General features: G+C 45.3%; 1 protein-coding gene across 21 annotated transcripts; it reads right to left on the reverse strand.

Moving 5' to 3' along the window:
* Positions 1–3,361: 3,361 nt before the first annotated feature.
* TPM1 (tropomyosin 1) lies at positions 3,362–32,582 on the reverse strand. Of its 21 annotated transcripts, none has more exons than XM_033189870.1 (10): positions 32,283–32,582; positions 31,389–31,514; positions 31,068–31,193; positions 18,060–18,193; positions 15,509–15,626; positions 14,263–14,333; positions 13,413–13,488; positions 12,923–12,985; positions 12,556–12,625; positions 3,362–4,199 (listed from the first exon to the last, which is right to left on the reverse strand). In XM_033189870.1, exons 1-10 carry the CDS (start codon positions 32,394–32,396, stop codon positions 4,117–4,119), a joined length of 981 nt encoding a protein of 326 aa, XP_033045761.1. In that variant the 5' UTR covers positions 32,397–32,582; the 3' UTR covers positions 3,362–4,116. The 21 variants fall into 21 exon arrangements, with proteins under 21 accessions (XP_033045761.1, XP_033045747.1, XP_033045750.1 ...); XM_033189855.1 differs by lacking the exons at positions 3,362–4,199; positions 31,389–31,514 and adding exons at positions 9,029–9,305; positions 11,050–11,128; XM_033189857.1 differs by lacking the exons at positions 3,362–4,199; positions 13,413–13,488; positions 31,389–31,514 and adding exons at positions 9,029–9,305; positions 11,050–11,128; positions 13,930–14,005.
* Positions 32,583–71,753: the final 39,171 nt, after the last annotated feature.

Below are 71,753 nucleotides of genomic sequence, written 5' to 3' on the forward strand. Positions count from 1 at the left end.
GAAAACCCTCAATGTCAAAAAGTATGTATAATGGAAGGAACACTTCTTGTATTGCCCAACATTTCTAATTTCTTTCCAAACCCTTGTCTCCAATTCTGGAAATGATGGCTCCCTGAACACCCTAGTGCTTTTTGTTTTGATTGGAGAATTTGGATTTTTTTTCCCCTCTATATACATCTGACTGTAGATTAAAAAAAAAAAACAGCTACAAATAGTGTTGACAAGTTGAAAAAATGGTTAACACACATTCAAATACTTGAGTAAAACAGATATATATATATAAATTTTTTTTTTCCAGGAGAAAAAAGAAATCAGGCCCAAAGTATTGAACTCTGGAGGATATAAACCACCATATGCAAATATTAGATTTTGTTTCTGCTAACGACATCTCTAGGAACAATAAGGAGGGGAATTGTTTTTTTTTTTTTTTTTCCTGCCTCAGCCTCCTGGGTAGCTGGGACTACAGGCGCCCGCCACTATGCCCGGCTAATTTTTTGTATTTTTAGTAGAGACAGGGTTTCACCGTGTTAGCCAGGATGGTCTCAATCTCCTGAGCTCGTGATCCGCCTGCCTCAGCCTCCCAAAGTGCTGGGATTACAGGCGTGAGCCACCGCTGGGAATTGTTCTCTTCAATGTCAGTCTGAACAAGTTCAGAATGTATCCACAAAGCGCTTTTCTTTTTTCTCTTAAGAACTGATTGTAGGCCAGCACAGTGGCTCATGCCTGTAATCCCAGCACTTTGGGAGGCCGAGGTGGGCAGATCACGTGAGGTCAGGAGTTCGAGATCAACCTGGGCAACATGGTGAAACCTCATCTCTACTTTTTAGAGTACTTTCTTACTCTTTATTTTTATACAAAAATTAGCCAGGCGTGGTGACATGCACCTGTAATCCCAGCTACTCGGGAGGCTGAGGCATGAGAATTGCCTGAACCCAGAAAGCGGAGGTTTCAGTGAGCTGAGATCATGCCACTGCACTCCAGCCTGGGCAACAGAGTGAGACTCTGTCTCAAAAAAAACAAAACAACAACAACCAAACAAACTGTAGAACTCTCATTATTTTTTGAAGATGCTTATGTTTTTATCTGTGTCCTTTCTCTGTGGAGTTCCACAATGTTTTACTCTGAACAGGGCAACTGCTCCAGCTATTCACTCTGAAATCTGGGCCTGCTAAGTTTCAGCAATGGAATTTAGAATATGAATCTTGAATTCTCTCTCTACACTTCATGGTTCTCTAAATGGTCACGGACCATCTCAGCTTCCAGCCTTGGCCTTTGCATATTGAAGAGTCCTCATCTCTGTACCTTGACCTCACAGAGTGGCACGTTCAGAGGTTATCACACCCAGTCATACCCTAGGCGTGTACCATGTAGAGACAGGGCTGTTCTCCTTTTTTATATTCATCTGAAAGATTAGGTAATCATTCTTCGAATTGGCATGATGCTTCATAATTAACTGATCTCGTCTGATCTCTGGAACCCAAGGGGGAAGTCAGATGTTAAACCACTCCCTCACGGTCATGTCAGCTGCTAAACGGTTGACTCCACCTCCATCTTCCCGGCCTCCTCCTCTCCTAATTATACCTGCGGCTTCATCTGTTATCTAGAAACTGTTTTTCTTCTGCTGTAAAATGTTTGAAACAAGGGGAAGGAGATTCCAGGCAGGGCGCAGGAGCCACAGAGGGCCAGAGTTTGAAGCCCAACCCCACTATTTGGGAGCTACTGAACTGAGTCACTGAGCATCAGTGATGTGAGGCTTAAGTGAAATAGCCCTTGTGAGTACAAATTGTTTAGCACACATAAATGGCATCTGAAAGTATTAAAAACTGTCATCATAACTTGGGGTAATGTTAGTCTCCCTTTAGCTTCACAAGGATGGGTGGTCTTTGGAGCACAAATGGCAAGTTGAGGACCACAGCAGTTAACTTTTTGTTTTTCGAGATGGAGCCTCACTCTGTCATCCAGGCAGTGGCATGATCTTGGCTCACTGCAACCTTCGCCTCCTGGGTTCAAGCAGTTCTCCTGCCTCAGCCTCCCGAGTAGCTGATTTTAAGTGCATACCACCGCGCCTGGCTAATTTTTGTAACTTTAAGTAGAGACGGGGTTTTGCCATGTTGGCCATGCTGGTCTCATTCGAACTCCTGACCTCAAGTGATCCACCTGCCTCAGCTTCCCAAAGTGCTGGGATTACAGGCGTGAGCCACCGTGCCTGGCCAAGCAGTTAACGTTCATGGAACAAGCCCTAGGTGCCTGGTACTGTGCCGTGTACTTGAAGTGGTTATAGATTCGACTCCCACAATTATAAACTACGAGCTAGGTGCTAATCTCATCTCCATTTTAAAGATGGAGCAGCTCAGATTTAGGAACTTGACAGGTTAGGCAGCCTAATACAGGTGGAGTCCTGATTTGAAGCCAGATCTGGCTCCCAAGTGAAAGAGGCCAGGTTTAGGAAAGGCTTCCATGACTAGAGTGATGCAGAGAGGGTTTTTTCCTAGCTGAGGATTGGCAGAGGGGAGACTAGGGGTGCTGAAACTGTAGCAGGGTTGAGACCAGTGCATTTATTTGCCATGAGCAAGGGGACAGCTTTTTGGAAGGAGACCTAAAACCAGGCTCCGGGACCCTGCTTGGATTCTTTGCCTTACAGCCTTTGTCTTTCTGTGGAGAAGAGATTCCTGACTAAGGGGCATGGAAGTACAGTTACAGAGATATTTAATACTTTTGAATGAAAATATATCTGCATCCAAATGAGTTTTCATTTATTTCCATTCTGTTTGCTTTTTTCTCCCTGCAGCACAGTTGAAGCCGGTATTGTTTGTAATCTATTTTATTTGCTTAGAGTCTTCAAGAGCTAGGGAAATGACTGATGACATTTTTAGTTTCCAAGTCTGAGAAAATGGAGACGTATTGGAATTGAGAACTCACAGGAGTTGGGAAGCATAAGGTCATAAAGACTCGCTAAAGCACTAGTTTCAGTCAAATCACATTGCTGGGGGACAATAGCAGATCTGGCACATTAACCCATCATTGGTTCTTGTGTGGCTATGCCACTGCTAGAGACTTAGCTAATATGTCAGGAAGAAAAATCCCCAAACCAGTAAAGCCACTGCCAAAGTCCTACATGTATGTGCAGATATACACCAATAACATTGAAAATGACATTTGGAAAGGGTCTCTCCTGCTTGGTTATAACTTTAACGGACCAAAATAACACTGCCTTTAGTGTTTCTGAGAAGGTAACACATGAAACCCAGTTTCCCCTGGACTCTGGGATATCGTTTTGAGAACCTATTTGTGGCAGAAGGCAGGTCAGTGGCATGATCAAAAGTTCACAAATGAAGAACATACAAATGACAGGACCACCAAATTTAGAAAATGTCCTACAATGTGCATTTTATTCCATGTCATTATACAATGTTTACATATAGTTATAACTCTCAAGAAAATGTCCTTTACCAATTGGATGTAGTGTCTAAATCTTTCACTTTAACATGAAGAACTGAAAACAGTGGAAATCCACATTCATTGTTATCCTACAGATTGTCATGAGCTGCACATGTGCCAATCAGAAAGGAATGGAAGTCTTGGAAGAGCAGCGTGGCTTACAGACCCTTGGCTTTAGTGAATTCAGGCATGCGGGATCCATAGTCTCATCTTGTAGTAAAACTCAAGACAAAATAAATTAGTGTTGGACAGAGTTCTACATTGTACAATGTTGAACAAAGGACCACAGGGGACCTTCTGTTTAAAGTAGCACCAATCCACACCTGATTGTGTTTCCAACATTCATCTTCCTGTTGACTCTATCATTGGCACTTTGAATGGAACTTCTTCTGCTTTAGTGAGGATTCCTACACTGACTAAGCATACGGTGTTGCTAAACTCTCTACAAAGTGTGGCAACATCAACCCGGGAAATGGCACATTTAAACCATGATCGCCCTGACATGGGCTTGCCTTTTTGTGTGTGTTTTCTCCACCCCCTGACCTAGCTGGTATTTCGTGGATGTTTCTGTGACAGTGGTAAAAGTAAATAAAAATGCATTTAAGGGGTAAGCAGGTGTTTAAAAACAAAACAAAACAAAAACAAAATGAAAGAATGTGGTCGCAGCTAAGGAGGTTTTCACATGTTGTTTAACTCCAGTAAAGTCTGATCCAGCATCTGATGCATACTAAGGTTTTCTTCTTTGGCATGAGCCACTTTCTCTGTGGTGGGATTAGAAAATTAAGTCATGAATAGCTGTGCTTTGGACACAATGGTGGTTTGTACATTTAGGCAGGCAAACATCAATCACAAACACAGGATGAGATGATTAGAACTAGGCATGCTTGTAAGACATTACTCATTTCTAGACAAGAACCTAAGATGGGGGGAGGACGTCTTTGACCCAAAGGAGCAATGGCACGCATTCTCATAGAGCAGTCAGGTGCACCTCCACTAACCATTCACTGAGGATAAAATGCACATGGGGTTTGCTGAAGGTTCACTGACTGTGTGCCGTGGGAATAGGGAGAGGTAAAAAACCAAATACAGCTGCAGCACTGTTATACAGACTGGAGAAGTTACAAACGGCAGACATTTCTGAGGTACAGGCAGTTAAAAGTCTAGGAGTTGTGCGGTAACACAAACTCACAAAAACAAAGATGACATAAATAGGTTTTCTGAGAACTTTTAAAATGATTTATTTCTGTTGCTCATAAAAAATTGTCAACATGTTTCATGCACACTTCATTAGGACATTCTCTTAATATTTTTATAGTGTTTATTAGCATGACATTCTCCCCAGACTCCAACAGCACCATTAGACTGAGTAAAGCATACCTTTCAGACAACCAGGAGCTTCTGGCATGAGTTCCTGTTTTCAAAAGCTATTTTGCCCAAGCATAGGAACATTTAATCATATTTCAAACACTATACCATATATTTAGAAGTTAGGAATATGAATATCTAATAGGAATATATATACACACACATATGTATACTTAAAGTAGGACTCATGGCTGTCGGGAAATAGAAAACTTTTTTTGGGTGGGGCTCCTCATTATTTATCAGTTCAAACGAAAGGACCTGCTATTTCAAAGAGCAGTGCTGAATTGACATAAGTATTTTACCATAAAAGCTGTTTTGTGATTAAAGAGAACGTAATTATTCCAGCCATATAGAGAAAAATGCAGGCAAGGCCAGCCTTTCAGCCAATTCCTTGTATTTGCATTTCTGCAGAAAGCAACTGTTTTCAACTCTATTAGTTGAAGGTAGGACAGTCTTAGATTTTCTGCACATGGGCTCTACTAGAATTCAGCCCAAGTTTTTTCACTCTTAAGTTTAATCCTCATTCAGAGCCAGCTTTAGTTCATTAGTGAGGCGGCGGTTTTGCTCAAGTTGCTGGTAGAGTTGATCTGTACAGGTCAGCAAGCAGGTTAGCAGAAAAGAGGCAGAAGGAAGAGAGGTTAGCAGACTTGGTGAGAGGCAGTTAATAGAGAACAGAGACCTCAAGCAGGACAGCAACTGGTCACTTGCTGAGCAGTTTACTCTTACTCCATAGACACCTGTCCTGTATTCAGGAAGGGTAGATCCTAAAAAGCTTGGTAGACTTAGGAAGGGTCAGAATTTCTCTCTTGGTGGGGAAAGGAGGGGAGGAGGAGCAACACCATAAGAGGAGGAGGAAGAGTGCACGTTCCTCTTATACCTCACTAAACCACTTTGTGAGCTGAGCCATACACTTTGTGAGCTGGCAACAGATTTGGGAATGGAGGCCTGGCTGGAGGTGAGCCCAGTGCGACATCCATCTCTTGCTAGGGCTGTGTTGAACTTAGGTGAAACCTCGACCTGCCCAGTGCTGCCCACCTCTTCCAGAACCCCTTTCCCCTCCATTCACAGGGCAGGCTTTCCCCTCAGGTAGTACCAACTGGGGGTTACTGCTTTTGCTGCACTGAAATTTTTTGAAATTTGGAATTAAGTCCCTGTCCTTCCCCCAGTCACCGCGATACAGGGTACACATTCTGACTCTCGTCTAGCTTTGATAGTGTTATCCATTCAAACAGCAAAAGAACAAGCACTTGTCACCACTCAACACTGATTTAGAATTTATCTGCTGCTTTTTTTTTTTTTTTCTGAGACAAAGTCTTGCTCTGTCACCCGGACTGGATGCGGTGGCGCAACCTCGGCTCCCAGGTTCACGGCATTCTCCTGCCTCAGCCTCCCTAGTAGCTGGGACTGCAGGCGCTCACCACCTCGCCCGGCTAATTTTTTTTGTATTTTTTAGTAGAGACGGGGTTTCACCATGTTAGCCAGGATGATCTCGATCTCCTGACCTCGTGATCCACCCGCCTCAGCCTCCCAAAGTGCTGGGATTACAGGCGTGAGCCACCACCCCGCCCGGCCCTATCTGCTTACTTCTTGAAGAGGATGGCATTCATGTGTGGTGCTAATGGATGTGTATAAAATGAACAGAACTTGCAACACCTACATGAAGACCAGCATGATATACATTTTACACACTGACACGTGATCTGCTTCCAGGGGAAAACAACTGCAGGAGTCAGTCTGTATCTGATGAACCAGGGGACACCCACGCTATGACAAGCAAGAGCCTGCTATGCACTGGCAACAGCTGGAGGATGCAGGGTGGCTTTGAATGCTGGTGACAACTTGGACCTAGAAATACTTCATGATCTTGAAAAGCTAACAGTCCTACCCCTGGGGAAAATGTGCCTGCAGCCCCCAGGTCTGTCGGGAGATTGAGCAGTTCTCACATTAACATTCTCTCATAAACGGTAGGACATGGGAGGATGCTATGCTTGTTATGTTTTCTCGCTTGGAATATCTGCTGCTCTGTCCTCCTCACTCATCCACATTTTCTGAATACACAAAACCCCAGTCAACTGTCAGCTACCTCTTCCAGGGAGCTCCCAGTCAGAACAGTTCTCTCTTCCTTGTTGGCTCCAAATGCACATGCCTGTGAGTTCGGACTCGCTTCACTCCTCTATCTCCCCACCAGATGGCCAGCTCATGGAGGGCAAAGAGCCTTTCCAGCCCATCTCTTTACCACACCCCCACTTTCCCACGGTGTTTTGCAAGTGACATATGCTTGAGGGCTGCAAGACATAAATCCCATGACTACATTCACACTACGGGCACAGGGGACTGTCTCCATGGGCAGGGAGCATGTCTCAATTTGCTGAGCCCAAATGTTTGGCCAGGCTAGAATGGAAGAACTTTGCTGAAAATCTGGAGAATCCAGAGGGTCAGTGTGAACTCAGCAGGAAGGACAGCGGTCCTTCCGACAGCCTCCTCTGGACCTGCTCTGCTTCAGCTGCTGTGGAGCTGGTGTGCATGGGTGGCCGAAAGGCAGGCACAAGACTTGCTCATATCCTTGGAAGTGTTTTCCCTACCGTTCTATGGAGACTCCCAGCTGTCTGAAGCTTCAGGTGCCCAAACTCAGTGATACTTTTGGTTTGGCCTCCACTGGAGCAGCTGTAGCTATGACCTGGCCCTTTGAACCAGAAGCCTGGGCTCCAACAATTTCTTGATAAACTTGACTTGCTGTTTTCCTCTTGCACGTGCACACCTTGGGCTACTCCTGACCTGCCCTCCCAGTCCATTAGTGCCCCACTTCCCCTTGTAGAGTGTACTGATAGAAAGTGTGAAAGTTTCTGGAAGGATTTCCAAAAAACAGATGTGCCTCCAGAATTACATGAAAATCTGCTCAGCAGAACTTTCAGACTTGGCATTTTGTCTACGTCAGGAAGCAGGATTTACTCAGAGAAGGGTACTCTTCTCTTATTCTGAATTTAAAAAAGAACAAGGAAGGAATCATAGAAGCAGGTCCAAGGAGCCTTAAGAAAAGAAAAACATGAAATCATAGAAGTCTTTATACGCTCAAGGGAGAGACACTGTCCAGATTCTAAAAGTCCACCATACTACGACCACAATACTTTAACTCTCAGCTTTCTTTTAAAAAAGCATTTCCTCTACGCTTTGAAGTCTCTGTAGAGTGAGAATGACACTATCTTCTGAGTTTGTCCAGATTTATTTCAGTAGGGTGGTGTATCAGCCCTCTCGGGCTACAAAAACTATATACAAAACATGCAGATCATCCATGTTAAAAAAGAAAACCAGGAGAAATATATAGCTAGATTGTTGAGGAAGGAGAAATGTTGGGGATTATGACGCTAAAGTCCATATAAGTTAAAGTTCTAATTTTTACAATGTATTTTTTTAAAAAATCAGTTAATTGCTGTTTGTGAAATAAAACAGAAGCCCAAATGAAATACAACTGTCTTCTGAACAATTTCCACCAACTATCTTTTTGGGAAAAAAAAAAAGAAACTTTCATTGCTATATTTTTAAAATCTCCACAAATGAAAACACAGCCATTGAACACAAAGACTATGAACAATCCCTCCAAAAGAGTATGTGCTAAAAATCACAAATCACAACTGACCAGAGTAATCATATTTAGAAAACCTAAGGTGTCATTTTCATGATCAAAATAAAAGTGGCTGAGTCATGAATATACTTCAAAAAAGCTTGAACTTTTCTTTGTGCTATAAAAGGATGACTGACAATAACCAAAACTTACATTGTTTGAATTCAAATTCTTTTTCACCCTTCTCAATGTATAACTTCCTAGTAATATAGGACAGCTACGGAACCATTCATCATGAGCCTTTGATTAGTTAGCCAGGTCCTCCCAAGCAGGGCCACCAAAACATCAACATAGAGGGGTCACTACATCCTGAGCTAAACCTCCAGGAAAGGAAGACACTGATCAAGCCAGACCTTTCAACTCTCAACAAGCAATGTCCCCTGTGTGTCCCAGACTCCAAAGCAGAGCCATCACAATTCCCCCAAAACCCCCACAGATATCCAGACCTCATTCTAACCTCTGAAAAACAGACGGATGCAGGCTTGAGTATTTTTTTAAAGTTCAACAAGGAACCACTGCTTTAGAAACTCCTGATGTAATTCTGTATAGTGTTCAGAATTTAAAAAGAAAAAGAAAGCAGCAGCCAAACACTAACCCTCATATGTGTGAAGCAGCTTTGTAGTTTTATTCAATGTTAAAACTAAAATGTCAATAAATAAGAAGTAAAAAGAATAGCAAACAGAAAGAGCTTACACAGTGTTTATTTGACACTGAAACGAAGAGCTTCTGTACAATAGAAAGCACAGTGTGTGCCTGGCTCTAAGGCAGGATGCTAAGAGAGAGAACCAGGGTCACCTGGAGAACAGACAAATGCAGAGCTCAGAGAGGTGGGACATCCAGCTCGACGAGGGAGTCTTGGGAGAAGTGAAGCAAAGAAACTTATCTGCGTGAAGATAAAAAGGTGGGAGGGAAAAAAAGTGGCGCAATGAGAAAAAAAAAAAAAAAGAAAAAAGAAAACCAAACCAATAGATGACAGCACCTGAAACACAGACAAGAAGCAGTCATGCAAAACCCACTGCCAGCCACACCCTTGGAAGGACGTCCCACCTGAGGCCGTCACAGGCCGCCTTTCAGCAAGGGTCCATTTTAAGAAAACCCATGAACAGAATTTAAAAACAAATTTTAAGCTACACTCATCTTTCAGAATATTTAATCATACTTGATGCAAAAAGTTTTTCCCAAAGAATCACCACATTTTAGTACTGGAAAAGACCTTAGAGACAGATGATCTGCTCCTCCCCCTCATTTACAAATGAGGGATGAGAAGATAGACTGCTCTCTGGTTTCCATGGCAACAGTCATGTCTCTAGGGGCTTTTTTGTTGAGTATGGGGATTCTATAACGTCTAAGGCCACAGGCACATGCCATACTCTTCAAGTTATCATTTTTCCTGCATGGGTAAATGAATGACAGGTGGGCTTGGAAAATGACATTTCCAGCTTCAGGGAATTTAGGGTGATATTAGAATGAAGAACTCTGAACCATTCCAGGTTAGAATTTAAAGTAGTAGGAAAAGTTTAATATTGAAGTTTGGTTAGTAATATGTAAATTAGTTGTATCTGTTGAAGGTTCTTCTCATGATAACAAGACTACCTACTCCAACTCTTACTGCCTAACAGTAACATCTGGGCCATTAACTCCCAGGCTCACATTATACAATCTGTGTTGAATTTCCCATTTCTTTGACACAGGTCGTGGTAAGTATTTATCGTGGGTATTTTAATTCTTTTTATGAAAACAGAAAATTAAAGGCTTGGTTACTCAGCAGAGGGTTCTTTTTACTCTAGAATTTTCTTTTTTTTTTGAGACGAAGTCTGGCTCTGTCCCCCAGGCTGGAGTGCAGTGGCATGATCTCAGCTCACTGCAAGCTCCGCCTCCAGGGATCCCGCCATTCTCCTGCCTCAGCCTCCCGAGTAGCTGGGACTACAGGTGCTGCCACCACACCGGGCTAATTTTTTTTGTATTTTTAGTAGAGACGGGGTTTCACCGTGTTAGTCAGGATGGTCTCAGTTTCCTGACCTCGTGATTTGCCCGCCTCGGCCTCCCAAAGTGCTGGGATTACAGGCGTGAGCCACTGTGCCTGGCCTACTCTAGAATTCTTAAAAGTAAAAGAGATGATCTTTTATAGTACCACTGTTAGGGCTGTATTGGATCATGCCAATTTCCTTATCCTCAGATTCTCAATAACCTGACACTTTAAGGGTTCCTTCAATTTATATTTATTTTATGAAAATGATTTTGTTGTACTTAGTTGAATCTCAGGAAACAAATTTTTGATATTTCTTGAGATGTTCCTGTACAACAAATGGCATGGCCGTCTAGTTTTACTTGAGTTTAGCTTAATTTCCCAAAAGGATAGTGCTCAAGGTCACTCATTCTAGTTCACTGCTCTAGTTTAGCACTTACAAAATAAAAGGATTCTGAAAAGAAAACGGTTTGTATAGACACTTAATCTAGTTGGCCTTTATATTAGTAGAAAGTGAAAAAACAACTATTCTAGGTTATGACAAAAAGGGGGAACACAAGAGTGCAAAGATGGAGATCAAGGAGCAAGGAAGGGATGGTGGTGAGTTTATTACATTAGCATGAGGGCAGGGTGTAAGCAGGCAGAGTGGATGCACGTTTACATGGAAGTCATATCGTTGAGAGCGTGGTCCAGCTCCTCGCTGATGGCTTTGTACTTCAGTTTCTGAGCGTACAGCTCGTCTATGACCAGGAAGTGGAAGGCAGAGGTGCAAGAACATGGAGAGTGATCAAGAGATGGAAGGTGAGTGAGGGTGGTGCATGCACCATCCCAACACAGCAGCAAGAAAAGGGCAATGCATGAAGGGGTTGGTGCCGCAGCAGGTGGCCAATGCAGGAGGCGTGCGTTTTGTTTTAAATAAATTGAAACAAAAACAAAGAGAACAAAACCCATTAGAAAATAAAATGAGAAAGACTCAATACGAAAATCATAACAAATATGGTAGGTATATCAGTAAACCATGTTAAATCCTAAACGAAACCACAGAAGGCTATCTCCTGATGAGGGGACACGGGCTAATGGAACATCTTTCTTTTGCAGAGCTATATTTTAATTACACTGGAGTAGTCAGCCATCTGCAGCTATAAACAATGGGGAAAAAAAATCCAACGGCAGTGTTTTGGAAGAACAATGTGTGACTACAGCCTGTAGTCCTTATCCGGCTCCACCTTCAAACCACTGACTTCCTGACCACACTAGACCACTGGGATAGCGATTTCTTAGTGTCATTTAAGCTACTCCTGTGGTCTTCCCACTCAAGCTGCCTATTACTGGTCCAGGAGGCTTGAAAAGCAATGAGTGCCACACTTTATATGGCAGTGGTATGGTAGTCTGTAATCTAGTTTTGTAATGCTGCAGGTTTCAGACTTTGCTGCACTTTGGCAGATCATTTTGCAACCATTTGTCATTCTCTCTTCTCCACTATTTTGATTATCTGTACCAAACACTAGTTCCTTCTCTAATCCCTTCTGTGATGTATATATTTGTTTGTCTTTTTTCTTTCTTGTTCATAGCTAATCCTTCACAAACCTCAAAGCTCAACATTTAGGATATCCGTGAGATAGAGTGGTTATTACTAAAATAAAACCTAAGTGCCTTAGGGGAGAAATGCTTAAGTATAATTTTCCCCTCCTCCTTCAGGATATAAAGTAGTTTGATAAGATAATACATGACTTAAAAAAAACCCCAAATCCTTACTTTGAATTCATACTTGGAAGAAGATGGCTTCTTCTAAAAACAAGTCCACAATCACCACATCATTCCCAATTTAATTAGGAAGTAACACTAAAGATATAAAATATACTGAGTCATTCTCACCGATAAGCACCTCCCTCACAGTGAAAAATAAGCCTGCCACACTTCTAATGAGCATGAAGTCAAGCTGGATGGCATCTGCCACTATGGCTGGTAGCTAACTAGTCACCTGGTGAGCAGAAGACTCAGGTTCATGAGTTTAAGAGCCACAGAGGAAAACCCCAGAGGACAGACAGGAAGAATGTGCAAGTGCAAAGGAGCGTATCAAGGTGGATGCCCTTGAATTGGAAAATTGTTTTGCCACATCACTATTCAACCAGAAGGATTAAACTAAAAACACTACTTAAGATCTTACCTTCTAAGTCATCAATGCTTTTCTCCAATTTAGTTACTGACCTCTCCGCAAACTCAGCCCGAGTCTCAGCCTGTAATGATTTATTTGAGTTAAAGTTGGGAAGTTTTGTGTTTCCCGCAGCTACAAACATAGGGAAACTAGAGGATGTAAATGAAGCGCATCACCCATAAAGTGGATCTGAAACTACTTGTCAGTTTCAGTCACCTCTGTGAGAAATGGCAGCTAGCACTGGACACACACTCCAAGGCAACCTTTGAATATTCCTGACTTGGATCACTAGAACTTTAAAATGAAAAGGCCCTGACCAGTTCCATGAAAACAAACTCATTTAAAATCCAGTTGGCTTCATCCACAACTCTCATATTACCTCCTTCAGCTTGTCGGAAAGGACCTTGATCTCTTCCTCATATTTGTCTTCCTTCTGCGAGTACTGTAATTAGAAAGAGCATTCCAGATGTCAGGCTGCAGCGCAATCTACTCATGGCTTCTCATGCAAAGAACTCGCCAGCCCAGCCAACAGATGTTAAGGATCTCTTAGGAGGTAATGGAACCTCTGATATCAAATGGCACACTGCAATACATTCTCTGCTTTCTTGCCTATTGTTTTACATGGGATAACAACAAGATAACTTATCCACTTGGCACTTGGTTTAAATTAAATTGATGACTCATATCCCTAAGATAAAATAAATTCTCTAGCTAATAAAAAGAATTTGTTACCTAGTAACTCTCCAAAAATCACCTCACAATATTGCCATTTACTAAAATGTCTACTGTAAGTGTTGCTTTCACTGGCAGGGCCTCTTTGGAGCAGCTCTTAAAAGACGCCTTTCCCCCACACCATGCTCCTGGCCTACCTTCTCAGCCTGAGCCTCCAGTGACTTCAAGTTGTTCGTCACAGTTTTCAACTCTTCTTCAAGCTCGGCACATTTGCTAATGTTTTCGATCAGAGGCAGAAAGGGTGGGAGACAAGCCAAAGGAAGGAGGAGAGAAAAAGGAGAGGGATGGGAAAAAATGAAAACCGAGTCCTAGAGACAAAGGGCTGCCTTAAAGTAGCCAAATCATCGGGTATTAAAATGTTTAGTTTGGCCAGGAACACTGCCCCCCAACCTCGCAACAGCAGAAGGCAGGGTGACAAAATCCAACAACTTTGAAGTGCAATAATTTGGCTCCTTTTTTGGCTGCCCAAAGAGCATTTATGAAGGGAAAACAAAGGAGCATAAAGGACCAAGGGAAAGCACTTAAAGCAAGATATAAATAGCAGAGGGTGAAGTGAAGGTGCAGTCGTTATACCAAACGAACCAGTAGGCATTGGAAGCTGAAAGACGTCTGGGTTGCCGTTAAACCTAAAAACCACACATGAGCCATCAGTACCTTATCCTCTGCAGCCATTAATGCTTTCAAGGTCTGATCCATTATTCTTAATTGTTCTTCCAGCTGTCGGACTTGGCTGTTAGTGGACACAGGAAATGCACAAGGCCATTCACAAAATCAGTGTGCAGGTAAGGCATGCAGTGGTACACACATTCATACATAGACACCCCACACGAGTCCTCCATGTTCCATACTCGTGGCTCATCCACAGCAAATGAGCACAAAAGGAGCCCGGAGCTGAAACAGGTAATGTGCAGCTGCCAGAAGGTCATGCTGTTTAGTCACTGCTCTGCAGCACCCCATTCGTGGCCTCCTGGCGCCGGGCCTGCTTACCCTTCTGAGAGCTCAGCCCGCTCCTCTGCACGTTCCAGGTCACTCTCAATGATGACCAGCTTACGGGCCACCTGCAGCAGGAAAACACAACACACACACCATGGATCTTGCAAGTTTTGTGTAGGAGGGCATGGGGGTAGCGATCAGATCCCATCAGGCACTAAGGGTTTTATCTACAAACAATATGATCCTCTTGCTGGTAGACCGGAGAGAAGCAACTCTCCATTAGGAGTGCGAGCAGAGAGGAGATCAGAGGCTTCTGCTTAGACTCAGAATGGTTAGCTGTGATTGGGCAGTCTCAATTGGAAGTCTGATCTAGAACTGGCAGCCAGACCAAAATGTGGAGGGAGGGAGAAAATACAAATTCACAATCTCAAAAACAGCAGTAGGATGAGACGTATACTGAAAAGGTGGGAGCTGCCAGGAAAACAAAATAAACCTAAGAACTTCAATTTGATGGTTGATCTGTACATCTACCTCCTTATTGCAGAGGAAGAATATGAGAGACACTAACGTGAGACAAGTTGGTGAGATAATTGACAAAATCAAGTTTGTATTTAGTGGAAGAACCAGAGAGAGGAAGGGAGCCTCTGAAGCAGATCAAAACTTGTGAGCATAGTGTCATCTGAAGGTAATAATGATAATAAAAAGGAGCGGCAATGCTGTTTCAGGATAGCCACAATGTGATCCAATAAGGAAAAAACAGAAATCTTAATAATCATATTGCCTCTTATCGCAGGAGGCTGTTTTCATGGGAACATGACCAGCAGCAAATTCTACTGAAAATCTGCATTGATAATAGTTTCCTACCACCCTTGAGGAGAGAGGCCTCCATGAATCCACTGAGACACTGTGGTCTCTAGGTTGCCCAATCTGGATGTGCCAGGTGACTCTGGGAAGAAGTGACTTGCACCATGATAGCATGAGAGCCTCCTTTCACAAGACACAGGGCCCAACTCTCCCTTCTGGCCAAAGATCTTCTGTCCAGGTCTTTGTGGTTGGGGGAGAGGAGTTTTGGTCCTTCTTCCCCGTGCCACTGATCGGCTTCCTGATAAAGCCTGGGATCCCCTAGCAGGATTAAAATGAGAACTGTTTTCTGGAGACAAAGGAACTTTGCTTCTCGAGACCACCCGTGTCTGCCAACCAAGCAGATGGCCTCACTGAGGAATCAAGACTGTGCATTGCTCCCTGGCCTCCTGAAGGCCACTGTTGGAAGTCCACAAGGCTGTGGGCCCCAGGATCTGACCTCTTCATATTTGCGGTCGGCATCTTCAGCAATGTGCTTGGCCTCTTTCAGTTGGATCTCCTGAATTTCCATTTTTTCTTCATCCTTTTGGGCTCGACTCTCAATGACTTTCATGCCTCTGAAAAGAAAGACAAGCAGGAAAACCCAAGATTTAGAGCTGACCTTCCCAAATGCACACTGCACTGCTGTGGCCTGTGAGGCTTAGTGTAAGCGGTAGACCAAAATAGAGCACAGAGCTACTTTTATTTCCCAAACCAGGAAACAACAATTTCCAGAGCTAAAGGTGGAAAAAAGAGACACATTTCTCTCTGTTCATTCACTGTGAATGAACTCTCTCACCCTGAGTACTGATCAAACTATCAGGCATCTAACATTAATGATAAAAGGTACCATGTCAGGATCCTGTCTGAATCTTGGCGGCATGAAACCGGAAAAGCCAATATGCTTTACTATTAAAAAGATAACGAGATTTCTTGCCTTTCCTGTGGAAAGCCTCAGCTTGCACATGAATCAAAGCTAGAACAAAATCAAACTTATCTTTATATACCTCTTTCTACAAAGAATCTTCTTACCCTGCCAACCATAAGCAAAAATATTAGACTTAATAAGATATTAGACTTAATATTAGATTTAATAAACTAGTAGGCCCACAAAAAATGCTGATATTTGACCATTTCAGACAAGTAATAATGGCAATTTCCTATGGTTCAACTGAATGCTTCAAATTAAGTTTTACCTGTAATGGAACCCTTTGATGACAGCAATGCTGGGAGATAGGCCTGACACTGTCCTCTACGCTGAGTGTATTAAGGTCCTACGGCATGGTGTTATGTTTCAGAAAAATACTAACTGAACTATGATATTTTACAGATATATGGAATAACAAGTCATGTAAAATGGAATTCATTTATCAAAATTTAAGTAGGCAGTATAAGTGAACCACTATTTTTTTATTTTTATTTTTTGAGACAGAGTCTCACTCTGTCACCCAGGTTGGAGTACAGTGGTGTGATCTTGGCTCGCTGCAACCTCCACTTTCTGTGTTCAGCGATTCTTCTGCCTCAGCCTCCCGAGTAGCTGGAATTACAGGTGTGCACCACCACCCTTGGCTAAGTTTTGTATTTGTTAGTAGATTTAGGGGTTATGCCATGTTGGCCAGGCTGATCTCAAACTCCTGGCCTCAAGTGATCTGCCCGCCTCGGCCTCCTGAAGTGCTGGGATTACAGGTGTGAGCCGCCGTGTCTAGCCCACTATCTTTTGATGAAGCACTGGAATACAGTTGAGGAGATCTGGGTCACAGTCTTGGCTTAGCCACAAATATGCTGTGAGCCTTGGTGCAAGTCACATTCGTCTCTGAGCCCCAGTTTTCTCATTTGTAAAACTAAGGGACTAAATGACCCCCAAGTCCCCTTTACTCCGAAGTCTAACATTACCAGACTGCCTTTAAGGTGCACTAACAAGTATATTTCAGAAAGAAGTCAGCCACAAAACCGCTCTTATGTGTACACTGTAAGATATGATTAGGCATCTTAAAGAAGTCCAAAATGCTTGGTTAGCGAAGAAACACTAAGCAGCAGTGGATAATGGCCTAAAAAGTTTAGCTAAAAATCTTCTTTAATCCTAAAGTCTGAAATCACTCTTTATACCTGGTACCTGGTGACAGGGTCACTTCAAAGAGTGAGAAATGGCCAAGATGACTGACTGCCTTCACTTGCCCAGGTCACAGCACAGATAGATACACATTCTGTGTTCTGAGCCCTTCATGCCATGCCATCCCTCAAGCAGCAGAACGCTCTCTCACTTCATGGAGTCTCTGTTGAAGTACTTCTATGCAATACGGCAAATCCTTAATTCCAACAGTTGAGCATAAGGGAAAATGCCTTCTAGACCAGCCAAGGCTGTGCTGGTCTATACAAACCACGCTTTCCTTTACTACCACAAAGCTGAATCTTAGAGTAATAATTCAGCTAAAGCCAGATTACAGTAGAGGTGGGCTCAGAACACACGAGCATCTGACTATTTGTGTGCACGTGTCTTGTGTGTATTGAGACCAAGTCCAAAATATTTTACTTTTGCAGACGGTATTTCTGCTTTGTGTTTTTTCTTCCACCTGTGTGTTAAGCTATTTGACAACTGATAGTCCACAGTTCCTTTATTTAGGCCTAAGCCTCCTTGGTATATTATAAAATAAAGTTATACTTTAACAAATGCACAACTGCTCTGTGGTCAGTAGGAATGAAAGGGCCAACTCGTATCCCTGACATTCCTCCTTTACATATCTGTCTGCCTCATTAGATGGTGAGCTTTGTGAAGGCAGGAACAAGAGCTTCTTCTTTGTAACCTTAGGGCTTAGGACAGTGCTTTGGACATAGTAGGTATTTCACTAATGCTAAATGAACAAAACCAACCGAGTTATACCTGGGATCAATAGAGGAAATGATCCCACCACCAGGGGACTGAAAAATTCTTAAACCTCAAAGATCACAGGAGCCCTCTGGTTTATTCCACCAGGAAAGGCAGCTGCAAAAGATGGCTGATGGGGCATTCTCACCTCTCACTCTCATCTGCTGCCTTCTCAGCTTCCTCCAGCTTCTGCAAAGCTGTTGCCAGACGCTCCTGGGCACGATCCAACTCTTCCTCAACGAGCTGGATGCGTCTGTTCAGAGAAGCTACATCGGCTTCAGCCTAGGTAGAGAGAGTGAAAAGCATTTCAGAGTTGGGGAGAAAGTGAGGGTGGTAGCTTCAGGAAATGGCTGGGACTGCAATGCTGATTTCAGACAGGAAGATTGTCTTGTGGTGAGCTACCTTTAAGTGCATTACAAGCCCTCATCAACTCCGGAGTTCTCGGACACATTTATACATTGATTCATACAGTAAACATCCATATTTGTGTATACACAAATCTATACACACAATTCTCATCAGACAGATCATGAGCACACGCTCTTCCACATGGTTCTTTTCTTCCACAGATTTCAACACCCTGGCTTTACTTGCCTGTTAAACAAGAGCGTCATCACAGCCACCTCACTCACTGGGGGCCTGAAGTGTGAGACAAGACTTACCCAGGCTCAGCCATGTAAGACAATAGCAGTACAGCCAGAAATCGGACTCAAGAGTTTCACGCAAGTCTTTTCTTCTAGCCACTTTATCAAAGGATCCTTACAAAGGAACTCAAATAGTTTAAAATTCAGGGGTTCTAAAATACACACCACATGAAGGCCCAACACAATCCAGTAACCCCTTTTAGAATAACTGGCCTCATTGGAACAGAGCCAAGACAAATTTCCCAAGTGTTTTTGATGTAAGCCTATGAAATTTCTTGGAAGTCAAGGTTAATACAAGAAAAGTATCAAACTACTAAAAAAAAAAATAATACAAGTACTGTTTTTACTTGGTATCTATCTCTGAAATAAAATGTTGGTTTCTTTGAGAAGTAATGATTTTTTCCCTGTCATAAGAAACTGTTGCTATGAGTCTCAGAACACTTGTAAGACTATGATGGTCCATTATACACACTTGCACTGGTGGCTGTTTAAATATTGTGCATGGAAGTGGGAGATGGAATTTACTTATTAGGTACAATATCCTCATCCGCTTTGAATGTATGTTCACTAAGGGGTGGTAGGGGTTTCAGAACACTTAGGAGTTTTCTAGAAATTACAATATACACTTAGGGACCCATGGTAATAGGATAACAAATTTCTCTACATACAGCCCTGAACTGTAAGTTGCTCGCATCCAGAGAACTCACAGTTCTCTGCACAGAGTACGGGTTCAATAAGATAAGTAAAACCAACCTAATTTTAATAAAAGCAATGTTCTTAGCTTATGGATGCACAATACAGAGTTGGAAATGCAAATGTAGTTAGAGACTGTGGTCAGTCTTTAATCAAAGGAATCTGAGAACCTTCAGCTCTTTGCTCATTGAGATTTGTAAGATTTTAAATGCCAAGTTTTATCTGAGAAGACAGGTGAGTAGGGCATCTCCAACCATGGTGAAGGACTCTATAAAAACATGTGAATACACTTTTATCTTGACAAAAATGTAGTAATTGGTTGATGGAGGCAGGGAGCAGGGCAAATGTGAAATAAACCAGAGGAAGAGCATTTACAACTGTGCTGCCTACGAAGTAAATCATTATCAGTGTGCAGCTGGTAAATGGGCCCAGCTAGGAATTACCGGCAGATGACTGTTGTTTCTGGTTTGTGTGTGTATTGAAGGGCAAGGGTAATAGGATAACAAATTTCTTAATTATAGAGAAGTGTCTTTGAAAAACCATTAGGCGTTTTTTTACTATTACTGGAAGGATGTATATATTAAGGATATACTTCTGGGTCAATTAAGATTTCTTCACTTTTCTACATTTTCATTTTCCAGTAAAATTCTATTCCTTTTGAGGATGGAGGGGAACTCAAAGCTGAAGCAAAAACAAAGGGCAAACAAAACAAAACAAAATTTAAAACCACACAAAAAAACCAAGCACACAATCCAAAAGCCCTCCAACAACAAAAAGCCTCCGTAGAGTGTCTAGGTTATGTATTCAAAAGTACTGTGCACTTTCTTTTCTTTTCTCCTTTCTTATTCTTTTCAATATGATGGCAAATATCCTTGTCACAGAGGCTACGGCCTATTAGAGCAATGCCAGCAAGATTTTCAAAACCTTTTTGTAGCTACCAAGTTCTAAGTTCTCTGCCCTGCTTTAGATCTGGGCCTAAACCTCAAGGACTTTGTACTCACAGAAAGATGACTGTTTATGCTTTGGGGAAAGAACCCTCTGGGTGACAGGTCTCTATCCCCAGCTCCCCACACAGCTGAGTCACCAGAAAGGAAGGAGACAGCACCTCATGTTCATTCCAGCCTCGCACATGAGATCTCCCTACCCAAAGGGCCCCCACCAATCCATCCGTGTCTTCCCTCCGATCAACCCCACCCCCATTCTTTCCCTTAGCTCTTGGCACTGCGTTTACAGAATGCTGTTGTCTAAATGCCACTCCTGTGTTTCCCCAGGGTCTGTAGAACCTCAGACTCCTGGAAATCAGAAAATATGTCCTACAGGAATACCAGCCAGCAAGGCTTCATACAGGGTGCCCCAGCAACAACTGGGCATGGAGACCCATTTCTAGGTGCCAGTTTGTGATACAGAGAGAGGAATGGTAGGGCACACACAGCAGACCTGAGGGTAGGCTGCCCCTTCCTGAGGAGGCCCTGTAAATCCAAAAAATAGGGTCTCAATTTTTTAGCTAGAAGGATCCCTAGGCATTGTCCAGATCAGCAATTCCCACAAGTGACTGAGTGTCAGAATCAACCCAGAGATGAGCATTAAAAAAACAAAAATCAAACTTTCAGCTCGGCGCTGTGGCTCACGCCTGTAATCCCAGCACTTTGGGAGGCTGAGGCAGCTGGGTCATGAGGTCAAGAGTTTGAGACCAGCCTGACCAACACAGTGAAACTCTACTAAAAACACAAAAATTAGCCAGGCGAGGTGGCACGTGCCTGTAATCCCAGCTACTCAGGAGGCTGAGGCAGGAGAATCGCTTGAACCCGGGAGGCAGAGGCTGCAGTGAGCCGAGGTCACGCCACAGCACTCCAGCCTGGGTGACAGAGCAAGACTCTGCCTCAAATAAATAAATAAATAAATAAATAAAAATTAAAAAATCAAACTTCCAGGCCCCGTCCCGAGAGATTCTGATTCAGGAGGTCAAAGGGGGAGGGCAGGAATCTGTACTATAAATAAACAATCCCCTTTGCCACCACCCAAAGAGGCTGGCCATTCTTCTAGCTCTTGACTAAAAAGAGGCGGCAGGAGGGAGCTCTGACCCTGGGCACTGAAGTATGCGGAGGCCATAGAGCCATCAGTGGGAGACAGGATTAAAATCCAAGTCACCAGGCTCCTGGCATGCCAGCTCTCCACTTGTCACTTCTCCTGGCTTCCCGGAACGTCATGGAAACCTTGGATCTGGCAGTTCTCACTCCTGTGGTCTTTATCTCTTCTGACATCAGATTGAGATGTTCTCTGGCCCCCATCCCAACTCCCCAAGAAAGGCCTCAGGGACAGACCCTAACCAGGACTAGGAGAACAGTTGCTGCAATGCAAATCATCCACTAAAGTGATTATCACAATCTTTTTGAAATTAGGCAGGATATAAAATTGAAAACTTCATAAAACAATGCTAATGGGTAATAGGAAGCTCACGTAAGGACATGGAACATAAGGACACGGAACATTTACTCCCTAGCTCAGAATTCAATGCCTACTGCCCTAGAGGTTTCAGAGCAGGACAAGCAGAGGGGCTTCGAGGTGAAAGCCAGGACCTGGGAGTAGTATCTGAGGTACACCTATCTTTATGGGAAAACCCTGAACCCATGACAGGCTCTGCAGGCCCTATTATACTGGCCTAGTAGGATTTTTGTTTGGTTTGTTAGAATTCAAGATATGTTTAATTTTATAATTTAATCAGGGCTATTTTTTCTCTTATTTTTACTTTTTATTCTGATTTATTATGCTGTATGCTCCAAAAGCCCCACATCTCTCACCTTTACTAGCTTTTATTTCTGGTATTTTTTTTCTAAGTTTTGAGGTTATTTCGATATTTTCTAAGGTTCTTTTCATCATGGCACCTGGGGATTCTTAAGGACCTGCTGTTGCCTCTGCTGGTACAAGCCCATAGACATATGACCATCTGTTATTTAAAAGCAGATAGAAATAACAAGGCATTTGGGGAGGGTCAAGACCCCAGACACAAATTATTTCTAGGCATGTAAATCACTCTTAGTGTACTAAGTTAGCTTTCTTCTTCTTCTTCTTTTTTTTCTTTAAGATGGAGTCTAGCTGTGTCTCCAAGGCTGGAGTGCAGTGGCGTGACCTCGGCTCACTGCAACCTCTGCCTCCTGGGTTCAAGCAATTCTCCTGCCTCAGCCTCCCCAGTAGCTAGGATTACAGGCACGTGACACCATGCCCAGCTAATTGTTGTGTTTTTAGTAAAGGTGGGATTTCACCATGTTGGCTAGGCTAGTCTCGAACTGCCGACCTCAGGTGATCCACCCGCCTCGGCCTCCCAAAGTGCCGGGATTACAGGCGTGAGCCACCACACCCGGTGGAGTTAGCTTTCTTCTAACAACAGCCCCACGTGCTGACTGCCAGTGAACTCTTTCAATTTGGGATGATGGTTTCTTTTATTTCAAAAGTGCTATTAATGAACTACTCAAAAAAGAGACTGCTGTATTAGTCAAGGCTACCAATGTCTTCCTGCAGATCTGTTTTTAAATAACTTCCTGGTGCTCTGTACTTGAGGTGCCTTATAATGCATATGACCCTCCTCTAAGGTAACAGCCCAAGGGCATGCACCCCATTCCCCCACCCCAACATGGTACTATATAGAAATCAAGGGCATGCCCACCCCACCATAGTATAATATCCCAAATCAGATTTGGAAAAAAAAAAAAAAAAAAAAAAAGAACTTTTATGAGGCTTAGATTTTCATGAAATCCAGATGTTTTAGCCAATACAACAACAGAAAATTAAAAATGGCAGTGACTTTTACTTTTTGAAAAAGTATTCCAGTTAAGGCTATTAAGAAAAAATACTGGTGGGAGAATATTATATTCTAGAAATCAATCCTCTGGAATATGTTTCCAAAGTCCTGACTGAACCGGAGTGGAACCTGGGATGATCAAAGGTCAGGTCTTTTTATTTTATGCAAACTGTAGTTATATGAAGAAGGTTTCACCCAACTTGCTGTGTAAGACCAAGTGACCACAGCCAAGCTAAACTTCTGCCCTTATATGGTAAGGAAGGGGGGAAAAAACACTGATGACATTAAGGGGCACTCCCATGGATAACAGATAAACACAACCTCCTGTGTGTGTGCCAAAGCCCATAATTTATGAGGCATATTTGTATAATGAGGGAGAACAGACATGAACAAGGCATTGTAGTGCCTCTGCCTTGCCTACATACGAAAGTGGAAATTGAGAGTATACATTCCAGTTACAGCCACTCTGGGAGTGCCAATGCAAGCACAAAATGCACCCTCAGTTTCCTATCCCGGAAATATTTACCAAGTGTAAAGAGAGAAAATGCTGGGAATTTTTGTAAATTGGTTATTTCCAATGATTTAATCATGTTATTAATTAAGAACCTTCTGGCCACAACTCCCTGTCTCCTTGTTTGCTGGATACTACTCAGAAAGGAAGATTCTTCTTGCCTTTTTTTTTTTTTTTTAAATAATGAAAAAAGCAATCAAAACCCTAGTGGGTCACAAGATCTGGAGTCAATCATGTCAAGCAAAATAGCCTCATTCCAACATTTTGAAGGATCCACACAACTTGGAAACACAGACTAGGAGGAAGTAAGGGATGGCTGCTTTTTCCAAGGTAAGGGCTGGTTTAATAAGGCCTATTAACTACAGTCTGAACGTCTGAGTATTTGAATTTAGGCCAACTCTCTGGTCAAATATTTTTTGCAGTGGCTTATGGTTTTGTCACTAAACCTTTATCTTTGCTGCCAAAAGAAACTGTTACTGCTAGCTTAACTCACAGCCCAAGCTACATCTAAATACCTAGGTTAGCTACACTTCAGTTCCAATTTCAGAAGTTAGGAACAACTTGCAGCCTGAAAGTTTCTCTTCAATGGTCTGATCCAGTCCTCAAGTTGCTGTCTTAAAAGGTTCTGCGTTCAATCACCCAGGTAGGCTGCTTGCAAAAATTACTTAAAATGAAACCACTTAAACCACTTTTGATATAAAGCCATGAAAAGAATGAAAGTATTAATTATCTTTAGCCGACTGGCACAGGAAGAGTTCTGTTATAAAAACGATGCGCAAAAGATGCACATTAAAATAAAAGTAATAATGTGCCCTTCATAAAATTTATCTTTTGTGTCTAACATCAATCACTAGGCCAGGAGTCAATACAAGGCTCTTCCGCATAAGGTCACACATACTCTTTCTTAGCAGGGTGAGAAGACCTCAGACTTCTACCACTAACACCACTTCAACCCATCAAACATGCCTACCAGCCTGTCCACTTCCTCTTCATTCAAGCACCCCGCCCCAACAAATGTTGATTAAAAGCAGTAAATGAAGTGTTTTATGATGTCATAAAATGAGCAAGCCATCTTTAAGACCCCTTGCTGGGTGGGGAACTGAAGGTGAAGGAGCACTGTGTTGCCAGGGCAGTGCAGTTTTAATGACAGTGGGCACACAGCACTTACCCTGCTGCGCCAAGCACCACTGTACTGTCCGTACATAGTAACTCCTTTAACCGACAGGAAGATGCTGTTACTATCCACACTTTACACTGAGGGAACTGAAACACAGAGGTTAAGTAAATTGCCCACTGCTAGTAAGTAGTGGAGCCAGGATTCAAATTCTGACAGTCTGGGTCCAAAGTTCTTGTCCTTATCCATCATAATCTTTTTTTTTTTTTTTTTTTTTTTTTTTTTTTTTTTTTTTTTTGAGACGGAGTCTCGCTCTGTCGCCCAGGCTGGAGTGCAGTGGCCAGATCTCAGCTCACTGCAAGCTCCGCCTCCCGGGTTTACGCCATTCTCCTGCCTCAGCCTCCCGAGTAGCTGGGACTACAGGCGCCCGCCACCTCGCCCGGCTAGTTTTTTTGTATTTTTTAGTAGAGACGGGGTTTCACCATGTTAGCCAGGATGGTCTCGATATCCTGACCTCGTGATCCGCCCGTCTCGGCCTCCCAAAGTGCTGGGATTACAGGCTTGAGCCACCGCGCCCGGCCCATCATATTCTATATAGTTCAAATGGTTCAAGGACAGCTGCTAGCCAGTTAGGGAGTCGGAATTAGTTTACCACCCAGCCAAGTTCAGGGATATCCACAGGACTTTTGCTGACTCGTCCTATAAAGCAAATACTGAGAATTATCTTTTGCCTATTGATTTCCTTTTTCCTGCTTGTATTTTATCTGAAACTTTCTCTAGTTGAGCTTTCCTCTAAAGAGAACCATTTCAGATCTTGAAGTTTCTGTGGCCAGCCATACAGCCACTTACAAACACTTAACCAGAACGATTTACTCAGCTCAGAACAGCCCCGTATATTAAGCACAGCAAGACATCATACTATCGCTTGTCATAACATTCCTAAGGTGTTTGTTTCAGTATCTTGATTAAAACACACACACACACACACAATCGACAAATATCAAATACTAGACTACCTCTGAAATCCTGTTCCTGTTTGCTGGATACATTTGCCTTGGAAGAAAGGAAGGAAGCCAGGTATTACATTTAACAAGGGGGAGGGGAAGCCCGCAAGAGAATACACCCAATAACTGTTGATATTTCGCCAACTTTTTCCAAGACTTGGTAACAAAGGATTATCTATCTGTATGAGAGAAGAGGGAAGGAGGACTGCTGAAGAAAGGGAAGGGTGAAGGGTATTGTACTATATATTAGCTCTTCCAGCAGAACGCGGCGCTGTCAAGCTGTCAATGTCTCGCTACCACCTCAGAGACACAGGCCTCCGGGAAACCACAGGGTCGACGGGGACGGCGGAGTGTAAGCATCCCCGGTCCCCAAGTCCACAGTATCTCTCCCACTTGAACTGTCGGCACCCCTTCTCAAAGGTACGGATCTCCAAGAGGAAGGACCTTCTCCCACTCCACTCTCAGAGTAAAGCAAGCCAGCAGCGCAAAGTGCACCTCCCGGGGACGCAGAGACACGACCGAAAGCCACCACCCCAGAAACAGACCCTTCCTGGGAAAATGCTCCTTCCGGAACCTTCTCAACACCACCCCTGCTTCCCCTGATCTACTTTAGATCAGCGAGATGGAAAGGAAAGGCTGAGAACAGGCCGGGCCCCTCCCCAGAGCCCGCCGCCAGCTGGCCCAGGTGCGCCAGGTGCGCCCTGGAGGCGTGGGGACGGGGGACGGGAGCCTGCAGGAGGGCCCTGCTGGGCGCCGCGGGGCTGTCCGGGGAGGATGCGCCTCTGGGGTCTGCGGGGTGATGGGTGGGTCCCTTACGGTCTCCCTCAGCTTCCTCTCGTGGTCCAACTCGCGCTGCAGGGTGCCCGCGCGCTCCTCTGCGGTGTCCGCCTGCTCCTGCAGGCTCCGGATCTTCCTCCGCACCGCCTCCAGCGAGCTACTCCCCGCCATCGCGCCGGACCGGTAGGCGGGCGGGCGGGCTGCAATGGGAGAGGCCGGCTGCTGCCCTGCGGACCTGGCTGCCGCGGCTGTCCCGGCTGCCCAGCGCCGGTCCGCCCCGCCCAGGCCTCTCTGTGCAACGGCGGCGCCCCCTGCGGCCAGGAGCAGTCCGGAAGTCGCGGCCTCCAGGGCGGCGCAGACGAACCGCAGGCGGGCTCACGAGCGCCGGGGGCGGGCACGGCAGGGCGGGGTGCGCGCCGCGGATCCCGGGACCGGCCGGGGTACTGCGCATGCTCGGGCGGCGGGTAGAAAGGCGCGCCCGGAGCGCGGCGGGGGTACCTGGTGGGCTGGGCGCTCCGGGAGGCCACTGCACGAGAGTTCTGGCTTCCACTTCTAAGGCCCCTCCCCGGCGCCGTGGTGACCCGGGTAAACGGAGCTGGCTGCTAAGGGCAATAGCGACTCCTGCTGGCCGCTGGAGTGCTCCGCTCCCGAGTCCAGATTCCCATGCCCAGGAGCCAGAGAAGCTGAGCTGCGGGTCTGGAGCCGGAATACGCCCTAAAGGGACTGATCCTAACCACAAGATTATAACCCCAGCACTACCCCCATTCCCCCAAACTTTACGAAGTGAAAACCACCCACGTGTAGAGCATAGTGGTTAGACCTCCTGTTCTAAATGCAATTTTCCTACGTTGAATCTGGCGCCTAGTTTCCTGCTGCGTGACTTCGGACAAATAACTTGTCTTCTCTGGGCGTCATCTGTAAAAGTGGGAATAATAATAGTACTTTCCCCATGGAGCTGCTATGAGAATTATGAAGGACCGTAAAGCGCTTAGCACAAAACCTTGTACATAGTTAAAAACGCAAACGATAGCTACGATTAAGAAATACACAAGCACTGTTTTAAGAGTCAGGCTGAGGCCCATAAGCAGCTGTGTGATCTCAGGCCAACCTCGCTGGGACTCACTTCCCATGAAAACAGCCACCCAAAGGGTCTCTTCTCTTTACAGCCTTCTTTGGTGTCAGACCAGCCTCTGCCATCTCCTGGAATCCGATCAATCCTGGGCTGGACTGGGATGCCTTTAAAAGGCACCCCAAGGAAAGCCACAGAACCCTATGAAGGAGCCTCTGGCTACAGGTGGAGAAAACCACTGCAGATACAATCGCCGCTGATTTCCCCCTTGAGATGTATTCTTAAATGCCTTCTAAGTCTCAGGGCTTTTTCTCCTCAGCTTTGTCACAGAAAGCTCTTAAAGCCAGCTCCCTATGTGTGGGAATAATAAAGAAAACATGCTTGACAACCCTCTCCTCCTCCAAACCCTAACAAAGAACTTTTGCTTTCCTGACTCATTTTCTGTGGAGTTCCTCATAGCCTCTGCTGAGACTCTCACAAATCCCAGCTTGGGTCCTTGCATCCTGTAGGTGGGAGCTTCTCGCTTTGTTTTCACGTGGTTTATCTGGTCAAGCGGGGAGGTTACAACTGGTCCCCTAAGTGCAGAGACTGTGGGCCTCCAACATTGAGAATGGGGGAACCGGGTGTCTGGGAACCTTCAGGAGCTGCCAGGAAACTGCTGGACACTAGCAAGTGCTCTAAGCAGCCAATTAGTGACTTAATGTCCTGGGAAAGTCAGTTTCAGGTGAGTTCATTTTCATGCTGATGTCATTATGCAAGAGTTTAGAAGAGTTTTCTCACCCTTGTCTGCAGGTTGGAATCACTTGGGTATTTTTCAAATGCTGCCGCCTGGGTTGCACCCCCAGGGATTCTGATTTAACTGGCCTTGGGTGCATCCTAACTGTGGGTTTTAAAAGCTTCCTAAGTGATTATGTTTAGAGAAGGTTGAGAATCCCTAAGTTAGGAAGTAAAGACCTACAAAGGGATAAAGACTCACACGCTATAAATATCAGATATATCACAGTTACTGGGGAAGAGACTGGGGGCCAGAAAAAAATGGAGTCTTCGATCCCCTTCAGCCTCACTTTTGACTTAGGTGGAACGACAACACAAAATTCGAAACAAGACCATCAGGGATACTACTCCTGGATGACAATCTTCTAAGCTAGGAAAAGCCCACTTCCAGAATAGGATTTGTAAAGTACATCAGTAAAGTAGTAGAAAAATATTTTTAGTAATAGTAGAAAAATATAAAAGTGTTTTACACTGGTGAACAATGGCAGTGAAATGTCCTAATCCCAAAGGTAATATTATTCCACTTCAAGAAGCTGACTTCTCCCTCACCCCACTTCTCCCTTTTTCTAGTGACATCTGTCTCTTCCTCCTCAAGTTCTGACTATTTTTTAATAAATAAAAAACTACCACTCTGAATATGGTCATGCACCACATAATGATGTCTTGGTCAACGAGGGGCTGCATATATGAGAGTAGCCTCATAAGATTATAATAGAGCTAAAAAATTCCTATGGCCTGCTGATTTGTCTTACAATTGTTGACAGTATTCAGTACAGTAACATGCTGTACAGGTTTGTAGCCTAGGTGTTTAGTAGGCTATACCCTCTAGGTTTGTGTAAGGACTATACACTCTATGGTGTTTTCACAATGAAGAAATCACCTCACAACACATGTCTCAGACTTTATCCCCCTTCGTTAATCAACAAATGACTGTATAGCATTTCTTCACTAACTTCTTCAATATTCCTACGGGCTGCAAACTCCAGACAACCTAAAGTGTCCTAAAAGGGAATGTGATCAATACACTACCAAAAAAACCATATATGCCAGATTTAGGGGCAGTTCCCCAGTGGGAAAAATAAGCAAAACAAGATGCAAGAAAGTCCCTCCCCTGCTGCTTCCCACACCAGCTGACTTTAAATAACTTCTTTTCCATTTCTGCCCCACCCCATTCCAGTGCTCCCTTCAACAAGACTTTTCAATAAAGACATGTTAGCACTGCATAGTTATAATAATTATTATCCTTTTTTTTTTTTTTTTAAGAATTGTAGTAACCTTTTTCTCCCTCTTTTGCCTTCAGTCTTACTGGGCTATTTTCAAATTCTCTGCATTCTTTTCCTTATAAGGACTATCTTTCCTTGATCTATCAGCAGCTCTTTTGAAAAAGCTAAATAAACGTCCTGCTGGAGAATTTGCAGGAGGCAGGCATCTTCCATTTAGCCATATATAGAGCAGGCATCTGATCTGCATTATACAAAGTAGGCTCAGAGTTATATATGGTTTTTGACTCTTTTTCCAAAGCCAGGTAGTTTATTATTTAAATGTTTTAGCAAAATCAGTGCTTCCCCCAAATCCCCTTTCCAGGAACCTTTTCACTGAAAATTTCTTTTTGTCAGATTCTAAATGTCCTCTCTGGATTTCTCATTTACAAAGCACACCTGGACATACATCTCAAGGCTTTCATGCTACAAAGGCCTTTACTAATTTCAAGACCTGAGACCCTTCAGTTATTTGCATGTTACTTTCATATAAAAAAAGTCTGCTGTTGCCCTTGGTGTTTCAACTGCTGGCATAGCTTTCCCTGTGCTCACGCATTCTTGGAATTGTTACCAACTTCCCAAGGAATTCTTTTCTAATTGGGCCTCTAGGCTTAATTAGCTTTTAGCATGGAATCCAATGGTGTGAAAAGAAGTTGGTCCTTTGGCTTGACTTTCTGAGGCAGAAGAGGCAAGCCCTCAATTAAAAAGCTTCCAAAGGGCAGTGGACAAAGAGCTTAGGAGAGCCTTAGCTGTGTGCATCACCCCTGCAACTATGTGGTGGTTGTCAGAAGGCTGACAGGTGGGGGCGGGGCCGGCAGGAGGGGCAGGGGGCAGCTAGCTCACTATACCATATAAAGCACTGAGCTATATATAACTCATAGCTTACTTTCTGGACCTAGTGCCTTCAGACTGCAGACCCAAGCAAGTATCATCTTCCCAGGCAGATCTTAAGGGGTGGATTAAGGCTTACGCTAGTGAGAAAGGAAGCCTCAAAGTGTCTCTGTGCCTCACCAGGAAGTGCAACCTTCTAAGTAAAAGTACCATTGTGTCATTTCTTTCATTTAGAGGCCAGGTTCTCTGAACCCTGACTAGACCCACCACCAAAATCCAGAACTTCCCACCCACTGCAGATGGCAAAAGGAAAGAAAGTGAAGAAAACCTGGCATTCTCTCCACAAACCTTGGTGATGACACCTCAAGGGTTTTCTGCCACCAAGGAAGTGAAGTTCACCTCCAGAGTCCAGTTTCAGCTGCTCTATTCTCCCAGCCTCTCATCCACCCACCTCCACCCCCAGGGAGGTAAAGGAAAGGAGAAGAAGAGAGGAGTGGATGAAATATAAATGAATGTGTGCAGTAGCAGTCAGAGGCGGCATCCAATGCTCTGGGCCATGGCAGGGCTGTGTGCAGGTGTCCAGCAGGAGAAGGTAACCTTCCTCCATTGCTCTCCAGCCCTGTGGTGACCGCAGAGTGGCCACGCAGGCAAGAGGTGAGGGAAGCAGTGTGAGCGTGCACTTACATCGGTGGCCTTTTTCTCTGCCAGCTCCAGCTTCTCCTGGGCATCTTTGAGAGCCTCAGAGTATTTGTCCAGTTCATCTTCGGTGCCCTTGAGTTTCTTTTGCAGTGACACCAGCTCATCTTCCAGCTGGGAGTTGGCCAGGGGGTACGGGGAGGGAGGGGGGTGCAGCAGGCAGCGTGATCCCGAAGGGGAGGGGTGTGGGTGCACAGAACCAGAAGGACAGGGACAGCGGGAGAGACAGAGGGAAAGACAGGGAGGGAGAGAGAGAAAGAGAAAGAGTTAGCCATTCATGCGCCACGCTGTGCCGCGCGCCCCGGGTACCTTGGCGGCGGCCTCCTCGGCGGCCAGGAGGCTGTCCTCCGCCTTGTGCAGCTCCTCCAGCACCCGGTCCCGCTCGTCCTCCGACACCCGCAGCAACTTCTCCTTGGCCGCGATGTCCTCCTCGAGCTGGGGGCAGCGGCGGGCGGGCGCGGGCGGCCGGCACGGACCGGGTGTTAGACACACACAACACACAGGCATCGGGTTGACTGGGGCCCCTGGGGCTCGGGGCGCCGCCGCCGAGATGGAGTGCAAGGGACCCGAGGTAACTTTCTCTTTACCCGAGCTGGAACCGCTCCAGGGCTCACCCCGCACACCCACCTGCCCTGGGAGGAGACTCCTGCCGAGGTCTCAGCGGGCTCAAGTCCACTACTTGGGGACACAGAAGAACGCCACTGCTGGCCTGGCTTTCGGGCTGTAGCCTCCGTTCCGTCCCATCTTTGTTCTTTGGTAACAACTCCATGACTCCCCTTTCCTCCCCAAGTTTAACGTTCCTTTCTCCTCAGTCAAAAGTCAAATAACTTATAACATTTGAATTACTCGATCCCCTTTCTCCATCCCGCGCCCTTCCTTCAAACGTCCCCAGGAACCGGGTGTCCTCCTCCCTCCCCCAAACTGATTCCCAGTCCTGAGAATAAAGCGCCTCTAGGACTTGACTTCGCGGGCCATGGGAACCAGAGAAGGGAAATCAGCGTCCTCAGACCAGACTACAAAGTTAGACTAAGCCTGGCTCTTGCGTTTCCCTTCCTTCTTTCCAGACGCGCGCCCTGGCCGCCCTGGGTGGTGGTGGGGGTAGGGTGGTGGCTCCCCGAGTCCTCGGGGTGGGGATCCAGCCGGGGGTGCCAGGCTTGGGTCCCGGCGCTCGGGGCGCGGGTTCAGGGCCGGGGAGGCGCAGACCTGCTTGCTCCTGTCTTCCGCCGCCTTCTTGTCGGCCTCCGCCTGCTCAGCTCGATCCAAGGCGTTCTCCTTGTCGAGCTTCAGCATCTGCATCTTCTTCTTGATGGCGTCCATGGTGGCGGCTGCGAGGGGCCCTGGGGCTGCGGCAGGAGCGGCGGGGCGAGCGCGCGATCGGGCGGAGGAGCGGGAGTGCGAGCGCGGAGTCGCCTGCTGCTCCCAGATATGTACTTTCCCAAGGGGGCGACCGCATTCCTCAAGACAGCCAATACTTTTTTGGAAAAGCTTTTTTCTCCTGCCCCCCTTCCTCCTCTCCTCCCTCCGCCCCGTGCCCCCTCCCCTCTCCTCCCGCGGGGGCCGCTCGCCCATTCGCTGCCGGCCGCCGGCCTCCCAGTTGACGGTGGATATGACTATATATGGGGACCCGAGCCGCCGAGTCGGCTGCCGAGCGAGGCCGCCCTGTTTCTAAACCTGCGCGCCAGGGAGAGGGCGTTGGGGCCGAGCCGGGGCTGAGGCGCAACCCTCTGCCCTCCGTGCCCCCTTCTCTCCGGGCCGACACCCTGCCATTAGGGTCCCCAGCAGAGCCAGCCCTGAGCCGCCGGAGGCTGGGAGAGCGGCGGGCCAAGTGGTGGATGCGCGTCGCCCCCCTGGACCGTCCCCCGGCGCGCTTAGCCAAAGGCCCTGAGGCTTCCCAGCCGTGCCGCACCCTGCGTCAGGGCCGGTGCGCTCTCGGCACCCGCCAGCGCCTCCCAGGCAGCTCTCAGCCAGCCAGGTGTCATCCTGGGCGCTCACACTCTGGAAACTCAACTGGAACAGAGAAAGGGAGGACGTGGGAGAAAGCCTGGGGCGGCTTCTGAGACTTTCTCTGCGGGCGCGGGTCAGAAAGGCAGGGGGCGGCACAGCAACAGCACACGGAGTCTTGTTTTCTGCGTGCCCTTTCCCCCAGCGGAGGTGACAGTCAAATACTTTAGGGACACAGGACTCAGTGGCGTACTTCTGTGCTTGCTGTGCGGTGCCTCCAAAAAGGTGTGCGTGTGTGTGCGGGTGGCAGTTTAAGAACATTGAATTTAGACTCACGCAACTTGGTCTGTGGTCTCTACTCTGCCACCAGCAACTGTGTGACCTTGTTTGCTGCCCGCGGCTTTCTCAACTTTAAATCCGGGGGGTAGATGATCTCCGAGGTCCCTCCAGATCTAACTTGTTATAATTTTTCTTGCACTGATTTTAGGGAGTCGGCCTTTCCATGTTAGATGCTTAGGTGCCCGGTTTCGGAAAACATGGGATCGGTGTTATCCCGGCTAAGTCATTGCATCCGCAGCCGCAATTCTGAGGAGGGAGCAGGCCCGGCTTTGCCGTGTGAGCTGTGCTTGGAAGCAGGAGGATTTTCCCCCAACACTTCTTATTTTGAACTCTACTGCTCCCATCCCCCAAGGGGGAAAGCCTTTTTTTTTTCAGAGCTTCAGTGGGAGGGGAAGAGAGAGGACTGCCCCCAAGCCCTGAGCTCAGCTGAGGCAGGGTTGGTGAGGGTCTTGTTAACAGTCCCCACAGAATAATTCACAGTCTGTACTGCATGGTTACCGAATATTCCCCGGACGGTAGCTGAGCAAATCAGGCAGGCCAAACAACTTGTAAGTCCTTCAGAGAATGATCAAGTTCCTCTCCAGGATTTTATGGGGTTTCTTCCACTAACCCAACTGCCCAGGAGGGAAAAGATACACTGACACTGACCTAATGGTCAGAACATTAGAGCTGTGTGCATAGGGGCTGCATGGCACAGAAATTGACCAGAGCCCTTTAATCACAGTAGGTCAACCCAGCCACCGGAACAGTGACAAAGTTCCAGGCATGTGGACAATATCCAGATGCGTGGACTCCAGGGAGCTGACTCCCCATGTTGGAGCTCAGCAGAGGAGGCAAGAATAGGGAGTTAGGAGTCAGTTTCAGGGATCCAAACCTGGCCTGGTCACTTCCTTGCAGTGTGACCTTAGCCATGTTACAATGTCTCTAAGCCTTTTTTCTCACTTATAAAAAGAGGCAATTGAACTAGAGAAACTCCTTGCGGGACCACATGTTACTGACTTTTCTTTTCTCACTGTGCCATATGTAGCCGAGGAACTCATTAAAGTTTCCTTAAATGAAATCATGCTACAAGCAACTTTTTAAACATGCAATTATTGAGTACCTGGTATATACTAGGCAGGTACTAGGCTCTGGAATCCAAAGAATGAGTAGCACAGGTCTATGTCCTCCAGGTGTTTGACATGAGCAGGGTATAAGAATTCACAGGAGGAAGAAATAGAAATGACTAGGTCAGAGCAGATGGGAAAAGGTTCTCTGAAAAGGTGGTGTGGTTTTTAAACTGATTTTAAAGGAAGGGTAGCAGTTAGCTAGAGAGGAGGGCCATTGTATGAGTCAAGGAAAGAAAAAGGAATGTTTGGTGGTGGTTGGACAGTAGGATTTTGGGGGTGAGTGGGGACATGAGACAAAAGGAAGGCTGGGGCGGTATGATAAAGGGCCTTGAATTCCAGATTCAGACATTGAGACCTTACTGTGTAGTTTAAAGCCATCTCTTCTCTTCTTTTCACCTCTTCCTCTCCCAGACTCCCTCACCTAGGGCTATATTCAGAGGTTGAAGCATCAGGCAGGAAATGCCATGTGTAAAGGTGATTAAGGTTATTCACAATTTTTTAGGCTTTCTCTGCAGTCAATTTCTTGGTAGCATTGTACATCCCACCCAGTTAAGTTGGCTGTGGCCATTTGACTTGCTTTGGCCAAGGAAATGTGAGCAGAAATGACTTATGCTGGATACTTAAAGAGTTAGTCCACGTCTAACCATGTTCGTTTTTCAAGACTGTGGCTGCTCTGTCATTGTGGGTTTTCAAGTGGCTCCCTCTTTCCTCCCAACTAACCCTTGGTGGACATGTAGTGAGAACAAGATATAAATATTTGTTATTTTAGGCCACTGAGATTGGGGGTTATTTGTTACTGAAGCATAACTAGCTTCTCCTGACTAATACAGCACAATAGGCATGCTTCAGCTAAGTTATGAAAAAGCAGAGAAGTGATTATAGAGAAAGAATGAAGCAGGCATATCAAGATAAACAGAAGCACCATTTAGAGAAAGAGATTGGGAGAATATGACCAAATTTCAGTTCCAGGGGTCCTTATAATAACCCCCTGTATTTCCTAAGGTTACATGAGAGGGTCTATATTCCTTGACAGTAAAAAGCTTACCAAATCATGGTGGCATGAGAGCCTGCAGAACATTCTTGGCCCAGAGGCTCTATGTGAACACCACGAACATGCTTGGAATTTCCCAATTTCTCCAGTGCTTGGTATTCAGTCATTTCTCAATGAATGTTTGCTGAATGATTTTTTTTTTTTATGACTGACAAGTCCAACTTTCTTATTGACTTATAGGTAAGTCTGGGAACGTAAAGTAACAAATCTAGGTTCAAAAGATCTTGTTTCCATTCAAAATATGGGCTGTGTGTTTTATTTCATGAAGAATGAATATAAGTATCGTGATAGGGTAAGACAAATGTCTCCAAATATTTATTGGACATCTTTTGTGTGCAAGACATTTAGGGCTTATGGGATCCTGGGAAGTAGACAAAAGACATGGATCTTTTTCTATAGGAAAAGTGTCTGCGTGATGCAGGGAGAACCCTCTCTTTGGGAGTCATTTAATGGGTATTTCCCATGGCATGACCATCAGCCCAATTGGTCACCGGGGGCCCTCTGTAGCTCTGAGGATCACATATCTCAGGTTTTCTAGGAAACCTTTAATATTAAATATACTGTCTTTTCCTTCCATAAAAGCACTTGTGTCATACTACATTTTTCAATATTTGGTTACAGAGGAGAGTCAACATGAGCATCGTTTCCCAATGTGACACCTTTGACAGGAATGCTCACTTGAATATGTACATCAGGATTGGTTTGTTTGAAAAAAACAGAATGGAAACCTCATTACCTGATAGTCACCCCTTGTTTAACAGCCATAGCCCTGCCCGTGTACTGTGACTCCCCCAGAATCAACAGTGCTGACTGAAGCAATTAAGGGAAAGTGAAGAATCTATAATTAAACTGAGAGACGATTGCTTCTTCCACTGGGTTTTGGAATGCAGTGTTTTATGCTCACGGCTCAGTGTCCCCGGAACAAGACACGGCATGCTCTCCTCATACACTGGGAAGTTTTGTTTCCCAAGGGTTTGTGATGCTACCATCAAGGCCTCACAGAAAATATACTATGTTTCCTGGGGCTGGGGGGTGGGGCTGGTCGGGAGCTCTGAGAAAGGTCTTTAGGCCATTTTCAAGGCTTGCCTGCCTTTATTGTTTAGTAACACACAGCTGGTCCTGATTCTTCGGAGAGGCCGTTGAGCATGCTTATTACCTGGAATGTTTGCATGGGCAAAATGTTTGTCCCAGTACAAAAAAAAAAAAAAAAAAAAAAGGCATAGGAGTTTTCCTCCTTACCTCTTATTGCCTGTCTCTCAACAGTATCAACTCAGTGTAGATTTAATCAAGCTCCAAATGTGGGGGAATGTAGCTGTCTTAAGGCGATAGTCCCTCATGTTCATATAGTTTATAAAGCACTTTCAAGTTCATTACCTCCTCCTCCCAACCTCTTATGACAGCATCAGGATGAGTTCTCTGATTTTCACTCTGTAGATGAGAAAACCAGGCCGAGCACAGTGGCTCTTGGTTGTAATCCCAGCACTTTGGGAGGCCGAAGCAGGAGGATCACTTCAAGCCAGGAGTTCAAAACCAGCCTGGGCAAATTTGTAGAGATTCCCCCCATCTCTACCAAAAAAATTATAAATTAGCCGGGCATGGTGATTCACACCTGTGGTTCCAGCTACTCGGCAGCCTGAGGCAGGAGGATCGCTTGAACTCGGGAGTTCGAGATTGCAATGAGTGCCACTGTACTCTAGCCTAGGTGACAGAATGAGACCCTATCTTGAAAAGAAAAAAACCTAAACCAAAACAAAACCACACACACCAAGGGCAGTGACTGGTTCAAGACCCCTCAGCTGGGAGGTGGCAGTGCAGGCACAAAAATGCAGATATCCGAACTCTCAGTAACAATGCTCTTTTCATTCATTCATTCCCAGCCTGTTTTGGGGTTCAGTTTGATTTCATATTTATTTTATTTTTATTATTATTTTTGAGATGGAGTCTTGTTCTGTTGCCTAGGCTGGAATGCAGTGGCACTATCTCAGGTCACTGCAACCTCCGCCTCCCGGGTTCAAGTGATTCTCCTGCCTTAGCCTCCCGAGTAGCTGGGATTATAGGCGTGCGCCACCACACCCAGCTAATTTTTGTATTTTAAATAGAGACAGGGTTTTACCATGTTGGCCAGGCTGGTCTCGAACTCCTGACCTCAGGTGATCCGCCCACCTGGGCCTCCCAAAGTGCTGGGATTACAAGCATGAGCCACTGCGCCTGGCCTTATTTCATATTTAAAAGCAATACATTATAAGGGGAAGAGGAGAGGGAGCCTCTAAGGTCTTTTCTACACCAGAACGTAGTTAAAACATGATACTAACGAGGCTAAGATTGAAGGGTTGCCCTAGCCTGCACGGGGCAGCTCACTACAGCAGCCTGGGCTCCTAACCCCTCCCACCCACTGTCAGTGAAGGAAGAACCTGGTGAGAAAATGTTAAGCCAACAAAATCTTTTTCCACTCTTGTGTTTATGACCAAAGATGGGATAATAAGGATGTCTTGAAGATAGAAAGGTATGTTAATTTTATTCCCAGTAGCTTTAAGGGAGGATTTGAGGTAATCAATGGATATCTACACTTGATTCCCTCAAAACCCTTGGGTTTGCAAAGGAATGAGCCACCAGTTAACCCAGGCAGTATGTTTGGGGGGAAAGTGAAGGCAAAATTTGGAGCGAAACAGCATCTAGTGCCTCCTTAAGACCCAGCCTGCACAGAAACGAAAGCGTCTGTACAGACTTCACAGTCCAGAGCCTTGAGGGCCACGTCGGAGCCTTGGACTGGTTTCAATCATGACTTCCCGGCAAACCCCACATTCTTTTCCTATTGAATGCCACCTGTTCATTTTTATATTTTTATACTTGCTTCTCAAGTTTCTGCTGATGTCCTTAACAGGAACATATGTGGAAGTGACCTTTGCAGCCTCCTGAATGGCAAGTAGAGCCCCACCCTTACTTCCCAGACCATGAAATTCGATGCAAAAAAGGCCCATGGAGGCGGACAGCCCAGGTGCCTCTCCTCTACTTGAGGTCTCGCTACAACCCACTCAGGCTCTAGGAGGCAGCCGTGTTAGGTAAATTCAAAATTAGGATTTCTAAAATTTTGTTTCTGCACCTGTGCCAGACCTAGTGCTAACAGCTTAATTCTCAGTGGAGGTTATTTGATTTGAGGCCTATGGGTGGGCCTAGGTACTGAAAGTAAGCAATGGGCTTTCCTTTGGTTTTGTGAAGACCCTTTCTTGGCAGACTAGCAAAACCTGTTCCCCCAAGGTTTGATTGGTTAACATGTAGGTTTAATCAAGGTCTCTATGTGGGGGAATTTAGCTGTCTTAAGAATGGTGATATTCCCTTATGTATGTATAGTTTAAAAAGCACTTACAAGTTCATTACCTCCTCCTACCCACCTCTCATGACAGCATCAGGATAAGTGCACTAAAAGCAAAACCTTTTACCCCAGGGTTTAGCACTTTCTTCTGGGACCCTGAGTTCTTAAGAGAACCTGTTTTCTTGCTTTGATAGAAGTTGCTATTCCTCAATAGAAATGCTTCTCTGAGTATTTTCTCCTGAGGACCATTCTACCTCAGGAACTTCAGTGGAGGAGGAAGCCAGACTTTTCTTACTGCTTAAGGCAGAGGAAACTGTTCTTTTGCTGAGGTACTGCTGCTTGAGGAGGGAGCTCCATCAGGGCTGCTGGCCGAGTTCCAGAAGAGGCCTGTATTTTTAGCATGGCCTTCTTCACTTCCCAGCACCTGCCGTGATCTGTAACTCAAGGGGCTACTTAAATGCCACTGAGATGACTGAGGACAAGGCAGCCTGAGCTAATGTCCTAAAATACCACCCAAGGGAGGTTTTTCTTTTGGGAGCCATTTCATTTCTACCACGTCTTATTCCTTCCTCAGCTGTGGGCTATTATAGATCCTGGCTGAGAATTATGACATCTGCCCTGGGAAGAAGTTAGAAAAATCCACTGGATCTGTCTACCTTGATGCCAGCCATCTACCCTTGGCTCCCAGTTTCTTTTTTTGTTGTTTGTTTGCTTATTTTATTTTACAACTTCATTGTTCCTTCTTCCCCAAGGCTTCCAGTTTCAGTCTTTCTACTGTCCTTTCCAGATAGAAGTAACAAAAGCATGTCTACACATATTTTTCCCAAATCAAAGTCATTTTTTGATATCCCTGAAAATAGGTGAAGTCATATGACAGACAAAGTCAGGTAATGTTTCAGATGAGATGATGGTAAAGGGAAGGCAAACCCCTCTCCTAGCAGATATAACTCATGGAGCCCATTCGTCCATAAAGATGGTACAAGCTGGAAATAGAAATATGTTGTCAAGAAGCTCGATACATTTGTGGAGGACAGATGCACCGTGGGTCATGAAGGATAATGACGATGTCTTAGGATGACTCTAATCCTGGAGTTTGACATCAGCCCATCCATCCACAGCATTCCTTGGCATCACTGTCAGATGTACAATGCTGGGCTGCTAAATCCTAGGGATGACCCAGTGTGGAAGTTCTTATGTGCCTCTGCTGATTTCTCTGGCAACTCTAAATTCTCCCAAATGCTGTGGAAGGCCTGGTATGAAATCAAGAGTTCTTTTTTTTTTTTTTTTTTTTTTGAGATGGAGTCTCGCTTTTTTGCCCAGGCTGGAGTGCAGTGGCACCATCTCGGCTTACTGCAAGCTCCGCCTCTTGGGTTCATGCCATTCTCCTGCCTCAGCCTCCGAGTAGCTGGGACTACAGGCACGCACCACCACCCGGCTAATTTTTTGTATTTTTAGTAGAGACGGGGTTTCACCATGTTAGCCAGGATGGTCTCGGTCTCCTGACCTCGTGATCCGCCCGCCTCGGCCTCCCAAAGTGCTGGGATTACAGGCGTGAGCCACCGCGCCCGGCAAGAGTTCATTTTAAAAAGAAGGAAATCAGAACTTTTATATTGAAATGGATTTTGTCACCATGATCAGTTTTCCTTTAGTTGGGCAAAAAATGTAAGCAGTAAAATCATACATATGGTAATATAATTTAGTTAAATTTCTTTCTTTTTTTTTTTTTTTAAGATGGAGTCTCGCTCTGTTGCCCAAGCTGGAGTGCAGTGGCGCGATCTTAGCTCACTGCAAGCTCCGCTTCCTGGGTTCACGCCGTTCTCCTGCCTCAGCCTCCTGAGTAGCTGGGACTACAGGCATCCGCCACCATGCCCAGCTAATTGTTTTGCATTTTTAGTAGAGACAGGGTTTCACCATGTTGGCCAGGTTGATCTCGATCTTTTGACCTCATGATCTGTCAGCATGGGCCTCCCAAAGGGCTAAGATTACAGACCTGAGCCACTGCTCCCAGCCCAGTATGTATTATATATATGCAATGTATGTCATATATGCATATGATTACACACACACACACGATGTGGGAAGTTACCCATTAATTTGATAAGTGAATTCACTTCCTTTGAAGAGGTAGGAGGGGTGCTAGGATCAGATATGGTCTTCAAAAAGGAGTATAGCTATATCTTTATGGTTTAATTTTTAAAGTAGACTATATTTGTGAATTATATAAAGTATTAATAGTCTCCTATTTTCCCTTCTTTGTTATTTAAAAATATATTCTTGAGTGTATTACAGAAAACTGTGGAGGGTTTATAATGGCCCGCATCTCTTAAAGGAAGAAAAATCCACTTTGGTGTGTACCTAAGCCAAAGCCTCACAGCAAGTAAAAACTAATATAAAAGTAAAGTGGTCAATTTCCTTTGGGGCACCCAACTGTTTTTCAGTGCCTACTATTTGTCAGGCATAAAACTTGGCACCAGAAATTTAAAAGTGAACAACCTGGAATTCTGGCCCTCTGTGGGATCCTTTATTTCTAAGTTACTGCTTGTGGCAAACCCAAATTTCAAAAGACCTACTGGAACTGCTGTTAGTGGTCTTTTACAAGCCACCCAGTAAAATTAGCTTCATTGCTTTACCACCTTGTGTTTGGACCAAAAGCAACATGCCCCTAGATTGATCATTTATTAAGTTTGCCACACCTGGTTCCTGATGACTTACGGATGTTTCCAAAACTCCAACCTACCTTAAAAGGATAAAGAAGATTTGCTTCACCAGGCAAAGTCAAAAGAATGTGCTGCAGCCTGGGCACGGTGGCTCACGCCTCTAATTCCAGCACTTTGGGAGACCGAGGTGGGTGAATCACGAGTTCAGGAGTTCAAGACCAGTCTGGCCAACATGGCAAAACCCCATCTCTACTAAAAATATAAAATTAGCCAGGCATGGTGGTGCATGCCTGTAATCCCAGCTACTTGGGAGGCTAAGGCAGGAGAATTGCTTGGACCCAGGAGGCGGAAGTTGCAGTGAGCCGAGATTGTGCCACTGCACTCTAGTCCCAGTGGCAGCGTGAGACTCCATCTCCAAAAAACAAAAACAAAAAAAGAATGTGCTAGAGTCTAAAGGAATAGCAGCTCCAAATGTGGAGCTAAAAAATGCTTTTGGAAACAGATCCAAATAAAAGAACAGACAGCAAAATGTTGACTGTCATTGTTTTGGATGATGGAGTTGTTAGTAATTTCAGAAATTCTTTATTTTAGTGTTCAAAAAATGAGCATGTTCTACTTTTATAATAATAGCAAGTTAATAAGCTTGCCTAAAAGCTCCTTTAGCCATCCACAACAATGCTTTATGTATAAATAAGAGGCCTCCCAAAGAGACAGTTTGGAAAGGAATAGTGCTTATGACTCTGAATTACCTGTTAGATTACATGCCAGATTCTACCTGTTCTGTCTTCACCATCGCAGTTACTTGCGTACTTGTCCTAAAGCCTCTCCTAGAAGGCATGCTCCTCACCAGCACTCACCTTAGGTTCCACTGAGTCATAACACAAGTAGTCATAGCCGCAGACCCTCACTAGACGAGGCTTGGATGAGGCTAGGACTGAACTCTTCAGACAGGCAGCAGAGTCCACGTTCTTAACAAATAGACTGTGTGTCTCCCCTCCTGATGACCGATGGGAGTAGGCCCACTACACATATTTACTGAGTGAAAAATTGTTCCTAAGTGCATTAAAAAAGTATAGCCATGATATCTTGTAGTTATACATTATTAACAGCAATAGGAAAGCCAGCAGCCAGGATCTTCTCAGCTTGAGAAGAGAGAAAGCAGAGGTCACTGTGGCCTTATCTCTGCTCCCTCTCGTCAGCCTTGAACTCTGAGTAAGGACGGTGAGCTCATGGCTGGAATGATGTGCTTCTCATGCCCTTCTCCCTTCCGAGGAAGCTGGTTTGACTTGTGACTTCTCAGTCTTCATTCAAATTTCTCCAAGGCACGTGGGCTGATGGCTGTTCCCTGGGTTCCTGGGTTCCTCTGTGACAGGGAGCCCAGGGTGGGTTTTCTCCTCGGTGTCATCATTTCTGGGTACTTGCTGAGCTGGTTGGCCTGAGCACCCTGGTATTACCAGAGGCAAACAGAAGCCCTGAGAGTGACAGTCCAGTAACTGAGCATTCCTGGCCTGGTGCAAGGCCCCAGCATACATGAGCCCTCCTGTCCAACCCAGTGACCCAGTGGGGCCAGTTCAGAGGTTAACACGAGGATGTGGATTGCCTTGTTTGGGAGTGAACATGCCTTCTTGGGCTTTGGAGTCACCCAGGCAAGGGTCTGATGAAGGCCCTTAATTGCATCCAGCCTTAGTTTCTCCTTCCATAAACTAGAGATAAGAGTATGTACCTCATCAAATTGTTAGGAGGGTTAAGTGTGCTAGTAGAACTGCTGTGTGTGCCGCTTCCTCTCCAGCATCCACATATGTGGAAATGATCGGCAAATTAGCTGTTTCCTATTTACACCTTGAAACAAACAAGCTCACTTGTCTTGCTGTTGGATGTGTTAGCTGTAGAAGCCATTGATGAATGAAATGGAACGTATCCTGTATTATATTTCACACAGAGGTGTTAAGGGTACCAATGTCTGTGTCTATATGTTTTTGGGGAGTTGGAAAGTGTTATTTAAAAGCATAGGTTTTGCAGTTAGACCAACCTAATTTTCCCATTTATTACCAGGGTGACATTAGCCGAATCACTGACTCTTTGAACCTTGATTTCTTCATCTGAAAAATGGGGATAATAATAGTATCCATTTCACCAAGTTATTATCATGATCGAGCTATTTAATGAATGTAAAACACAGTGCCTACCATGTAGAAAAGTTACATATTCTCTTTATAATTGTTATAAATTTATCAAAAGGCATGTGTACATGTGGACACACATATGTGTGTTTGTTTGTGGGTCTGTGTATAAAACATTAGCCCAAACACATTACTGTTATCACATCATTTGAGACTGTCTTCTTGGCAATGAGTTCTTTTTCTACCCCCCGAATTCCTCTAAGCATAATGCTACCCTTCTCTGACTTGGCTTTCTGGTTGCCATTGTCTTCCAGGCCACTTTGATTATTTGTTTTAATCAGATATTGCTTGTATGAAAATGCTAGGGAGATGGAACCTTGAATTCCTGCCAGAACTGTATCAGGTGGGCTCTGGGTAAGTCAAGACCTGACTCCCATTTGTTGTACCATTAAACTTTTTATTGACATATACCATACATACAGAGATGTGCGTATGTCATGCTCATATAGCTCACTGAATTTTCACAAGGCCAACAGGCCCTTGTAACCAGCACCCAGATCAGGAATCAGAATGTTCCACAAGCCCTTTGTGCCCCCTTCCACATATTATCCCCCCTACAGTTGACCACCATCCTTACTATTTTTCCTGCGTTTGAGCTTTATATAAACCTGGCCCCTGATTTTAAGGAATTCAATGGCTCTTTGTTTCTCCCTCAAATCTACACTGTGTTTAGATCCCCACTTGTTTTTGATGATTAATGAGTGTCAATAAACTTATATTCAGTAGCACCTATGCATGCAAGGCACTCTGTTACTTCACTAAAGTGATGAGGCAAGAGAGGTTGTGTGTCTTCAGTGAGTGTTTTTTTTGTTTGTTTTGTTTTGTTTTGTTTTGTTTGCAGTGTTCCTCATGCAGGGCTGCCTGCTTGAGCTGTTTCTCTTGGAATGAGCCGTGTGTTTCCCATACTCTTCTCTCTTGTCTGGATTCCAGTCTGTATTCCATCCATGAAAGTGAGTCTTCCTGGGTAAAGATCCCAACAGAAGCTGACCAGTGTCCAGTTTCCAATTTCAGAATTCCAGGAGAGAGAATGTGACTGGCCCAACTTGGTCCACTCATGTCATGTCAACTGTGGCTGGAGGGCTTAGGGACACACGATGCTAAAAGGATGTGGGACCCAGCCCTGAAAAGAAGAAGAGAAAGGGGAGAAGGGAGGGGCTTGGAAGTTTGCAGCAAGGATGTTGGTCTGAGCTGGTTCCTTCCAACTCCGATAGTTTATCATTTCCTTTTCTTCTCAGATGAAGATCCTTGACCCAATGCCTAAACTGATTTATTATTCACCTTCCGCATCAAAGCTGCAATTCAGTAATGTGGCTCATGGAGCCACGCTAGGGCTGATGCTCCCCACACTGCCTCTGTGGGGCATTTCTGGCTCCAATGCCGCAGCTGGCCACTGAGGAAGGCGGCTCTTTCATCTGGCTCTGAGGATTAGCTGTGGTTTTAGACACACATGCTCTGCAGTTTCTCTCTCTGAGGGAGGGGCATGTTCCCTCACAGCACAGACTTGGCCCCTAAAAACTAATTTCCTGGATGCAGAGACCACCAACTGTTTATGATGATGATGATTATTGCAGAGCATTGGGATTCCTGCCCAGGTTCCAAAAGTCACCCCCACGAAAGAGTATTCACAGCAGCATCCTAAATCCTGCACAACATCGTGGTCAGAGTGAAAAATATAATGCGGGGTCTGCAGTCTAAGCTCTGCTATGACAGGGACAGGCCAGAGATGGAGGCAGGGGACTGTGCTCACTTTGCTTTACATACACGACCTCATGGAATCCTCATTACAAATGCAAGCGGGAGACATATCACTACTCCTGTTTTCATGGATGTGCCAGCTGAGGCAGAGAGAGGTTAAGCATACCATGAGTAAAGCCCATTATTGTTTGAGAAGTGCTTTCTCTTTGTTATCTCATTTTATATTCATGAAACCCCATTTTATAGATGACTTTCTTATGGCTCAGTTTCCCACTTTTGCATGGGTCATAAATGCCAGAGGTTGGACAGACTCAGAACTCTGACTCCTATCCCCTAAGACAAATCTGCAAATATGCTTCCGTAATAAGAAGCAGATAGAGATGAACACCTTTAGATGATCCACTTGTAATTTTATGGTGTTTCAGAGAAAGGCAAGCTCATATATGGATGGAGAAAACTGGGAAAGGATTGAAGGAGGAGGTGATATTTGGGCCTAGTTTTTGTAGTCTGAGCAGTCACTGGACAAGCATTACTTGAGAGAAGAGCACTCCAGGAGGAGGAAAGGACATGCTCCCAAACCTGGGGAGGGGGTATGTTCAGGAATTAGTGGGGAGTCATTTGATATATTGGGGAGACTGACAGGCAGAGTGGGGGATGAGGCTGGAAAACCAGAGTGCCTCTCACATGGGCTGTGGCAATTGTCTCCTTGACAGGTTGGGGCAGAAGGGTCAAAGGGTCGACCACCCATGGATGGAGGTCTGTGACCTCAGAAGAATCCCCTGACTGAGCTTCCTCATGAGATTCTTGTTGCTTCCTTGTTGGCTGTTGGATTATTACCCACTGGGTGCCTATGGTGAGGGACAGGGTGGAGATAGAGGCTGGAGCACACATTATTTACAAGTGCTAGGGAGATCCAGCAACTTTCTAAAAGAAGGAACAATAAAACTTTTATAGACCATTACAGAGTCAGATGTTCCAATAAGGTAGGGTTGGAGTGTGTGTGTGTGTATGTGTGTGTGTTGTGAAGTTTGCAGGTCACAGACAGTAGGGAGCAAAACAGCAAGGATTAACAGCCAGGCATGACCCCCTCTGGCCCCAGGTTAGTTTGCCCCTCCAGAGGCAAGGCTTATAGGAGGATGGCATATGCCTCAGTTTCCTCACCTACAAAATGGGAAATTGTAATGCCTGTCACCCAGGATTGCTCCAAGAATCCAATGAGATGTGCCAATGCGTCCTGAGATGTTACTTTCATTGTTATTTTGTACTATTATTAACCTCAAACCTTCTCATGGGTACATACCTTCCCAACTAGAAAATAAAAGTTTTTAGGAGTAGTGGCCATGTCATCTATTTCTTTTAATCTTTGGTGGTGCCTGACAAGCACACAACAAAATGTTTCAACGATCAAAATAGACAAATTCGTAGTAAGGTACATTTGCCCATGGAATGAACATAGCCGTTGTTTTTGGGAGCCATGTTTTAGTTTCTGAAATGGCAATGAGCCAGATGTCAGACAGTTGAAAGAAACAAGGCGGGTTTCACCCAATCCGTCAATACTTCTACAACAACCCTGCACTGAGCTCTGTGAGGGTGGCAGAACTGAGGGGGGGATGGCTGCCTGAAAGCTTAAGGACCATGGCACCTGTGGAGTTGGCTTCTGTCCATGGTTGAGCTTGCCATGGTGGTTGTGGACATATTTGTGGAGCAGCCTACCTTTGAATGGACCCCAAAGCTTGGACCAGGGACCCTAACAGTGACCCTGGTGGACCACAACCAGAGGCCTTGCCCCTGTTTTCTCATGGGTCATAAAAGCCTTGGGGAGAGGGAAAGGAAGCCACAAAAATGGACCAACATGAGACATCACATTGAGCGTGGCTTGCGAGGAATTGGAGCCCAGCTGATTTAATTCAGAAGTATTTCCAATAGAGACAATTCTTATAGCTCCAGGGAGGTGCAAAGATGCATGGCAGTTCTGTTCACAATGCTGAACATTATGTAAAGAAATTGTTACCGAAAAGTTGTCCTAGGACCTGAACAATGGGGTGATGAGGGTGGGAGGGAGAGGTCAGAAGCTGATATGGTAGAGCTCAGGACCAATCTGCATAAATTTTGGGTGATGTATGTCCCTTTATATGGAGAATTTACTTTTGGGATGGATGCTTAGAAAATTAGGGTCTTTTATATATTTCAAAAACTAGAAGATGCTGCGAAATCACAGGTAGTCCCTGTAAGTAACACGATGGAGTTTGGATTTGAGCCCATCATCTCACATTGTGTTATACTTTCGTGGTTGGAGAGTACCTGGCTTTTGGAGAAGGCAAAGGTATTTATGGGAAGTGAGGGCCTTATCTTGGTTACTCTGTATTTGATTTCCATCTTATTGTCCCCAGAACTCCTGTGTTGACTAAGTCCTCCTTTTGTCAATGTAGTTTCCTGCCTTGACTCCACAATGGAGTCTCACAGTCTAGTGTCATCACTGTCATTGTTGTCACCTGCTTTGGAGATATCGTTTATTATCTCAGAAACCCAGAGACTACAGAAAGAAAAACTGTGAAGATGTGGTTAAGGAGAGACTGCTTCTCCTGAGATTTCAATATGAAGGACTGTGTTGCAGCCCCATCATCCCAAATCAAAGTAAATTCCAGACTTTAGAGCTGTATGCTTTTGAGGCACGTTTGTGGGGGAGCTCTACAGATAAGAGGGGTGCCCGGCTAGGAGGATCCAGGTGCCAGGTGAGGGGCAATCGGTGTTACCTGGGGCAGTAGATGAAGGATGCCTTTCCAGGTTGAGGATAGTCTCATATCACTACAAACTGATATTTGTTGCCTGACAATCTTCACTTGGCTGAAGAACTCCCATAGTACCAATCCTAGAGTTGGTGCTCCATGAACGCTTACTCGTTGGCTCTTGGATTCATGACTTTAGAACTGAGGAGCACAGGCATGGGGCCTGCAGCTGCCATTCTGCAGACGCTCCCTGAGTCAGCCTGGGCCTCTGCAGCCTTGCTGCACCCTCAGCTCCACCTGCGCCTGAGCTCCAGGGATGGGCTTCTGATTTGCCCACCATTTCTATATTGACTTCCTAATCCTCCAATACTGGGCTCCTCTATCTTGCCCCCCACGCCCATCTTGCAGTCATCTCTTGGTCTGAAGTCTTGCCCTTGGGCCTCAGTACCTGTCTTTCCATAATAACCTTTCCTGTCTCCAATCCAGACTGTCCATCAGACCCAGATCTGCATGAATGCAGTGCTCTGACTGACCACCAGGATCCTGCCCCTCAGGCCATCCTGAGAGTCCTGTCTCTCTGGATTCCTAGGATCACCTGTTCCTGAGACCATCCTCACCTACCCCTGACCCTGCCTGGGTGGGTCTCTCTGTGCCTTAGCCAACTTTTGTGTGACCTTGTCCCTATCCACCAAGCCATAGTTGTGCTCTTCAGCTCCAGAATCATGAATCCAACAGCCAACAAGTAAGTATTATGGAGCACCAACTGTATGATTGGCACCCATGGGAGTTCCTCAACAAAGTGAAGATTGTCAGGCAACAAATATCAGTTTGTAGTGATATGACACCAAAGGTGGAATTATCTTCCTTTACCCTTTTGGAAGAGTTATGTAATGAAATGTGTTAGTTACATATTGCTGCATAGCAACTCACCTCAAAATGTAGTGGCTTAGAATAAGAATAAATATTTGTTACCTCTTACATTTCTATGGGTCAGATATGAAGAATTATTTAGCTGGCAACTGAGGCTTGAGGTCTCTTATGAAGTTGTACTCAAGATGTGAGCTAGACCGCAGCTGTCTGAAGGCTTGTCTGGTGCTGGAAGATTTACTTCTAAGGTAACGCATGCCTGGCATTTTGGTGCTGGATACTGACAGAACACCGCATTTCTCCTCACCTGCCTCTTGGTGGCTTCTTGAGTGTCCACACGACATGGTGGCTGGCTTCCCCAGAGCAAGTAGTCCAGGAGGCCAAGGATGAGGCAGCAATGTCTTTTATGGCCCAGTCTTGGAAGTCATAGACTGTTGGTTCTACCACATTCTCATGCGTAGGTCAGCCCCGATTCAGTATGGTGGGGACAACAATAGGAGGTGGGGTCCCTGGGGGCCATCTTGGAGACTGACTACTGTCCCAAGGGCTATTCAGCTTAAAGGCCAGAAGGAAAATACATTTTATCTCTTAAAGAGATAGTCATATTTGTTTATTGCTGTATCTCCAATGCTGGAACAGTACCTAGCATATAGTAGGTGCTTAATAAATATTTAGTGAATGCATGATTTTATGAACAAAAGACATTACCTTCAAGAAGTTCTTTCTAGTTTGTAAGGTAATTTTCCAGATGTTTTACAACTTGGTTCCCATACCTGTGAAGTATAGAGGGCTAGTATTATGAAGACTACTTTAGAGAAGAGTGAACATATAGTCACGTATGAAAAGCATTGTCCTAATTCACCCATCCCGGAATCTGATGCTCTTTCCTTCATGCTCTACTCATATCACATAATCATGTCATGACCCCGGTTCCCTGGGCTTCATCCATGCTCACTGGCTGTGAGGTGGGTCTCTTGAAGGGTAGGTAAAATGACCCCTGGGAGGCTGGGACAAACCCTTTTTATGGTTTGCAGGGCAGGTCTCCTGTGAATCCAGAGACATTTAAGCATCAAAACTCGTATTCCCATGGACCCTTCCGTGACCATTCCTAACTTTTTTGCCAAGTGCAAGCCATCTATATGTGACTACATTTGATAACTGATACCAATTCTAGAAGATGGTGACCTGTTGTTTAGGAATATCCATAGTCATTAATGACAGTGCAGCTATAAGCATCCCGTAAAGGCATCAGTAGGTTCTCAGAATAGATGCCATGAACATATAGATGATCTACTTAATCTCACAGGAGAAATATTTTCAAGGATACGTGAAGTCATTGACAATTTCAGTGTTTCCCAACAGTTCTATATTTTCCCTTTTTAATATATTTTAGAGATGAGGTCTCGCTCTGTCACCCAGGCTGGAGTGCAGTGGCACGATCTTCGCTTACTGCAGCCTTGAACTCCTGGACTCAAGTGATCCTCCCACCTCAGCCTCCTGAGTAGCTGGGACTGCATGTGCATACCACCATGCCCAGCTACTTATTTAACTTTTTTGTAGAGATTGGGTCTTTCTATGTTGCCCAGGCTTCATAGAATAAATATTTTAAGCATAGATACTAACTTGAATTTTTCTTTAGCTAAAGAACTGAGAAAAATCAGATAAAAAATTAATAAATTATGAAAATGATAAAATGAACCTAAATTATTTTGATTTTAAGAAACAAGTTGTAACAAAAGAACAGTGCTAGAGGCATTCATTCATTAAGAAGAGGCACATTTTGAAGATAAGTAATGAACAGGTTCTTGGCCAGTTGATAGTCCCATCTCTAGGGAGAGCTCATCTGGGTATGCGGGGGATTCTGTGAGAAGGCACTTCTCCCTCTCAGCCCAGGCCCCGTGGGACACAGCTCCTAACAGCCTTGGCCAGACAGGGAGCTCCAGTGAGCTGCAGCTTCTCCTGTAGGCTCATGCCCACCCAGCTTCTCCTCTGACCCATGGGACCCGGCCTGTCTCTAAGGAGCCAGTTAGGGGTTCTTACACATGAGCAAATAAAAAGAAACCCAGAAGAAACATTCTGTGGGACTGGACATGGTGGCTCACACCTGTAATCCCAGCACTTTGGAAGGATGAGGCAGGAGGAGCACTTGAGCCCAGGAGTTTGAGGCTACAGTGGTCCATAACTGCATGCCCCTGCCCTCCAGCCTAGGCAACAAGTGAGACTCTGTCTCTAAAACAAAGCAAAGAAAGAAATATTCTGTGTTTATTTAAAAGAAACGTTTGCTCCCCTCCAGTTCTATCCTTTTGCAATTTCAGAAGAAACTTTATCTCTGGATTAGTCCAGCTGAAGTTATTTTTCTTGCCATCCGTGTGGGGAATTTTTCCGTTTTTCCAACAAGAAAATAACCCTTGGGCCAAAGGAACTGTGAAAATGTTTAGTCTCCAGAAAGGCATGCCGTCTCTCAGGGCAGCGGAAGCCCTGCAACTCAACTTTGGAGAGTGCCATTGTGTCATTGATGAAACAACCTCCCTTGCTTTTCCTTTGCACACCCAGCATCCAACTTCTTACCGCGCCCCCCGCCCCCAATTCACAATAACTGCCCTTTGGGATGTCATGTGGAGATTGATTAGGGTGGGGTGCTGCTGGAATGCCACACAATTATCTGGATACGTGGCATTTCGGAACGAGAGTGTGGATGTGGGCTTGGAGCTTGGAGACTGGCTCTAGTCTCAATTCACTTGCTGGGTGATCATGGGAAAGTCATTTCCTCTCCCTGTGTCTCAGTTTCTCCAACTGTAAAAAGACAGTGTTTGAACTGGATGAATTCAGTGCTTAATGATTTTTGTGAATTATCCTGAAGGACAGAGGGTGAAGCTAGGATCAGGGTAGTTTCTACAATGATTTACGTGAAATGAGTGATGAAGAAGTCCATTCTTTGTATATTCTTGGGGAGTGGTTAAGGGAGGGGGGAGAGCTCTGATTTTTAAAGTATATATTCATATTACTTTATGTTCTTTAATGCATTAATTCTGGGGGGGGGGTTGTGATATGTGAGACCTGTTAAAGCATGGGTTCAGAAAAGGGGACCCTTTTGTATGGTCCTTACCCAGATAGTGGATGACTCATTTAGTAGATGCCAGTGTGGACAGTTGATGGCTAAAGATTACACAGTTAAAATAGAAAATAATTTGAATCATAGATAAAGTTCCATTTAATAAGTGTTTCTCTGGGAAGCCTTCCCTAATCTCTCTTCCTTCCTTATTGACAGAATTAATAACCATCCTTTGATTCATTCCTACACATAATTATCATTACATATATCACACTGTAATATATACTTCAAAAACATGTTAATATTTATTTCCCTGTATCATTGCAGGCCAATGGATATCAGGAAATACTTGGTGGGGAGGAAGCAAGGGTTGTGATGGTCAAAGCAAGGGTGACAAAGACCTGGCTCAAGAGGTCAGTGACTGAGGCTATCAGTCAAAGCAGATCAGGAAGCCAGGTGAATAATTAGGTACCAGGGGACAGTCAGAAGGCCCAGGTGAAAGTAAGACAGAGTGAGGCACTGAGCAGTATATGTAGTAGCAGTGAAAATAGCTTGCAACTGAGGCCCCTCCTGTCCTGGCCTGGGGGCCTTTTACATGCTTCCTGCTGAGCCAGGTGCTATGGGTTAGGCGCTGCACCTGGCCAATCTGCTGTTTGCTGGCCCAGGAGGGATCCTGAGGGAGATAAGTGAGTGAGACTAAAGAGGGGAGCAAATCCATCTCTCTCAGTCAGTTTGGGTTGTATAACAAAGTACCATAGACTGCTGGCTTATCAATAATAATTTTTTCCTCATGGTTCTGGAGGCTGGAAGTCTGAGATCAGAGTGCCAGCCCGGTCGGTTTCTGGTGAGGGGCCTCTTCCAGGTTGCATACTACTGACTTCTGGTTGCATTCTCATGAGGTGGAAAGAGAGCTAGCCAGTTCTCTGGCATCTTCTTATGAGGACACTAATCCCATTCCTGAGGGTTCCACCTTCATGACCTGATTACCTCCCAAAGGCCCCATCTCCAAATACCATCACATTGGAATTAGGGTTTCAACATGTGACTTCTGGCAAGACATAACACTCAGTTCATTGCACCATCTAATGTTTTTCGATGACTGAATATTTATGTAAATAAAATACGCAAAACAATCTATTGAAATTAAAAGACAAAATATAATTTATAATAAATTCATATCAACTTTAAAAATCAACATCACTTAGATTAAAATTATTTAATCTTTTGAAAATGTAATTAAATCTTTAAACCTATTTTTATAAAATAAAATCTATTTATTAATACAATGCTAGCCATTGAGGTCTGCCTGTGGCCAACATAAAGAATTAATATCATGCTTTTTGTGTGTTATGGATAGGCCTGCAAATATACAAATTAAAAGTATTAGGATGTGTTTAATAAAGTAATAGGATGCATACTCTTTCCCAACCATCATGTGTAGCTGTTGTGAATACTGCATTAATTTCTGACTGCTTCCAGAATCACAGATTGGAGCATCGAGAGAAGCAAGAAATAGACACTCAGCACTCCTAGGAAAGGATACTGCACTTTGCATGAGTCTGTGCATTCATGCAATCTGTGAGGAAGAATAAGGTAAGTTAACTAATTTGCCTTAATTCTTGTCTGAGTTCATCTGGGGCTCACATCCTGCCCATCCTCCAAAGGGAGGTGTCCATCTCTAGTGCTGGCAGTGGCCCAACCCACAAATCTTCATGGATGGCATTTGGACAAGGTTTCCTTTTGGTTCACAGACACAGGACAAGAGGTGTGGAGAAGTGTTTCTCTGGGGTCTGAATGGTGTTACTCATCTGAGTGGTGTTTGGGATTATTGGTTGTGCTGTGCCGATGCTGAGTTCTGAATCCTGAGTGACAGAAATGCTCTCAAGTTCTTTACCACATTAATCTATTTTGGGTTTGTGATATGTGAGACCTGTAAAGCGTGGGCTCAGAGAAGGGGACCCTTTGACTGGGTCTTTCCCAGATGATGGATGACTCATTCAATAGAGGCCAGTGTGGACGGATGGTGGCCAAAGATCACACACTCAAAATAGAAAAGAAATTGAATCATAAAGTTTCATTTTTTGAATGTTCCTCTGTGATGCCTTCCCAAAGCTCTGTTCCTCCCTTATTGACAGAATTCATCACCATCCTTCCATTCCTACATATAATTTTTATGATTACAAATATCACACTGTAATATATAATTAAAATTATGCTAATGTTTCTCTGACGAGGTTGAAAGCTTGAGCAACAAGGTGGTACCTTAATTGTCCCTATGTCTCCAACAGGTAGCACAGTGATTGATATTTCATAAACATATGGGTAGAAGTGGACTGTTAGCAGTAAGAGTCTGTGCTTTGAAGCCAAATATTCCTGGGTTTGAATCCTGGTCTTACCACTTCCCGGTTGGGTGACTTTGGAAGTTTCTTAACACCGACTTCTAAGCCTCAGTTTGCTCATCTGAAACTGGGGATTGTGACATTCCCTCTTTCATATGGTTGTTCTGAAGCTTACTTTTTTGTAAAATGTTTAGTATAATGTTAGCTGTTGTAGCCATTCCATTATTTATCACTGAGTACATCTCCAAATCAAACAATCCCATGTCCTGCCTCACAGTATTGACTTGTGGGCAAGCCAGGCAGTGCATACTAGACCACTTGCAAGGACATTACAAGGAGGCATTATTGTTAGGTCAATTTCTAAACTTAAAAGGGACACTGAGTGTGTGGAAGATTTGCAAGTCTTTGAGCTGACGGGTAGAGAAGAAGGATTAAGGAATTCATCTAAGCTAAAAGAGTCCTAGAACAGATGAGATATAGACCTTCAGTTGTTATTCTCCTCCTGGAGGGTGACACTCTCTGGCAAATATTTCCTTCACTAATGGGCTGGTGGTGACGGCCCTGTCCAGAAGCAGCTCCCATCAAAAGCTGAGAAGCTGAGGAGTTGGTGTAACCTGAGACCTTACGCCAGCAGGCCTGAAATTGCCCCAGAGATTGCAGGAGCGTTCTGAGCAGCAGCCTTGTGGGGACTCTACTCCGTGTCTAGGGTGGCTGTGTCTTGTCTATCAGGAATGACTTAGCTGTGTCCTGCCTAACAGGTACAGGCTATGTCCTGCCTTTCCAACCTGGACAAAAATGCAGAGACTGTTGTGGCCTGGTGAGATCATATCTCTTGGCCGATATTCTTAATTATCTGCTGTGGCCCTGGGAGGCACCTCAGCTTTCCACAGCCCCATGGCCCACAGTATTTGCTATTTTGGGCCAGGTAGTCAGGGTCTGCAGCTGTGTTCTGTGTCATCCATGGAGCAGCCATTCAACAAGTATTTCGTCAGCTCTGATTCATCTTCAGGCAAGGTGCCAGGTGCAGAAGACAGGGAAAGTATAAGAAGGCTCTTGCTCCAGGTGGCTTATATTCTTGTTAGGAAAAGATAGAGGATACTACTCAGCTGCTAGTCTAAAAAATATATGTCCTAAGTGGCAAATCAGTGCTTTGGAAGACGAATGAGGGGCCTGTAGGGTTAACTGGGTTGTTCAAGGACAGAGTCTTAGGACAAGAGATGTTTCTTTCTGTGTTAGGATGATTTCCTGACCTTGCAGTTGCCTGTTTATCTATAGTACCCACATAACCAGCATAGGTGCCACCTCACCCAATGCTATGATTTGGGGTGAAGGTAGGGGTCAGACTCTTTCCCAGACTGGTATGAGGGTATAATTCTTAGAGCAGCGTGGGATGGGGTTTGCAAATTACTTCTCATGAACACCCTAGACTCTGGAACAACCCTTAGAAAAATGGAAACACTATGCAACAGCTCTGCCAGCTCGGAGATGGGATGGGAGAAACCAGGGCTCCTGCTAGAGCACAGTGTCTTAGAGTGTGGCTTGCCATCCAGGATGTATCTCTAGTAGTTGTGAAGCTATGTCAGGCTGTGAGGCCAGGTCAAGGGTCTGGATGACCTGAGATCAGATTGCAAGGACCACAGTGGGACTTGAAGTTGCATGCTCATCTTAGATGCTCTAGGATCTCAGAGCAGGCCAGAAAGAGCTCCATTTGCAAAGCATTGCAGATAGGAGGGGTTGGGGGGTGTATCTCTGAATCATGCTCTGGACCAGTCCCCAGGGGACTTATAGCAAGTTCCTTGTTGAAAGAGTTTATTCAACTCCATGAGTAAGACTCACTTTGAGGGTTCTAAAGAGCAATTAGTACTGAGAGGACAGACCATTTAAGGTAGCTCCAAAGACCTGTCATCAAACGGGAGTAGCTTTGCCTCTGCAAGAAACCCTGGATGGGGTTCACATAAGGACAAACTTCAGCACATGTCCATGATCATCATCATCATCATCATCATACTTTATTATACAAGAGCAGGCATAAGCACCTACTCTGTGCCAGACACAATGCTATGTGCAGATCCTCATAGCAGTCTTGCAAGCTAAATGTCACTTCCCTCATTGTGCAGGGGAAGCAACAGAAGTCCAGAGATGTTAAACAACTTGTAGAAAGTCACACTGCATTAAAGTGGCAGGGCTGGGACTCAAACCTAGATCTGTCTGACTCTGAAGTCTATGCTCAACTTCAGCAACTGTAGCCACAGCAGCAGCAGAGATGTAGTGGCTTTGGCACTGGGAGAGCTTTGTCTGAGAGTAAGTGCTGGAGACTCTGAACCAGCTAGGATTCTAGGTTGCAAGCAACAGAAACGGACTAATTTTCTTTTTTTTTTTTTTTCTTTTTGAGATAGACTCTTGCTCTGTCGCCCAGGCTGGAGTGCAGTGGCACAATCTCGGCTCACTGCAACCTCGGCTCACTGCAACCTCTGCCTCCCAGGTTCAAGTGATTCTCCTGTCTCAGTCTCCTGAGTAGATGGGATTACAGGTGCGTGCCACCATGCCCGACTAATTTTTGTATTTTTAGCAGAAAGGGTGTTTCACCGTGTTGACCAGGCTGGTCTCAAACTCCTGACCACAGGTGATCTGCCCGCCTCTGCCTCCCAAAGTGCTGGGATTACAAGTTTGACTGACTAGCTAATTTAAATAGCAAGAGGGTTATTGGCATGACATAGAGTCAGTCAAATACTGACAGAAAGACTGAAGAACCGGGCAGGGACCTGCCCTCACCAAGAGTCACACAATGAGAAGTTCCTTTAGGCAAGCATCAGATGCTGGGAAGCCAGAACAGAATGACAAATGTCTACTACAGATTGCTAAGAATGGCAGAAGAACAAGGAAGATGAGATCGAAACCCCAGCAATGAAAACTTGTGGTCAAATGTAGCTAAAAACTATAGCCATCAGCAGCTGAGTATCAACATCTCCTATGAACAAGTCACCTATACAGATTTGAGCAGACAGGTGATAGAAAGCCGGGCACTGTGGCTCACACCTGTAATCCCCAGCACTTTGGGAGGCCAAGGCAAGTGGCTCGCTTGAGCTCAAGAGTTTGAGACTAGCCTGGGCAACATGGTGAAACTTCGTCTCTACAAAAAATACAAAAATTAGCCAGGCGTGGTGGCATGTGCCTATGGTCCCAGCTACTTGGGAGTCTGAGGTGGGAGGATCGCTTGAGCCCAGGAGGTTGAGGCTGCAATGAGCCCTGATCATGCTACTGCACTGCAGCCTGGGTGACATGACAAGACCTCATTTCAAACAAACAACAAACAAATAAACAACAACAAAACAGGTATTAGAGTCCTTCCTCACACAACTACCAAAATTAAGTGGGTGAGCTTTTGTAGTGATCACTCCCAGGGGGCACTAACCTCAGGATGCATTCATTGTACCCAGCCTCCATAATGGGGGTCCTTGCCTGCTGGTATCCGTGTCTTTGCATAGTCCCCTCTCACACAGAATCAGGGCTGACCTGTGTGAACAATGGAACAGTGGATGTGATGACATGTGACTTCCAGAGCTAGGTCAGAGAGGCATTGCAGCTTCTTCCTTGGTCTCCTGGATAAGTAGTTGTGGGGGAAGCCTGTCACCACACTGTGAGGACACCCAGGCAGCCTCATGGAGAAGTTTGTGTGGAGAAGAACCAACCCGCCAGCCATGTGAGTAAGTTACTGAGTTTCGGAGTTCATTTGTTACACAAAAATAATTGCAGATGAGAAAGAAAGGAGGTAATATGTGCACAAGCAGTAACTACTGGAACAGCATCTGGACACTGTTGCTCCCAGGGCTGAAAGAAATCTAGCTGGTGTGGACATTTCCTTAGTAATATCCCTCACAGGTGCTCAGACTCTCAGCAAACGTGGAGCTCCCATAGCTATCTTCATACGTGATGGTTGTTTGCAAGAGATGATAAATATCTTGGCTTCCTGGGGCAAAGGTAGAGCAATGGTGGGGCCAAGGGTAGGGCAGTTTAGGAACAGCCTCCCCTCTATGGGAAGTGTCCTGTGGGCCCTTTAAACCTCCCTGGCCACAGACCTTCATGGACTGTGTTTTTCCTTTCTCTAAACCAGGGATTAGCATAGTATGATCCTTGAATCAGCCACTTGATTTTGTAAATAAAGCTTTATTAGAATCAGCCAAGCCTATTTGTTTATGTATTGTCTAATGCTGTTTTGGTGCTTTAATGGCAGAGCTGAGTAGTTGCAGCAGATACTATATGTGACCTGCAAAGCCTAAAATACTTAGTACCAGACCTTCTAAGAAGAATTTTGCTGACTCTTGGTAGAAATGGTCAAGTATTGTTGGCTAGCACAGCTGAGAGCCAGAAAGGCAGCGTCAGTTGTCCACTCTGTCTCTAGCTCTACAGAGGACAAAGGGGCACTACCGTCTCTCTCTTTCCCTGTCTCATGACGAAGGACTTTCTAGCAGGACAGAGAGTAGAAATGTCAGAGGGAATGTCCTCAAATCCTAACACATGAGCCAATAGATGTTTACCCTCTATTAATTATTTATTGCTGTGTCACAAATCATCTCAAAATGTCGTGACTTAACAAACAATGACTATTTCTCATGGTTTCTGTGAGTCTGAAATCTAGGAGTGGCTTAGCTTGTTGGTTCTGGCTTGGGGTCTTTCATGAGGTTGCAGTCAAGATGTCCTTTGGGCAGAAGAAATGGACACTCTGCTTTCTCTCTGTGTGGTGGGGTGGAGAGAGCTATGAGTAGGCAGTCAGGAGACCTGGATGTCAGCCCTTGCTCTATGCCTGACCTCCTGAGTCTTTGATTGAGTCATGTTTCCTATTGCAGCTGCAGTTTTCTGATCTTTTGAACTTGGGTCAGTTTTGCATGGGAGTCCAGTCCCCAATACTGAGCGAGTTCCTTCATCCCTATGGACTTGTTTTCTCATCTAGAAAATGAGGATTAAAACACCTTCCTCTTAGTGTATGAGGAATAAATGAGCTAGGCCGTATAGTGTGCCCAGCACAGAGAAAGTGTTCAATAAACTTTAGCTGTCATTATCAGCAACAGAAATAGCAATATTAAAATATCTGATGCCATAATTTGCTCTGAGCCCTGAGAACAAGGGCTTCTGCATCTTGCCTCCTCCTTCATCAGTTTAGCCCCTTGCTGATACCCTCCAAGGCTGGCTCTAGGTGGTTACGCATAGGCCTCTGGCGTAGGCCAGGGTGTCTGTTCCCTTTCTCAGCCTCTGGTGGTTAAGGTACATTTGTTAAACAGCTAGTTGAAATTATAAATTAAGCAACCAGCACATCTCATGGTTGGGTCAGTCTTTGGGACAGCTGTGAAGTATGTGATCACAGGTGGCAGTGATGGAATGGACTTCAGAGCTCATCTGCTCCCTGATCCAGCCACCCCTCCAGCCCGTGGGGTCACCATCCCTCCTCACAAGTCCTATTTGAGCAGTTAACTGAAGGGTCAACCACCATGCAGGGTTCCTGGAAGCAGCCCTTCAGTGCCTGCAGACCTGAGGCCTGCCAAAGCCATCGTGGCTGCCTGCCCAGACCCACTCTGCGGCCAAGCCATTGTGTGAAGTCTTTAGCCCCAAGTCCTCACCCCACTGTAGAGACCCAGCGGATGAAATCCATTGGGCCCATTCCCATTCTTTTTGGTCTCAGTCAGGATCCCAGGCCTCTTCCTGCACCCATTGGCTCCCAGACTCTATCCCTACACTGCTCTGTTCTCTTCTCAGCTGCCCTGGCCCCCATCCCCCTTTCCCTGACCCTTCACTGCTCCAAGCAGCACATTCCTCTGTTCCTTAGCCTTTCCTGGAACATTCCCTTCTCTTTGCCCTGTGACCCTTCAGAGAGGGCCTGCTTATCCTCACATTCCCCCCTCAGGGTAAGGGGGACAGGCTGGAATCCTGCTGGCTCCTCAGGCCACTCCTAAACTCCCTTTCATCTTGTGAAAGCCCAGTTCCTTTAATGCCATTCAGTCCCCTCCCCATCCCTAATGCTCACTCATAGTCAACCCCTTCGATGCACTGACCACCTTGGCTCTGGGGTTCCTGGATCCTTTCTACCCCAGCTCCCTCATCATCGTGGAGCCCTTTATCATCTGTGAGGATGACTTTTCCAGGATCCCAAACTTGACTTCCTAATTGCCAAGTACAGTTTCAGACCTTAGCTACCCACTCCCTTCCCATCACCAAAATGACATTCCCTATAAAACCTCAAACCCAGACATCTCACTCTGAAGATTATCTTTTGACCTCCCAGCTTGCTTCTTCTAGGCCCCTTATGGCAATTTTTCAACCTCCTCATGAACCCAGACCTACTGGGCCCAGTTCTTTCTCACTGTCCACCAGTCTCCTTCTGACTTCATGTCCTTTTTCTTCTGTCTTAGATTCCATGGTTCTTCATTGGAATCACTCCCTTGCAAACACCTCCGATTCCTTTGCTTTTCTTCCTCCCCTTCTCACTACCCTATTTATCATAACGCTTTGCATTAGTACAAGGCTCTTGAGTTTGTAGAGCTTTTGAAAAGGCATGGCTTCTTTTGATATTTCGGTGCTCACGTATCATGCAGGGCAGATAGCAGGGAAGGTATACCTATTTCTGACCGACAGATGAGTTATTAAGTGGCTTTTCCAGGGTTGCTCAGAGCTGAGCTTCAAACCCATGTCTCCTGGCCTTCAGTTCACCTCGCCTCTAGAACAGGGTGGGCTTTGATCCATACCTTCCTCACCAAGTATCCAAAGCCCTGCAGAGGGAAGAGTGTTTCCAAAGTGTGCCCAAATGATGATGGGGGCAGGAAAGGCAGCATCCAGGGGGAGTGTGACTCTTCACAGGCCATGGATTGCTGAGAAATCCTTTCCGAGAGGCCGGCCTCCTGAGGCACGCCAGCTGCCAAACGCAAAACCAGATGCCATTGGTAACACACACACTGTCTGAAACAGAATTCCTCCTGCTTCCCAGCCTTCTGCAAATCCCATTTTCTTTCCTTATTGGGGCTCAGGGGGCCAAGGGCCCTGCATCACTCCGCACATCAAAGGCATCACCAGCTTTCCCAGCACAACTCCCAGAGGCTTTTAACCAGCCTTAGACAATAAAATCGCTTTTAAATAAAAACCAAGACTCAATATTCGGCAGGAAAGGGATTAACAGGATCAGTCGGGAGATGACATCATGCTATTTTTGTTGGCATTTCCCCAACTTAAGTGTGAGGAGTCTGGGTGTGGAGGGAGAATATATATATTTTTTCTTTTCAACCGCCTTGGCCACTCTAAATCTAGGTCTGAAAAATACAAAGACTGGAAGCGGCTGGCACAGCTGGAGGTGGCCTCCAGCATGGTCAGGGCATCCACCAGCCTGAGGGGTGAGGACACGGGACCTGCATGGGAAGAGCAGGGACCGGGATAGGCTTTTTGCTGAGTCATTCTCCCTGGGCCTCAGGCAAGGGGAAAGGAAAGGCCCCTTTTGGTGATCAGACCCATTACTTGCAGAAAGGTGCCCTCTGCAGTGGGCAAGCATCCTGGTACAGCTCTCGAAGACAGAGTAGGCTAGAGCAGAGGTCCCCAACCTTTTTGGCACCAGGGACCAGTTTTGTGGAAGAGAATTTTTCTATGGACCAGTGTGGGTGGGAGTGATGGTTTTGGAATGATTCAAGTGAATAACTTTTATTATTCATCTTATTTCTATTATTATTCCATTGTAATAAATAATGAAGTAATTATTGCAACTCAACATAACATAGACTTAGTGGGAGCCCTGAGCCTGTTTTCCTGAAACTAGAGGGTTCCATCTGGGATTGATGGGAGACAGTGACAGATCATCAGGCATTAGATTTTCATAAACAGTGCACAGCCTAGATCCCTCATGTGTACAGATCACAATAGGGTTTGTGCTCCTATGAGAATCAAATGCCACTGCTGATCTGACAGGAGGCAGAGCTCAGGTGGTAATGCAAGCAATGGGCAGTGACTGTAAAGACAGATGAAGCTTCGCTGGCTCACCTACCACTTAACTCCTGCTGTGTGGCTGGTTCCTAGCAGGCCACAGACCAGAACCAGTCCATGGCCTGGGGGTTAGGGGCCCCTAGGCCAGAGAATCTGGGCCTGGCTTATCCATATACCGGCCTCTGGGTGATGGCCACTAGGATAGAACAGTAAGGCCCTTTGAGGACATCTGCTCCAGTGGCTTCCAAATTTGTGTTTTTTTTAAGTTAAGGAACTCTTGCTTCAAATGAGATAATATACATACACTGCATACAGACAGCTGGAGGAAGTGGAACTACCACACTTGGAGCCTCCTGACTGGGCCTCACCAGTGCCTGAGGCTACCTTGGATTCTAACACCAAAAATACAAGTTGAAAATCTCTGACCATTCATTAATTTAGTGACCAGTCACCAAGTGTCTGCTCCACGCCTGGCACTTCTCCAGGTGAGCCAAGTCAGGCACAGTGCCCCTTGGCCTCTCGGGGCTTACAGTTTGATGCACGAGATAGACGTCAATCAAATAAGGACACAAATAAATGTGAACTCTGCCTCTCCTTCCCTGACTTATATATAAGGAAAGTGAGTTGTGAAAGTGTCAAATTCTTAGCCAGGCACTCAGGTTATCATTATTAAGCCTCAAACAGCCTTTCCAGCTTTGTTTCACATTACTCTCGCACCTGAACCCCCAGCATCATCCGGAGCCTCAACTGATGCATGTTTCCCAGGTATAACTTACCTTTTCTCACCTCCAATTTCCCTGGCCTGCCTGGTGCTCCCTGCCATCTTTCTCCCTGCCAACCATCCCTAACCACCACTGGGAAGTCCACTGACAACCCCACGGGTCTAGAAGTCCCCTCAGTTGGAGATATTCCTCCCCTGTCCTCAGCCTCCCTCAGCACCTATGCCTGGTCCAGAGAGGAGGGGGGCTGCTGGCATCCGATAAGGAGTAAGAAACCTTGGCAGCATCCTCATCTGGCTACTGAGACCTTAGATGAGTCTCCCAACCTCACAGAGGAGTCCGTGAGCTCACCCTTGGAATTAATGATTTGTGCAAACTTCCACTCAGGAAATTCCCTGAAGGCCGGAATTGATTTTTCTCCTTCTTTGTCCCCTCCCAATACCAAGTCCAGCGGCTCATTGGAAGCCAAAAATGGCCTTTGTTCATTGACTGGGGTATCATATTGGATACTCCCTGGTGCAAAGTCTCTCCGTTTTTCATGACCGCTGCAGGGCTGGCTCCACACAAGCTTCAATGAGTTTTCTTTTCATGGGAAGACTAAAGGCACATTTTATCAAGAGTCTAGGTCTTCAAGTTTCCATCCACTTCCCTTGGGAAACTCCTGCCCCTCCCCACCAAAATTTCTAACTCTCCAGATGCATCCTTTCCATGCCCTCCTTCCAATGCCCCTGCCCAAGGACATTAATTCTAGAATATTGCCCATTCAGACTTTTGTTAAGCCATCCCTTCCTCTCCAATCTCTCTCATGGCCACTCAAATCCTAGGGCCCAGCCAGAACCAAAGAGGGAGGAATTGCAGGTCCTGCAGTCCACAGCTGGTGGTGGATGTGGATTCTTCTCATTGGATTTCTTCTCAACAGTCCCATCAGTGTGAGCTGAATGCATGCAGGTTCTATGATGTAATAGCACTATGAAATTATACATGCGATCTTCTCCCCAAACAGTAATTAACTTTGGGAACTAGTATTGTTTAAGACACACACAGAAATTCGGCTGTTCGGTAGTGTGCTGGAGATGGTCCATGCTGGCTTACAAGAGCTGTTTGATGGGAATTTTCAGGAATTTTGCCAGCCAGTTGTTAAACATTACCACCATTATTAAATTGTAAATTCCATAAAGTTGTAATTAAATACAGTGTATTAAAAATTTTAATACATGCTAAAAATGCATTACTTCCTAATTATCTTGCTACACTTTACTATTATCTATTATGTCTATAATGGTTATACCATATGTGCACTAATGCACATTACTACCCAATTCCAGGCCCGTTGAAATCAGCCATTGTTAGAGTATTTACACCATGGAAATTGGCAAACAGTACAAATCAGGGCTGTCCTCCCCACACCCAGGTCAAGAAACCTTCACCAGCCTTTCACTGGAGAAAGGCTACGTTACGTTTCCTCAATTTGCTCTGCACTCCTCCACCTTCCTCAGCCTGCCACATCATTTTGCAGGGTAGCATTTGGTTTTTTGCCTCCTCTGCCTGGGGCCTATTGACGCTAATAGTCCTGAATGGTAGCTGCCTTAATTAATCAAGGAAGGACAAGTCACTATCTTAGGGGATGAGAGAGTTGACGACCCTTTTGGAAATGAGAGGTTTACTTTGGTTGCTTGGTGAGCACAGGATTTACCCCTGCTTGGTGGGTTGGAGCTAGGGAAGGCTTACCTAAAGAAGTGGTGCTTGAACTAAAGTAGATTTCACATTCCTGGAGAACGTGGGGCTTGTATGATGGGGTCGGTGAAGTCACAGGATAAACCTGTGTTTATCATATAGCCACCATCGGATAAACCTGGGGGTTCTCTCGGAAGCATTGGTTTGCTCAGTGGTAAGTAGTTTAAAACATTATTAAAAAACAAACAAACAAACATGACAATATTAGGTAAAGGAGTACAACATTTGGATGAATTTTAAAATTAAAACAAGAGACTGCAAAGACATTTTTCCCAAATGACAGGCTCCTCAGGCTATGGGCCCAACCCCCACGGACACCTATTCGCTCTCCTCCGACGTTCAAAGTCCTCTGGCAGAAAGTTTTGAAGATCCCTGAGCTAAAGGTTTTTGAGATAGCAATAGCAACTAATTGAACAAAGGGTGAGGAGGAAGTAGCTAGGGCATTCCAGAAAGTAGAATTCAGTAGGAAAGAGCAAGGGCTTGGATTAGATTCCTTGGGTTTGAATTTCTGCTCTGCCACCTCTTGGCTGTGTGACCTTGAGTAGGTTACATAACTGTTCTGTGCTTGTTTCCCAAGATGTCAGCTGGGAATAGTAAGAGTACCCATCTAACAGGTTGTTCCAAAGATGAAATTAGAAGCGTGTGTAGTACTTGAAACAATGTTAGGGCTTTTTGCTCTTTCTAGTTCTCCTAAGTACAAGGACTAGCACCAGCAAAGCCTCAGGCCTAGGCAGGCATGCTAAAGAAACAGCCAGCTCTTCCACATGGTCGGGCATGGTGTATATGGGGAGAGGTGGCAGAGGCTGGGGAGCTTTCCAGTCTCATCTGCAAGGAGACCCACTGTGCAGCACACTCACCTGCCCCTGGCGACTCAGTTCCCCTGGCAGGGTCTTCCTGTGCAATACGGGTGGGCTGGGGGCTTGCTGACCTCCAAAATCCCTTCTGGTGCCCATAGCCTGCATTTTAGTTCATCTTTTCTCTGTCTCTTCTCTCTGAACACTTACACAGGATTTTCAGATCCCCATAGCAACTAAATGCAGTTTTATCTGGCTCACCAGTTACCCTGCGAATTTGTCTTTCCGTTTCTAAACAACTAAATTATATATAAGTTATTTGATTTTTAAAAGGGGGGTGAAAGGGCATCAACACTCTAAGCTAAGGTGAATAGGCAATCCAGTTTTATAAAGTTGTTTTTAAAAATAAATTTTGCCAATTTCATAGCAAGTTTATGGCATGACGCAAGTTTATCCTGCAGACTTTATGGTCTATGGAATCAGAGAGATTTGGTTGAAATCCTGGCCCACTGATTGCCACAGCTGGGCAACCTGTTTCTTCTTTTAACTCAGTTTTCTCATCTCTAAAATGGGCTGGTGATAATTATACCTACTTTATAGGATTATTGAGAAAATTAAATGACACAAACCAGGTCCAATCATGAGAGGGTGGGATAGCTGCCGTTTGCCACTCTGACCCTGTAGGGAGGGACAGGGGTGAGTCCAGTACCCTCCCTTCTGGGCACTGTTAGCAGGCTGCATCCCTTGACCCCATCTCAGCTCCTGTCACACTGCCCTCTTCACACACCTCTCTTTGTCTCCCACCTCTTATCCTTCAGCCCAGGGAGTAATGGCTGGTGCTATCCACCTGGGCTACCACATGCATCTGTGGGTTTTCCCCACACTCTGCCCACACCTTTGTAAATAGTTCCTTTATTCAGCTCTCCTTGAATTACTTGATGTGAGTGTTCAACTTGCTCCCTGACTGATATATACTTAGTATACTATGTATACTTAGATACATACTTTTACTATATATACTTAGAGATGTACTATTACTAAGTATATATCAGTCAGGGAGCAAGTTGAACATTCATATCAGGTAATTTGAAAAGAGTTGAATGAAAGAATTGATATATACTAAGTGTGTCAGTCAGGGACATATGAACATCGGATACATCAAACTGGTATATTGAGCGTCTACTATGGGCCAAGTATTGTGCTAAGTATATAAGGGCCTGACTGATATACTCAGCATAATACTTGGCCCATAGTACATGTTCAATAAATGGAACTATTATTAATACGTAGAAGAGAAAACTCCATGACCTTTTAAAGGAATGCCTGGGCGTATGTATTGAACAACATTCATTGACTCAACAGATACTGGGTTCAATGTCCCATTGAGTCAATATCAAAATCATGTTATTAGGTTTTTCCCATTTATTATGCAGCACCTTCACGTGGCATGAGCAACATGGAGATGAACTTCTTGCCTATTGATTTCAGCCGGGGAGGGAGCTCTCTGGGGTTTCCTCTGTCATGACAGCTGGCAAGCAAACTCAGCAGTCACCAGTAGCCCGACTGATCAGCCAGTGCTCTTACCTAGAACTGAGCAGTCAGTCATGATCAGGAAACGAAAAGTGAATTCCACTCACTGGGTGCTGTCTGAGGAGGACACAGGCACAGAGGGGTGAGTGGCCCTGTCAAAATCGGCCTTTTGTCTGACTCTAATCTAGATGTGAAGTCCTATTTGATGTCACAGACTTGGAGGATTCTATAAAGTGGGAGAAGAGCCCCGAATGAGGGCCACGAAACTGGATTCTGGCCCTTGTTTGGCTGATAGCTTTCTGTGGGCAGACGGTGACTGTCGTCTTTCGGACTTGCTTTCTTCCTCTGCCAATTGAGATGGTTGGTCTGTTAGTTGCTTGTGGTCACTGTAACAAATTACTACAAACTGGGTGGCTTAGAACAACAGGAACTTATTGTCTCCCAGTTCTGGAGGCCAGAAGTCAGATATCAAGGTGTCAGCAGGGCCATGCTCTCCACAGTTTCTAGGGAAGAATCTTTCCTTGCCTTTTATGGGTTCCAGTGGCTCCTGGGACTCCCTGGCTTATAGTAGCGTAACTCCAATGTCTGCTTCCATCTTCCTGTGGCCTTCCTCCCTCTGTGTGTCTCTGTGAGTTCACTCCTCTTCTTACAAGGACACCAGCCATGGGACTTAGGGCCCACTCAAATTCAGTGGGATCTCATCTCAATCCTTAACTAATTATGTTTGCAAAGAGTCTATTTCTGAATGAGGTTACATTCTGAAGTTCAGGGTGGACATGAGTTTGGGGGGACACTATGCAACCCAGTACAGTTGGATTCTGGGTTCTCAATAGTTCTTACCAGTCTCACTGGCTCTTGGAAGTTGATAGGCATGTGGCATTCCCTAGTTAGGCCCCTCTTTGCTGGGACTACTTTGAAAGAGATTGGGTAGGGCAACATTACACTACCCAACACTATATCATGCCCCTCTCTTTTCCCTCCTTCACTGTTACCACTTGACATTACTACAGCTCTCCCCTCCCCTCCCGCTGACTCCTACTACTGGGACCTGTGGGAGCCTGTCTGTGTGCTAGGCACTGAACCCTTTCTCGTCCAGTGGTGCTATGAAAGTAGTATTATTACCATCCCCATTAAAGGTGATGAAACTGAGGCTCACACAGCTGCAAAGTGGCAGAACCAGGATGTGAGCACAGGTCTAGCTGAGCCAAACCTCAAGTTCTTGCCACACACCTGGATGTTTGAACAGCAGTGAACAGGCCTGGCTTTTCTTCGACCATACTTGATTTTCAAGGCAAAATTGTGAAACTGGAAAAAGTAGTTTACACAATTTCCCTCTCAATTGCCTGTTTTTATCTTTGCCTTTCTCCCATGCCCCAATCCCCCATGGCAGAGTCTAATCCCCGAAGGCATGCTCTGGCCTCTCTGCTCCCTTAGACACCTCATTCTCACTAAGGCAACAATATCTGATAAGAGCATAGAACACCACCCTCACCTCACCCTCAACCCTGAAGGGTGCATTAGCAAGTGGCCCCGTGTGTGTGCGCGCGTGCGTCTGTGTGTATGCGTGCGTGCATGTGTGCCTGCATGTGCATGTGTATGTGTGTGTGCGCGTGTGTGTGAGAGTGTGTGCAAGAGTGTGTGTGTGTTTGTGTGTGTGTGCGTGTGTGTGCATGTGTGTGTGCGTGTGCGTGTGTGTGTGTGTGTAAGCCAGTGTTTTTCACTCAGTTTTTCTTGCCTTGCCCTGTCCTTTCTAAGGGCATAGCTGTGCCTTGCCTGACAGACCAGGGCAGTTTCCTGCTCTATGTTTACAGCTTTTGTCATAGCAGTGTACAGTTTGAACTCAGCACACTTAAAAAAAAAAACCTTAAACCTATGCTTTAGCCAAGGCCTGATAATAGTATTTAAAGAAATGTGGATTTTGAGTGTTTCATAGTTTTTCTAATATATACTAAAAGTTTATGCTCTGTTCTCGCTTATAAGTGGGAGTTGAACAATGAGAACATACAGACACAGGGAGAAGAACATCACATGCCAGGGCCTGTCAGGGGGTGGGGGGCAAGGGGAGGGAGCGCATTAGGACAAATACCTAATGCATGCGGGGCTTAAAACCTAAATGATGGGTTGATGGTTGCAGCAAACCACCATGGCACATGTATACCTACGTAACAAACCTGCACGTTCTGCACATGTATCCCAGAACTTAAAGTAAAAAAAAAAGTTTATGTATGCTCTAATATCTCCTGTACTACAGTGGCATGGGAGGGACCCACATTTTGGGAAGTGATGGCTTAATTTTCTGCTGTCTACTTGAGACATTTTCTAAGGATGTTGGGTTTATTTATTTATTTATTTATTTATTTATTTATTTTGGTGAGAGTGAATATCTGTGAAGATCAGGAGCAAAAGTTTAGGGGTATATACATTGATATAACTCTTTGGGAAATTAGGTCAGTGATACATATTAGCAGCCTTATAACATTTAACCTTACACTTATCATTCCAGAAAATAATTCCTGAGATAATAAGCCTCAAAGCAGGCTGGGTGCGGTGGCTCATGCCTGTAATCCCAGCACTTCAGGAGGCCGAGGCAGGTGGATTGCTTGAGCCCAGGAGTTTGAGACTAGCCTGTGCAACATGATGAAACCCCATCTCTACTAAAAATACAAAAAAGTTAGCCAAGTGTGGTGGCAAGCACCTGTAGTCCTACCTACTGGGGAGGTTGAGGTGGAAGGATCACCTGAGCCTGGGACGTCAAGGCTACAGTGGGCCATGATAGTGCCACTGCACTCCAGCCTGGATGACAGAGTGATACCCTGTCTCAAAAAATCCCAAAACAAACAAATAAAACCAACCAACCAACCAACAAGGAACCCAAAGCAGAAAAGGCTTGATTTGTTTCATAATGCCATTTACAATAGCTAGTGTTTTGGCAGCAATCTGAGATTCCAATGATTGGGAGGCGGTTGCATAAATCATGGTGTATCCTTTCTTAGAGAATATTATGCAACTATTAAAATGATGCTCACTCTATGAAATTAGGTGAGAGAAACAGGACACAACAGTGAATATCAAACATCTAAGATGATCATTACGGCCGGGCGCGGTGGCTCAAGCCTGTAATCCCAGCACTTTGGGAGGCCGAGGCGGACAGATCACGAGGTCAGGAGATAGAGACCATCCTGGCTAACACGGTGAAACCCCGTCTCTACTAAAAAATACAAAAAACTAGCCGGGCGAGGTGGCGGGCGCCTGTAGTCCAAGCTACTCGGGAGGCTGAGGCAGGAGAATGGCGTAAACCCGGGAGGCGGAGCTTGCAGTGAGCTGAGATCCGGCCACTGCACTCCAGCCTGGGCGGCAGAGCGAGACTCCGTCTCAAAAAAAAAAAAAAAAAAAAAAAAAAGCTGATCATTACTATATAAAATAAAATAAGCATAAAGGAGAGACTTGCAAGAGATACTGCTAAATGTTAGCCAAAGGTTATTGGTAGATAGGTTTCCCCCTGTAATTTCTACTTCTTATTATCTCCAAGTTTTAAATAGTAAATTTAAGGTTGGGGGAATTAAACCATTGACAAGATTATTTGTGTATCTTTATGTTCATTTTCCGGACAGGGATATTGTGGTGGTCCTGATTCATGTAGTTGGAGCCAAAGTTTCCAAAAAAGAAGTTGATGCCCTTGTTGTTATTGATGTGTGTGTATGTGTTTAGTGGGGTGTGGTGTCAGGTGAGTGCCTCCTGAGGATCAATGAAGATTGACAGGGGGTCTCTAGGAAAGGGAGACTCAAATACAGTCCCCTAGGGTCCCAGGCACAACCTGCTCATCACTGCCCTGGCAGTACTTGAAGACACATTGTCCTCTAAAAGAAACACCCAGCCTGACATCTCAGATTACTGCCCAGAGCCAGGGAAAGAGAGTTAAGAGATTCCCCAGGGGTGGGGTGCCTCCTCCTGGATGTCTTCAGGACAGTTCATTTGGCCATGGAGGTTTTGGAAGGCCCTAGCTGGAGCCCTGAGGTAGGCATTGAGTTGGGCCCTGCGGGAGCTAGGAAACAAGCCTGGAACAGAACAGCCATAGCAGCAGAGTAGCTGCTGTTGACTGAGTACCTACAACACATGTGCATACAGTGAGCTAGTCTGTGAATTTTTCTAATTTAACACTCATAATCATCCTAGGAGAAAGGGTTCCAGCCCCTATTTTGTGGATAAGGAAACAGACCCAGAGAGGTTCGGTCACCTGTGCAGTCACACAGCGGGGACTCCCACTCAGGTTCAGCTGACTCCAACACTCCTACACTTTCAGTGACGCTGCCATGACTCTCCATGGAAGAGAACTAACACTATTGGCCCCCTCGCCTGCTTGACCAGTTCTGTCAAGCACTGGGTAATTGGGAATGTGGTAATAAATCAAGCCATACTTCCCAGGGGGATACAAACCACATTGCTGCTTCCACTTTTTAAAGTCAACTTCATCTTAGCCTTCTTGGGGCTGCCACCAATGCCTAGCCACAGAGAGGGCTAGGGTCCATGGAAAGTGCTGAGATGCTGATGTGTACACGTGTGTTCTATTGTGGCCTCATGGACCGCACTCTACTTTATACAACAGTCATGCTGATTTCCTTCATATTAATGGGACAGTGTATGGTTGGGTACCCCCCTTCCTCCCTGCTTCCTTCTCACT

Source organism: Trachypithecus francoisi, unplaced genomic scaffold (assembly GCF_009764315.1).
Source record: "Trachypithecus francoisi isolate TF-2019V2 unplaced genomic scaffold, Tfra_2.0 Lachesis_group3, whole genome shotgun sequence".
Lineage (NCBI taxonomy): Eukaryota > Metazoa > Chordata > Mammalia > Primates > Cercopithecidae > Trachypithecus > Trachypithecus francoisi.

Excerpts from the sequence above, each read along its gene's own strand:
- TPM1 (XM_033189870.1), bottom strand. The coding sequence starts at position 32,396 with ATGGACGCCATCAAGAAGAAGATGCAGATGCTGAAGCTCGACAAGGAG. Across the intron at positions 31,194-31,388 it reads CCGAGGAGGCCGCCGCCAAG|CTGGAAGATGAGCTGGTGTC; the intron begins GTACCCGGGGCG and ends GCCAACTCCCAG. Across the intron at positions 4,200-12,555 it reads AAGCATTGATGACTTAGAAG|AGAAAGTGGCTCATGCCAAA; the intron begins GTAAGATCTTAA and ends ATCCCACCACAG.